Genomic DNA, 70,052 nt, shown 5'->3' with positions numbered 1-70,052 from the left:
AGGTATTCTTGGACAACTTTGCTCTGCTTGCTTCTAGTTCTGCCCCAGCCCACCATAGATAACCTTGCTCTTCCCTTTAGTTTCTGAGATGCCGAGAACTCGGGAATTGAGAACACAAGTCCGGGGACGTATACTGTGCTGGCACAGTTTCTCCTTGCTAGACACAGTGGAAAAGCATTTTGCTGAGACGCAGAAGACAAGAAATGCAGAAAACGGAGATACGGAGCTGTCCGAAGTTAAATGCCGCTGCCAGGCGTCGTTCGGCAGAAACAGAGCCCCGGAGCGCACAGTGACCGGCACAGTGCTCTCTGCGCGAAGAGCCGCTTGATCGCATCCGAGAGACGGAGAGCGCGGTACTTTCTAGGATGCGAAGAGTGAAGCCGCACAACACCCGGACTGTGTCCGCAGCTTTCTAACTGCTAGAATTTCAAGGCTTAGCACTCGCCTGCCTCTTCAATTGCCATTAGCATCCGAACGGAAGGTATTCTTGGACAACTTTGCTGTGCTTGCTTCTAGTCCTGCCCCAGCCCACCATAGATAACCTTGCTCTTCCCTTTAGTTTCTGAGATGCCGAGAACTCGGGAATTGAGAACACAAGTCCGGGGACGTATACTGTGCTGGCACAGTTTCTCCTTGCTAGACACAGTGGAAAAGCATTTTGCTGAGACGCAGAAGACAAGAAATGCAGAAAACGGAGATACGGAGCTGTCCGAAGTTAAATGCCGCTGCCAGGCGTCTTTCGGCAGAAAGAGAGCTGCGGAGCGCACAGTGACCGGCACAGTGCTCTCTGCGCGAAGAGCCGCTTGATCGCATCCGAGAGACGGAGAGCGCGGTACTTTCTAGGATGCGAAGAGTGAAGCCGCACAACACCCGGACTGTGTCCGCAGCTTTCTAACTGCTAGAATTTCAAGGCTTAGCACTCGCCTGCCTCTTCAATTGCCATTAGCATCCGAACGGAAGGTATTCTTGGACAACTTTGCTGTGCTTGCTTCTAGTCCTGCCCCAGCCCACCATAGATAACTTTGCTCTTCCCTTTAGTTTCTGAGATGCCGAGAACTCGGGAATTGAGAACACAAGTCCGGGGACGTATACTGTGCTGGCACAGTTTCTCCTTGCTAGACACAGTGGAAAAGCATTTTGCTGAGACGCAGAAGACAAGAAATGCAGAAAACGGAGATACGGAGCTGTCCGAAGTTAAGTGCCGCTGCCATGCGTCTTTCGGCAGAAAGAGAGCTCCGGAGTGCACAGTGACCGGCACAGTGCTCTCTGCGCGAAGAGCCGCTTGATCGCATCCGAGAGACGGAGAGCGCGGTACTTTCTAGGATGCGAAGAATGAAGCCGCACAACACCCGGACTGTGCGGCTTTCTAACTGCTACAAGAGCATGGCTTCCCACGCGATTTGTTTAGATTGTTCTTTATTATATTTTGATTAGTTTTGCTGAGTTTTTTTCTGTGTTGTCGGGTTTTCACAATATTTTGATCAGGTTTTGGGGATTCTAGAATATTATGGCGGGTTTCTGGAATGTTTAGATGTCTTTTTATAATGTTTTGGTTGATTTTGATTAGTTTTTAATATGATATGGGGGGGTTTTAGAATGTTTTGATTAATTTGGGCAAGGTAAAAAATGTTCTTGTTGGGTTTTTAGAATGTTTCGATTTGTTTTGTTTTTCTAAAATTTTGCCTAGTTTTCAGTGTGTTTGGATCAGTTTTTGTGGGCTTTCTCATGTTATGGCAGGGATTTTTTTTGTTTGACTGGGTTTTAGAATATTTTGATGACTTATGACGGGTTTTGAAATACTTGGTGTGTTTTAAAAATGTTTCCCTTGCCTTAGTTTTGTTTTTATTAAGTTTTGCCGGCTTTTGGAATATTTTAGCTGGTTTTTGGGATAGTTTGGTTGGTTTTGATTTGTTTTTATGATGTTTTGGCGGGTTTTCGGAATGTTTTGGTTGGGTTTTAGAATGTTTTTTATTCTCCTGAGTTGGTTTTATTGCCTTGGCAGGTTTTCGAATGTTTGGATTTGTTTTGGCGGGTTTTAAAATATTTTGGCGGGTATTTAAAAGGTTTAGGTTTGTTTTGATTTGTTTTGATTCTGTTTAGCCCAGTTTTTGGTGTGTTTGGATTAGCTTTGGTGGGCTTTATCATGTTTTGTCAGGTTTTTTCGAATGTATTGATCACTTCTGTCTGGTTTTCTATTTTGGCGGGTTTGAAAATATTTTTGGATGAGTTTTGGCGGGTTTGAAAATATTTTGGCTCTTTGCGCAGAGACGACGGTGCCGGTTGCGGTGCGCTCCGGGGCGCTCCTTCTGCGGAAAGACGCCTGGCAGCGGCACTTGGGACAGCTCCGCGTCTCCGTATTCTGCGTTTCTTGCCTTCTGCATCTCAGCAAAATGCTTTCCCACTAGGTCTAGCAAGGAGAAACTGTGGCAGCTGAGTAGATGTAGCCCGGCCCGCCCTTTGAAGTTGACAAGTTCTTGGCATCTCAGAACCTCAAGGGAAGAGCAAGGTTATCTATGGTAGGCTGGGGCAGAACTAGCAGCAAGCAGAGCAAAGTTGTCCAAGAATAGCTTCCATTGGAATGCTAATGGCAATTGAAGAGGCAGGCCAGTGGCAAGCCACTAGCTTCTAGCAGTTTGAAAGTTGCAGACACAGTGCAGGTGTTGTGCGGCTTCCTTCTTGGCCTCCTAGAAGGTGCCGTGGTGCCACGCTCTCCGACTCTTGCTTGCCAATATGTTGCCGTGTTCCTCCTATTGTTTGGTTTGTTTTGATTTGTTTTGATGATGTTTTGGCGGGTTTTCGGAATGTTTTGGTGGTGTTTTAGAATGTTTTGTTTTCTCTTGTGTTGTTTTTATTGTCTTGGAAGGTTTTGGAATGTTTGGATTCGTTTTGGCGGGTTTTAAAATATTTTGGCGGGTATTTGGAATGTTTTGGTTTGCTTTCATTTGTTTTGATTATGTTTTGGCAAGTTATTGAAAGTTTCGATCACTTCTGACAGGTTTTCTAGTATTTTGGCATCTTTTCAGAATGTTTTGATCAGTTTTGGCAGGTTGTAAACTATTTTGTCAGGTTTTTGGAATGTTTTGGTTGGTTTTGATTTGTTTTTATGATGTTTTGCCAAGTTTTTTGAATGTTTTGATCAGTTCTGGCTGGTTTTCTAATGTTTTGGCATCTTTTCAGAATGTTTTGATGAGTTTTGTGGGTCTAAATTATTTTGGCGGGTTTTCGGAATATTTTGGTTGGTTTTGATTTGTTTTTATGATGTTTTGGCGGGTTTTCGGAATGTTTTGGTTGGGTTTTAGAATGTTTTGTATTCTCTTGAGTTGTTTTTATTGTCTTGGCAGGTTTTGGAATGTTTGGATTCCTTTTGGCGGGTTTTAAAATATTTTGGCGGGTATTTGGAATGTTTTGGCGGGTATTCGGAATGTTTTGATTAGTTTTGACGGGTTTTGAAATATTTTGGCGTGTTTTTAAAAGGTTTTGACTTGTTTTGATTCTGTTTAGCCCAGTTTTTGGTGTGTTTGGATTAGCTTTGGTGGGCTTTATCACGTTTTGTCAGGTTTTTTCGAATGTATTGATCACTTCTGTCTGGTTTTCTATTTTGGCGGGTTTGAAAATATTTTTGGATGAGTTTTGGCGGGTTTGAAAATATTTTGGCTCTTTGCGCAGAGACGACGGTGCCGGTTGCGGTGCGCTCCGGGGCGCTCCTTCTGCGGAAAGACGCCTGGCAGCGGCACTTGGGACAGCTCCGCGTCTCCGTATTCTGCGTTTCTTGCCTTCTGCATCTCAGCAAAATGCTTTCCCACTAGGTCTAGCAAGGAGAAACTGTGGCAGCTGAGTAGATGTAGCCCGGCCCGCCCTTTGAAGTTGACAAGTTCTTGGCATCTCAGAGCCTCAAGGGAAGAGCAAGGTTATCTATGGTAGGCTGGGGCAGAACTAGCAGCAAGCAGAGCAAAGTTGTCCAAGAATAGCTCCCATTGGAATGCGAATGGCAATTGAAGAGGCAGGCCAGTGGCAAGCCACTAGCTTCTAGCAGTTTGAAAGTTGCAGACACAGTGCAGGTGTTGTGCGGCTTCCTTCTTGGCCTCCTAGAAGGTGCCGCGGTGCCGCGCTCTCCGTCTCTTGCTTGCCAATATGTTGCCGTGTTCCTCCTATTGTTTGGTTTGTTTTGATTTGTTTTGATGATGTTTTGGCGGGTTTTCGGAATGTTTTGGTGGTGTTTTAGAATGTTTTGTTTTCTCTTGTGTTGTTTTTATTGTCTTGGCAGGTTGTGGAACGTTTGGATTCGTTTTGGCGGGTTTTAAAATATTTTGGCGGGTGTTTGGAATGTTTTGGTTTGCTTTCATTTGTTTTGATTATGTTTTGGCAAGTTATTGAAAGTTTTGATCACTTCTGACTGGTTTTCTAGTATTTTGGCATCTTTTCAGAATGTTTTGATCAGTTTTAGCAGGTTGTAAACTATTTTGTCAGGTTTTTGGAATGTTTTGGTTGGTTTTGATTTGTTTTTATGATGTTTTGCCAAGTTTTTTGAATGATTTGATCAGTTCTGGCTGGTTTTCTAATGTTTTGGCAATTTTCAGAATGTTTTGATGAGTTTTGTGGGTCTAAATTATTTTGGCGGTTTTTGGAATATTTTGGTTGGTTTTGATTTGATTTGATGATGTTTTGTCGGGTTTTTGGAATGTTTTGGTTGGGTTTTAGAATGTTTTGTATTCTCTTGAGTTGTTTTTATTCTGTTGGCAGGTTTTGGAATGTTTGGATTGCTTTTGGCGGGTTTTAAAATATTTTGGCGATTATTTGGAATGTTTTGGCGGGTATTCGGAATGTTTTGATTAGTTTTGACGGGTTTTGAAATATTTTGGCGGGTTTTTAGAAGGTTTTGATTCTGTTTAGCCCAGTTTTTGGTGTGTTTGGATTAGCTTTGGTGGGCTTTATCATGTTTTGTCAGGTTTTTTCGAATGTATTGATCACTTCTGTCTGGTTTTCTATTTTGGCGGGTTTGAAAATATTTTTGGATGAGTTTTGGCGGGTTTGAAAATATTTTGGCTCTTTGCGCAGAGACGACGGTGCCGGTTGCGGTGCGCTCCGGGGCGCTCCTTCTGCGGAAAGACGCCTGGCAGCGGCACTTGGGACAGCTCCGCGTCTCCGTATTCTGCGTTTCTTGCCTTCTGCATCTCAGCAAAATGCTTTCCCACTAGGTCTAGCAAGGAGAAACTGTGGCAGCTGAGTAGATGTAGCCCGGCCCGCCCTTTGAAGTTGACAAGTTCTTGGCATCTCAGAACCTCAAGGGAAGAGCAAGGTTATCTATGGTAGGCTGGGGCAGAACTAGCAGCAAGCAGAGCAAAGTTGTCCAAGAATAGCTTCCATTGGAATGCTAATGGCAATTGAAGAGGCAGGCCAGTGGCAAGCCACTAGCTTCTAGCAGTTTGAAAGTTGCAGACACAGTGCAGGTGTTGTGCGGCTTCCTTCTTGGCCTCCTAGAAGGTGCCGCGGTGCCGCGCTCTCCGTCTCTTGCTTGCCAATATGTTGCCGTGTTCCTCCTATTGTTTGGTTTGTTTTGATTTGTTTTGATGATCTTTTGGCGGGTTTTCGGAATGTTTTGGTGGTGTTTTAGAATGTTTTGTTTTCTCTTGTGTTGTTTTTATTGTCTTGGCAGGTTGTGGAACGTTTGGATTCGTTTTGGCGGGTTTTAAAATATTTGGGCGGGTATTTGGAATGTTTTGGTTTGCTTTCATTTGTTTTGATTATGTTTTGGCAAGTTATTGAAAGTTTTGATCACTTCTGACTGGTTTTCTAGTATTTTGGCATCTTTTCAGAATGTTTTGATCAGTTTTGGCAGGTTGTAAACTATTTTGTCAGGTTTTTGGAATGTTTTGGTTGGTTTTGATTTGTTTTTATGATGTTTTGTCGGGTTTTCGGAATGTTTTGGTTGGGTTTTAGAATGTTTTGTATTCTCTTGAGTTGTTTTTATTCTGTTGGCAGGTTTTGGAATGTTTGGATTCCTTTTGGCGGGTTTTAAAATATTTTGGCGGGTATTTGGAATGTTTTGGCGGGTATTCGGAATGTTTTGATTAGTTTTGACGGGTTTTGAAATATTTTGGCGGGTTTTTAGAAGGTTTTGATTCTGTTTAGCCCAGTTTTTGGTGTGTTTGGATTAGCTTTGGTGGGCTTTATCATGTTTTGTCAGGTTTTTTCGAATGTATTGATCACTTCTGTCTGGTTTTCTATTTTGGCGGGTTTGAAAATATTTTTGGATGAGTTTTGGCGGGTTTGAAAATATTTTGGCTCTTTGCGCAGAGACGACGGTGCCGGTTGCGGTGCGCTCCGGGGCGCTCCTTCTGCGGAAAGACGCCTGGCAGCGGCACTTGGGACAGCTCCGCGTCTCCGTATTCTGCGTTTCTTGCCTTCTGCATCTCAGCAAAATGCTTTCCCACTAGGTCTAGCAAGGAGAAACTGTGGCAGCTGAGTAGATGTAGCCCGGCCCGCCCTTTGAAGTTGACAAGTTCTTGGCATCTCAGAACCTCAAGGGAAGAGCAAGGTTATCTATGGTAGGCTGGGGCAGAACTAGCAGCAAGCAGAGCAAAGTTGTCCAAGAATAGCTTCCATTGGAATGCTAATGGCAATTGAAGAGGCAGGCCAGTGGCAAGCCACTAGCTTCTAGCAGTTTGAAAGTTGCAGACACAGTGCAGGTGTTGTGCGGCTTCCTTCTTGGCCTCCTAGAAGGTGCCGCACTCTCCGTCTCTTGCTTGCCAATATGTTGCCGTGTTCCTCTTATTGTTTGGTTTGTTTTGATTTGTTTTGATGATCTTTTGGCGGGTTTTCGGAATGTTTTGGTGGTGTTTTAGAATGTTTTGTTTTCTCTTGTGTTGTTTTTATTGTCTTGGCAGGTTGTGGAACGTTTGGATTCGTTTTGGCGGGTTTTAAAATATTTTGGCGGGTGTTTGGAATGTTTTGGTTTGCTTTCATTTGTTTTGATTATGTTTTGGCAAGTTATTGAAAGTTTCGATCACTTCTGACTGGTTTTCTAGTATTTTGGCATCTTTTCATAATGTTTTGATCAGTTTTAGCAGGTTGTAAACTATTTTGTCAGGTTTTTGGAATGTTTTGGTTGGTTTTGATTTGTTTTTATGATGTTTTGCCAAGTTTTTTGAATGATTTGATCAGTTCTGGCTGGTTTTCTAATGTTTTGGCAATTTTCAGAATGTTTTGATGAGTTTTGTGGGTCTAAATTATTTTGGCGGTTTTTGGAATATTTTGGTTGGTTTTGATTTGATTTGATGATGTTTTGTCGGGTTTTTGGAATGTTTTGGTTGGGTTTTAGAATGTTTTGTATTCTCTTGAGTTGTTTTTATTCTGTTGGCAGGTTTTGGAATGTTTGGATTTGTTTTGGCGGGTTTTAAAATATTTTGGCGGGTATTTGGAATGTTTTGGCGGGTATTCGGAATGTTTTGATTAGTTTTGACGGGTTTTGAAATATTTTGGCGGGTTTTTAGAAGGTTTTGATTCTGTTTAGCCCAGTTTTTGGTGTGTTTGGATTAGCTTTGGTGGGCTTTATCATGTTTTGTCAGGTTTTTTCGAATGTATTGATCACTTCTGTCTGGTTTTCTATTTTGGCGGGTTTGAAAATATTTTTGGATGAGTTTTGGCGGGTTTGAAAATATTTTGGCTCTTTGCGCAGAGACGACGGTGCCGGTTGCGGTGCGCTCCGGGGCGCTCCTTCTGCAGAAAGACGCCTGGCAGCGGCACTTGGGACAGCTCCGCGTCTCCGTATTCTGCGTTTCTTGCCTTCTGCATCTCAGCAAAATGCTTTCCCACTAGGTCTAGCAAGGAGAAACTGTGGCAGCTGAGTAGATGTAGCCCGGCCCGCCCTTTGAAGTTGACAAGTTCTTGGCATCTCAGAACCTCAAGGGAAGAGCAAGGTTATCTATGGTAGGCTGAGGCAGAACTAGCAGCAAGCAGAGCAAAGTTGTCCAAGAATAGCTTCCATTGGAATGCTAATGGCAATTGAAGAGGCAGGCCAGTGGCAAGCCACTAGCTTCTAGCAGTTTGAAAGTTGCAGACACAGTGCAGGTGTTGTGCGGCTTCCTTCTTGGCCTCCTAGAAGGTGCCGCGGTGCCGCGCTCTCCGTCTCTTGCTTGCCAATATGTTGCCGTGTTCCTCCTATTGTTTGGTTTGTTTTGATTTGTTTTGATGATCTTTTGGCGGGTTTTCGGAATGTTTTGGTGGTGTTTTAGAATGTTTTGTTTTCTCTTGTGTTGTTTTTATTGTCTTGGAAGGTTTTGGAACGTTTGGATTCGTTTTGGCGGGTTTTAAAATATTTTGGCGGGTATTTGGAATGTTTTGGTTTGCTTTCATTTGTTTTGATTATGTTTTGGCAAGTTATTGAAAGTTTCGATCACTTCTGACTGGTTTTCTAGTATTTTGGCATCTTTTCAGAATGTTTTGATCAGTTTTAGCAGGTTGTAAACTATTTTGTCAGGTTTTTGGAATGTTTTGGTTGGTTTTGATTTGTTTTTATGATGTTTTGCCAAGTTTTTTGAATGTTTTGATCAGTTCTGGCTGGTTTTCTAATGTTTTGGCAATTTTCAGAATGTTTTGATGAGTTTTGTGGGTCTAAATTATTTTGGCGGTTTTTGGAATATTTTGGTTGGTTTTGATTTGTTTTTATGATGTTTTGGCGGGTTTTCGGAATGTTTTGGTTGGGTTTTAGAATGTTTTGTATTCTCTTGAGTTGTTTTTATTGTCTTGGCAGGTTTTGGAATGTTTGGATTCCTTTTGGCGGGTTTTAAAATATTTTGGCGGGTATTTGGAATGTTTTGGCGGGTATTCGGAATGTTTTGATTAGTTTTGACGGGTTTTGAAATATTTTGGCGGGTTTTTAGAAGGTTTTGATTCTGTTTAGCCCAGTTTTTGGTGTGTTTGGATTAGCTTTGGTGGGCTTTATCATGTTTTGTCAGGTTTTTTCGAATGTATTGATCACTTCTGTCTGGTTTTCTATTTTGGCGGGTTTGAAAATATTTTTGGATGAGTTTTGGCGGGTTTGAAAATATTTTGGCTCTTTGCGCAGAGACGACGGTGCCGGTTGCGGTGCGCTCCGGGGCGCTCCTTCTGCGGAAAGACGCCTGGCAGCGGCACTTGGGACAGCTCCGCGTCTCCGTATTCTGCGTTTCTTGCCTTCTGCATCTCAGCAAAATGCTTTCCCACTAGGTCTAGCAAGGAGAAACTGTGGCAGCTGAGTAGATGTAGCCCGGCCCGCCCTTTGAAGTTGACAAGTTCTTGGCATCTCAGAACCTCAAGGGAAGAGCAAGGTTATCTATGGTAGGCTGGGGCAGAACTAGCAGCAAGCAGAGCAAAGTTGTCCAAGAATAGCTTCCATTGGAATGCTAATGGCAATTGAAGAGGCAGGCCAGTGGCAAGCCACTAGCTTCTAGCAGTTTGAAAGTTGCAGACACAGTGCAGGTGTTGTGCGGCTTCCTTCTTGGCCTCCTAGAAGGTGCCGTGGTGCCGCGCTCTCCGTCTCTTGCTTGCCAATATGTTGCCGTGTTCCTCCTATTGTTTGGTTTGTTTTGATTTGTTTTGATGATCTTTTGGCGGGTTTTCGGAATGTTTTGGTGGTGTTTTAGAATGTTTTGTTTTCTCTTGTGTTGTTTTTATTGTCTTGGCAGGTTGTGGAACGTTTGGATTCGTTTTGGCGGGTTTTAAAATATTTTGGCGGGTATTTGGAATGTTTTGGTTTGCTTTCATTTGTTTTGATTATGTTTTGGCAAGTTATTGAAAGTTTCGATCACTTCTGACTGGTTTTCTAGTATTTTGGCATCTTTTCATAATGTTTTGATCAGTTTTAGCAGGTTGTAAACTATTTTGTCAGGTTTTTGGAATGTTTTGGTTGGTTTTGATTTGTTTTTATGATGTTTTGCCAAGTTTTTTGAATGATTTGATCAGTTCTGGCTGGTTTTCTAATGTTTTGGCATATTTTCAGAATGTTTTGATGAGTTTTGTGGGTCTAAATTATTTTGGCGGTTTTTGGAATATTTTGGTTGGTTTTGATTTGATTTGATGATGTTTTGTCGGGTTTTTGGAATGTTTTGGTTGGGTTTTAGAATGTTTTGTATTCTCTTGAGTTGTTTTTATTCTGTTGGCAGGTTTTGGAATGTTTGGATTTGTTTTGGCGGGTTTTAAAATATTTTGGCGGGTATTTGGAATGTTTTGGCGGGTATTCGGAATGTTTTGATTAGTTTTGACGTGTTTTGAAATATTTTGGCGGGTTTTTAGAAGGTTTTGATTCTGTTTAGCCCAGTTTTTGGTGTGTTTGGATTAGCTTTGGTGGGCTTTATCATGTTTTGTCAGGTTTTTTCGAATGTATTGATCACTTCTGTCTGGTTTTCTATTTTGGCGGGTTTGAAAATATTTTTGGATGAGTTTTGGCGGGTTTGAAAATATTTTGGCTCTTTGCGCAGAGACGACGGTGCCGGTTGCGGTGCGCTCCGGGGCGCTCCTTCTGCAGAAAGACGCCTGGCAGCGGCACTTGGGACAGCTCCGCGTCTCCGTATTCTGCGTTTCTTGCCTTCTGCATCTCAGCAAAATGCTTTCCCACTAGGTCTAGCAAGGAGAAACTGTGGCAGCTGAGTAGATGTAGCCCGGCCCGCCCTTTGAAGTTGACAAGTTCTTGGCATCTCAGAACCTCAAGGGAAGAGCAAGGTTATCTATGGTAGGCTGGGGCAGAACTAGCAGCAAGCAGAGCAAAGTTGTCCAAGAATAGCTTCCATTGGAATGCTAATGGCAATTGAAGAGGCAGGCCAGTGGCAAGCCACTAGCTTCTAGCAGTTTGAAAGTTGCAGACACAGTGCAGGTGTTGTGCGGCTTCCTTCTTGGCCTCCTAGAAGGTGCCGCGGTGCCGCGCTCTCCGTCTCTTGCTTGCCAATATGTTGCCGTGTTCCTCCTATTGTTTGGTTTGTTTTGATTTGTTTTGATGATCTTTTGGCGGGTTTTCGGAATGTTTTGGTGGTGTTTTAGAATGTTTTGTTTTCTCTTGTGTTGTTTTTATTGTCTTGGAAGGTTTTGGAACGTTTGGATTCGTTTTGGCGGGTTTTAAAATATTTTGGCGGGTGTTTGGAATGTTTTGGTTTGCTTTCATTTGTTTTGATTATGTTTTGGCAAGTTATTGAAAGTTTCGATCACTTCTGACTGGTTTTCTAGTATTTTGGCATCTTTTCATAATGTTTTGATCAGTTTTAGCAGGTTGTAAACTATTTTGTCAGGTTTTTGGAATGTTTTGGTTGGTTTTGATTTGTTTTTATGATGTTTTGCCAAGTTTTTTGAATGATTTGATCAGTTCTGGCTGGTTTTCTAATGTTTTGGCAATTTTCAGAATGTTTTGATGAGTTTTGTGGGTCTAAATTATTTTGGCGGTTTTTGGAATATTTTGGTTGGTTTTGATTTGATTTGATGATGTTTTGTCGGGTTTTTGGAATGTTTTGGTTGGGTTTTAGAATGTTTTGTATTCTCTTGAGTTGTTTTTATTCTGTTGGCAGGTTTTGGAATGTTTGGATTTGTTTTGGCGGGTTTTAAAATATTTTGGCGGGTATTTGGAATGTTTTGGCGGGTATTCGGAATGTTTTGATTAGTTTTGACGGGTTTTGAAATATTTTGGCGGGTTTTTAGAAGGTTTTGATTCTGTTTAGCCCAGTTTTTGGTGTGTTTGGATTAGCTTTGGTGGGCTTTATCATGTTTTGTCAGGTTTTTTCGAATGTATTGATCACTTCTGTCTGGTTTTCTATTTTGGCGGGTTTGAAAATATTTTTGGATGAGTTTTGGCGGGTTTGAAAATATTTTGGCTCTTTGCGCAGAGACGACGGTGCCGGTTGCGGTGCGCTCCGGGGCGCTCCTTCTGCAGAAAGACGCCTGGCAGCGGCACTTGGGACAGCTCCGCGTCTCCGTATTCTGCGTTTCTTGCCTTCTGCATCTCAGCAAAATGCTTTCCCACTAGGTCTAGCAAGGAGAAACTGTGGCAGCTGAGTAGATGTAGCCCGGCCCGCCCTTTGAAGTTGACAAGTTCTTGGCATCTCAGAACCTCAAGGGAAGAGCAAGGTTATCTATGGTAGGCTGGGGCAGAACTAGCAGCAAGCAGAGCAAAGTTGTCCAAGAATAGCTTCCATTGGAATGCTAATGGCAATTGAAGAGGCAGGCCAGTGGCAAGCCACTAGCTTCTAGCAGTTTGAAAGTTGCAGACACAGTGCAGGTGTTGTGCGGCTTCCTTCTTGGCCTCCTAGAAGGTGCCGCGGTGCCGCGCTCTCCGTCTCTTGCTTGCCAATATGTTGCCGTGTTCCTCCTATTGTTTGGTTTGTTTTGATTTGTTTTGATGATCTTTTGGCGGGTTTTCGGAATGTTTTGGTGGTGTTTTAGAATGTTTTGTTTTCTCTTGTGTTGTTTTTATTGTCTTGGAAGGTTTTGGAACGTTTGGATTCGTTTTGGCGGGTTTTAAAATATTTTGGCGGGTATTTGGAATGTTTTGGTTTGCTTTCATTTGTTTTGATTATGTTTTGGCAAGTTATTGAAAGTTTCGATCACTTCTGACTGGTTTTCTAGTATTTTGGCATCTTTTCAGAATGTTTTGATCAGTTTTAGCAGGTTGTAAACTATTTTGTCAGGTTTTTGGAATGTTTTGGTTGGTTTTGATTTGTTTTTATGATGTTTTGCCAAGTTTTTTGAATGTTTTGATCAGTTCTGGCTGGTTTTCTAATGTTTTGGCAATTTTCAGAATGTTTTGATGAGTTTTGTGGGTCTAAATTATTTTGGCGGTTTTTGGAATATTTTGGTTGGTTTTGATTTGTTTTTATGATGTTTTGGCGGGTTTTCGGAATGTTTTGGTTGGGTTTTAGAATGTTTTGTATTCTCTTGAGTTGTTTTTATTGTCTTGGCAGGTTTTGGAATGTTTGGATTCCTTTTGGCGGGTTTTAAAATATTTTGGCGGGTATTTGGAATGTTTTGGCGGGTATTCGGAATGTTTTGATTAGTTTTGACGGGTTTTGAAATATTTTGGCGGGTTTTTAGAAGGTTTTGATTCTGTTTAGCCCAGTTTTTGGTGTGTTTGGATTAGCTTTGGTGGGCTTTATCATGTTTTGTCAGGTTTTTTCGAATGTATTGATCACTTCTGTCTGGTTTTCTATTTTGGCGGGTTTGAAAATATTTTTGGATGAGTTTTGGCGGGTTTGAAAATATTTTGGCTCTTTGCGCAGAGACGACGGTGCCGGTTGCGGTGCGCTCCGGGGCGCTCCTTCTGCGGAAAGACGCCTGGCAGCGGCACTTGGGACAGCTCCGCGTCTCCGTATTCTGCGTTTCTTGCCTTCTGCATCTCAGCAAAATGCTTTCCCACTAGGTCTAGCAAGGAGAAACTGTGGCAGCTGAGTAGATGTAGCCCGGCCCGCCCTTTGAAGTTGACAAGTTCTTGGCATCTCAGAACCTCAAGGGAAGAGCAAGGTTATCTATGGTAGGCTGGGGCAGAACTAGCAGCAAGCAGAGCAAAGTTGTCCAAGAATAGCTTCCATTGGAATGCTAATGGCAATTGAAGAGGCAGGCCAGTGGCAAGCCACTAGCTTCTAGCAGTTTGAAAGTTGCAGACACAGTGCAGGTGTTGTGCGGCTTCCTTCTTGGCCTCCTAGAAGGTGCCGTGGTGCCGCGCTCTCCGTCTCTTGCTTGCCAATATGTTGCCGTGTTCCTCCTATTGTTTGGTTTGTTTTGATTTGTTTTGATGATCTTTTGGCGGGTTTTCGGAATGTTTTGGTGGTGTTTTAGAATGTTTTGTTTTCTCTTGTGTTGTTTTTATTGTCTTGGCAGGTTGTGGAACGTTTGGATTCGTTTTGGCGGGTTTTAAAATATTTTGGCGGGTATTTGGAATGTTTTGGTTTGCTTTCATTTGTTTTGATTATGTTTTGGCAAGTTATTGAAAGTTTCGATCACTTCTGACTGGTTTTCTAGTATTTTGGCATCTTTTCATAATGTTTTGATCAGTTTTAGCAGGTTGTAAACTATTTTGTCAGGTTTTTGGAATGTTTTGGTTGGTTTTGATTTGTTTTTATGATGTTTTGCCAAGTTTTTTGAATGATTTGATCAGTTCTGGCTGGTTTTCTAATGTTTTGGCATATTTTCAGAATGTTTTGATGAGTTTTGTGGGTCTAAATTATTTTGGCGGTTTTTGGAATATTTTGGTTGGTTTTGATTTGATTTGATGATGTTTTGTCGGGTTTTTGGAATGTTTTGGTTGGGTTTTAGAATGTTTTGTATTCTCTTGAGTTGTTTTTATTCTGTTGGCAGGTTTTGGAATGTTTGGATTTGTTTTGGCGGGTTTTAAAATATTTTGGCGGGTATTTGGAATGTTTTGGCGGGTATTCGGAATGTTTTGATTAGTTTTGACGTGTTTTGAAATATTTTGGCGGGTTTTTAGAAGGTTTTGATTCTGTTTAGCCCAGTTTTTGGTGTGTTTGGATTAGCTTTGGTGGGCTTTATCATGTTTTGTCAGGTTTTTTCGAATGTATTGATCACTTCTGTCTGGTTTTCTATTTTGGCGGGTTTGAAAATATTTTTGGATGAGTTTTGGCGGGTTTGAAAATATTTTGGCTCTTTGCGCAGAGACGACGGTGCCGGTTGCGGTGCGCTCCGGGGCGCTCCTTCTGCAGAAAGACGCCTGGCAGCGGCACTTGGGACAGCTCCGCGTCTCCGTATTCTGCGTTTCTTGCCTTCTGCATCTCAGCAAAATGCTTTCCCACTAGGTCTAGCAAGGAGAAACTGTGGCAGCTGAGTAGATGTAGCCCGGCCCGCCCTTTGAAGTTGACAAGTTCTTGGCATCTCAGAACCTCAAGGGAAGAGCAAGGTTATCTATGGTAGGCTGGGGCAGAACTAGCAGCAAGCAGAGCAAAGTTGTCCAAGAATAGCTTCCATTGGAATGCTAATGGCAATTGAAGAGGCAGGCCAGTGGCAAGCCACTAGCTTCTAGCAGTTTGAAAGTTGCAGACACAGTGCAGGTGTTGTGCGGCTTCCTTCTTGGCCTCCTAGAAGGTGCCGCGGTGCCGCGCTCTCCGTCTCTTGCTTGCCAATATGTTGCCGTGTTCCTCCTATTGTTTGGTTTGTTTTGATTTGTTTTGATGATCTTTTGGCGGGTTTTCGGAATGTTTTGGTGGTGTTTTAGAATGTTTTGTTTTCTCTTGTGTTGTTTTTATTGTCTTGGAAGGTTTTGGAACGTTTGGATTCGTTTTGGCGGGTTTTAAAATATTTTGGCGGGTATTTGGAATGTTTTGGTTTGCTTTCATTTGTTTTGATTATGTTTTGGCAAGTTATTGAAAGTTTCGATCACTTCTGACTGGTTTTCTAGTATTTTGGCATCTTTTCAGAATGTTTTGATCAGTTTTAGCAGGTTGTAAACTATTTTGTCAGGTTTTTGGAATGTTTTGGTTGGTTTTGATTTGTTTTTATGATGTTTTGCCAAGTTTTTTGAATGTTTTGATCAGTTCTGGCTGGTTTTCTAATGTTTTGGCAATTTTCAGAATGTTTTGATGAGTTTTGTGGGTCTAAATTATTTTGGCGGTTTTTGGAATATTTTGGTTGGTTTTGATTTGTTTTTATGATGTTTTGGCGGGTTTTCGGAATGTTTTGGTTGGGTTTTAGAATGTTTTGTATTCTCTTGAGTTGTTTTTATTGTCTTGGCAGGTTTTGGAATGTTTGGATTCCTTTTGGCGGGTTTTAAAATATTTTGGCGGGTATTTGGAATGTTTTGGCGGGTATTCGGAATGTTTTGATTAGTTTTGACGGGTTTTGAAATATTTTGGCGGGTTTTTAGAAGGTTTTGATTCTGTTTAGCCCAGTTTTTGGTGTGTTTGGATTAGCTTTGGTGGGCTTTATCATGTTTTGTCAGGTTTTTTCGAATGTATTGATCACTTCTGTCTGGTTTTCTATTTTGGCGGGTTTGAAAATATTTTTGGATGAGTTTTGGCGGGTTTGAAAATATTTTGGCTCTTTGCGCAGAGACGACGGTGCCGGTTGCGGTGCGCTCCGGGGCGCTCCTTCTGCGGAAAGACGCCTGGCAGCGGCACTTGGGACAGCTCCGCGTCTCCGTATTCTGCGTTTCTTGCCTTCTGCATCTCAGCAAAATGCTTTCCCACTAGGTCTAGCAAGGAGAAACTGTGGCAGCTGAGTAGATGTAGCCCGGCCCGCCCTTTGAAGTTGACAAGTTCTTGGCATCTCAGAACCTCAAGGGAAGAGCAAGGTTATCTATGGTAGGCTGGGGCAGAACTAGCAGCAAGCAGAGCAAAGTTGTCCAAGAATAGCTTCCATTGGAATGCTAATGGCAATTGAAGAGGCAGGCCAGTGGCAAGCCACTAGCTTCTAGCAGTTTGAAAGTTGCAGACACAGTGCAGGTGTTGTGCGGCTTCCTTCTTGGCCTCCTAGAAGGTGCCGCGGTGCCGCGCTCTCCGTCTCTTGCTTGCCAATATGTTGCCGTGTTCCTCCTATTGTTTGGTTTGTTTTGATTTGTTTTGATGATCTTTTGGCGGGTTTTCGGAATGTTTTGGTGGTGTTTTAGAATGTTTTGTTTTCTCTTGTGTTGTTTTTATTGTCTTGGAAGGTTTTGGAACGTTTGGATTCATTTTGGCGGGTTTTAAAATATTTTGGCGGGTGTTTGGAATGTTTTGGTTTGCTTTCATTTGTTTTGATTATGTTTTGGCAAGTTATTGAAAGTTTCGATCACTTCTGACTGGTTTTCTAGTATTTTGGCATCTTTTCAGAATGTTTTGATCAGTTTTAGCAGGTTGTAAACTATTTTGTCAGGTTTTTGGAATGTTTTGGTTGGTTTTGATTTGTTTTTATGATGTTTTGCCAAGTTTTTTGAATGATTTGATCAGTTCTGGCTGGTTTTCTAATGTTTTGGCAATTTTCAGAATGTTTTGATGAGTTTTGTGGGTCTAAATTATTTTGGCGGTTTTTGGAATATTTTGGTTGTTTTTGATTTGATTTGATGATGTTTTGTCGGGTTTTCGGAATGTTTTGGTTGGGTTTTAGAATGTTTTGTATTCTCTTGAGTTGTTTTTATTCTGTTGGCAGGTTTTGGAATGTTTGGATTGCTTTTGGCGGGTTTTAAAATATTTTGGCGGGTATTTGGAATGTTTTGGCGGGTATTCGGAATGTTTTGATTAGTTTTGACGGGTTTTGAAATATTTTGGCGGGTTTTTAGAAGGTTTTGATTCTGTTTAGCCCAGTTTTTGGTGTGTTTGGATTAGCTTTGGTGGGCTTTATCATGTTTTGTCAGGTTTTTTCGAATGTATTGATCACTTCTGTCTGGTTTTCTATTTTGGCGGGTTTGAAAATATTTTTGGATGAGTTTTGGCGGGTTTGAAAATATTTTGGCTCTTTGCGCAGAGACGACGGTGCCGGTTGCGGTGCGCTCCGGGGCGCTCCTTCTGCGGAAAGACGCCTGGCAGCGGCACTTGGGACAGCTCCGCGTCTCCGTATTCTGCGTTTCTTGCCTTCTGCATCTCAGCAAAATGCTTTCCCACTAGGTCTAGCAAGGAGAAACTGTGGCAGCTGAGTAGATGTAGCCCGGCCCGCCCTTTGAAGTTGACAAGTTCTTGGCATCTCAGAACCTCAAGGGAAGAGCAAGGTTATCTATGGTAGGCTGGGGCAGAACTAGCAGCAAGCAGAGCAAAGTTGTCCAAGAATAGCTTCCATTGGAATGCTAATGGCAATTGAAGAGGCAGGCCAGTGGCAAGCCACTATCTTCTAGCAGTTTGAAAGTTGCAGACACAGTGCAGGTGTTGTGCGGCTTCCTTCTTGGCCTCCTAGAAGGTGCCGCGGCGCCGCACTCTCCGTCTCTTGCTTGCCAATATGTTGCTGTGTTCCTCCTATTGTTTGGTTTGTTTTGATTTGTTTTGATGATGTTTTGGCGGGTTTTCGGAATGTTTTGGTGGTGTTTTAGAATGTTTTGTTTTCTCTTGTGTTGTTTTTATTGTCTTGGAAGGTTGTGGAACGTTTGGATTCGTTTTGGCGCGTTTTAAAATATTTTGGCGGTTGTTTGGAATGTTTTGGTTTGCTTTCATTTGTTTTGATTATGTTTTGGCAAGTTATTGAAAGTTTCGATCACTTCTGACTGGTTTTCTAGTATTTTGGCATCTTTTCAGAATGTTTTGATCAGTTTTAGCAGGTTGTAAACTATTTTGTCAGGTTTTTGGAATGTTTTGGTTGGTTTTGATTTGTTTTTATGATGTTTTGCCAAGTTTTTTGAATGATTTGATCAGTTCTGGCTGGTTTTCTAATGTTTTGGCAATTTTCAGAATGTTTTGATGAGTTTTGTGGGTCTAAATTATTTTGGTGGTTTTTGGAATATTTTGGTTGTTTTTGATTTGATTTGATGATGTTTTGGCGGGTTTTCGGAATGTTTTGGTTGGGTTTTAGAATGTTTTGTATTCTCTTGAGTTGTTTTTATTGTGTTGGCAGGTTTTGGAATGTTTGGATTTGTTTTGGCGGGTTTTAAAATATTTTGGCGGGTATTTGGAATGTTTTGGCGGGTATTCGGAATGTTTTGATTAGTTTTGACGGGTTTTGAAATATTTTGGCGGGTTTTTAGAAGGTTTTGATTCTGTTTAGCCCAGTTTTTGGTGTGTTTGGATTAGCTTTGGTGGGCTTTATCATGTTTTGTCAGGTTTTTTCGAATGTATTGATCACTTCTTGTAGCAGGCACAGGGCCTGCAAGGCCCTGGAGATCAGAAGCCTGAGCTAGGAAATACCAAAGTCAGCATGACTAAGGTTTTTAGAAGCCCCCTCTCTTCCGCCTTCGGACCCTGTTATCTCTCTGTAGATCCATAGGCCACTTTTTCCCCTGACCCTTACTATTGGACAGTTTTCAATCCCCCTATAAGGTATAAAAACCCCTAACTCTGCCCGGTTCGGCAGAGGAGAGCTGTCCCTGGAACCTTCGCGGGGACCCCAATAAAGAACCCTGCGGAACCCATACAGCGCTGCTCCTCTCTCTCTGCGTCTGCTGCGGCTATACCCAGGGTGACGGCCCCAGGCATGCTGAAAGAGCTGAAATCACTAAAGAGCTGAGCTGCAAATCACTATAGCTGCCTGGGCTGCCTGAACCCCCGCTGGGCGATCCTGGACCCTCCGTGAGCTATCCTGGACAACCGGCCTCCCCGCTGGGCTTCTGCCCCTGGGGGCCATAGCTGGCGCTCCGAACAGGGCCGACGCCCGAACAGCGGGGGGCCCCTGGGCCGACATCTGAACCGCCGTGATAGCCTGGCCGCGGAACTGAATGCCGGACCTGGCATTTCAGAGGAGCAGCATTTCTTCGTGAAATCGTCACTGCCTCCGCTCGCCAGAGATCCTGGAAGGAGAAGCTCTCCGTTTTAGAAGGACTCTCCTGAACAGGAGGTCAGCCGACCCGCACCCCGATACCTGGGCACGCGAGTGTCCGTGGAGGCTGACGAGCAGACGACCCCCAGCAGAACTTTGACCCACAACAGGCTGAAAAGTGTAAGTTTAACACAGCCTCTCTTGCGCGCAAAAATATTTTTTCCTCGGGTCCTTTTTTTTTGGGTTTTTTCTTTTTTTTTCTCTTTTTTCTGCTGGCGGGAACTGAAAAATGGGATCAAAGCTTAGTAAACGATCCCAGAACGAGAGAGATTTATATTCCCTAATCCTAGAAATCCTATCTTCTAACAACTTTTCTTTTTCTAAAGGTAACCTTTCAAAAACTAACCTGAAACGTTTTATAAAATGGATTCTCTGCCACTTCCCAGATACTAATACACAGACTATTACCTTAGACTCCTTTTGGGATACAATTGGGACCACGATATATAAGTTTCAAACTAACCAAGACTTTTCTGTAACTCAGTTTTTACCTATGTTTCACGCTATAACTAAAGCTGTAGAAAAAACTAACAAAAAGATTTTAGCCTCAGGGCTAACTTCTGTCGAACGAAACGAAAAGTTCTTATCTCACTTAACAGAAGCGCCTATTTCAAATGCTAATGGAGGAGATAACAGCCCCTCCACCCTGGAATCCAGCACTCCGCTGGGTCCTAGGGTCCCGCCATCTGCGCCGCAACCACCCGACCCCAGGGCGCCCACGGCCCCTGCCCACCCCCTCTTCCCCCCCGCCTTCCCCTCGGGAGCCACATCCTGCGCGCCTCCTTGCTCTGTGTTATCTCCGAGAGCATCTGCGCCAGTTCCCGCCGGGACTGACCCAAACCCCACCCCTCCCCCTGCTCCCCCCGACCCTGCTGGGGCCCCCCCCACCCCCTTTGCCGTCCCTCCTGTCCCTGCCGCGTCCGCTCCCACTCCCTCCCCCGCCCTCGCCCCCCCCGCTACCATCGCGTTTTTCCCTGCCCCCGGCACCGTCCCTGCTGCGGCACGGGATCAGCCCGCCTGGGTACCCGTGCCCCCCCCCACCACCGCGCTTTTGCCTGCCGCCGGGATCGTGCCCGCCGCACCCTCCCTCAGTCCCGCCGCCCCTTCCATCCCGCACCCCCCCTGCCCCCATACCCTCGCTGCGCAACCCCATACCCACGCTCCGCAGCCCCCGGTCGGGACCCCCCAGACTTCCCTCAGTTCTGCCCCCCCTCCCCACGCCCCCCAGTCCTGTGCATGCTGTATCACGCATTGCACGGCCACCCCGCCATGTGCCGCGTGTAGCCACGTCCTGCCATGTGCTGCCTTATACCCGGTCCAGCCACAGGCACCTCTGCCAAATGCAGCTCCAGCCAGCCATAAGAAACATAAGGCAAGGCCTGATAGCTCTCACTTCTCGTCATCTGATGACAGCAGTGACAGCGATTCTGATTTGGAAATAGAATATGTTGATCCTTGGGCAAAAATAAAAATGGAAGCCACACAGGCAGGGGACTGGCAATTAGCTCAGAGAATTACTGCCTTTCCAGTAGAATATAAGAAGGGAAAAAAAGGAGGTGCCACTAATAGAAAGACATGGGAACCTATTACAAATAAAGAACTTGTGCAATTAAGAAATACAGCCACAGAACATGGTAGAAGTTCACATATTTTTAGAAATTTCCTAGAAGCTACGTTCTCAGCACATGTTCTGGTACCCCACGATATTAAAAATATTGCCCAGTGCCTCCTTTCTCCCGCCGAGTACATGCTTTGGGAAAGGCATTGGAAAAAGCAATTAAAAACATTATCAGATAACTATGCTGCAGATGCTGATAAGCCAAATTTTACACTCGAACAGCTGGCTGGTGAAGGGGATTTGCAGAAACCCTCTGACCAAGCTGATACTTTACCTAAGGCAACATTACAAGACGTGGCTATAGCAGCAAAAACCTCCCTACTTCTCACCCCAGATGATTCTACCCCCACCCAATATTTTTCTACTATCAAACAAGGAATAGATGAAAGCTTTATCAAATTTGTGGATAGAATTAAGGATGCTCTGGAAAAACAGATAGAGAGCACAGAGGCAAGAAAAGAACTGTTGTGTAAACTTGCCATGAGTAATGCAAATGAAAAATGTAAAGCAATTCTGAGAGCCTTACCCTTGGACATAGAACCTACCATAGAGCAAATGCTGGAAAGCTGCACACGCCACCTGTCCACTGAAGATACAGTGGCCCAAGCAGTTACTAAGGGTATTGCAGAAGGAGTTTCTAGTGCATATGCAGTAATAGCTTCTAAAGATCAGGTCCGCTGCTACCACTGCGGAGACTGTGGACATTTTATAAAGGACTGTCCAGAGAGGTCACCTCCCAGGCACCCTCGCAATTTCCACCAAAGGCCCCAGAATCAGCAGTACTATCAGCCACGTCCGGGAAACTTCCAGCGGAGCGTGGTGGGGCCCCACGCAAGGACACCAAATCAAAGGCCACCCAGACCCAGTCACGCACCATCCCAGGAGATTCCAGACCACATGAGGAGGATCCAACACACGGAGCAATACCAAAGGGAACGCGCCGTCAGCTGGTAACTGCACTGTCCATTGACTTTAAAAATAACAATGTTTATCGTGTTCCCACAGGCAAACGTGGGCCAAAAGGAGGTCCTTCTAACATCCTAATTATAGGTGATTCTCTCCATACCCCAAAGGAAATATTTGTTGTTCCAGAAGTACAAACAGTGCACCCGGGACAAGAAATCTTTGTCCAGGTGTACTGCACAGACTTACCATATTTTCTTCCAAAGGGTACCCCATTTGCACAAGCCTTTCTACTCCCTAAGAATCACAGGGAACAGCTTCCTCTCAACCCCACAGCAATGTGGATACAAGTTGTGGGACCGAGTAAGCCTGTCATCGAGTGCGGTCTTACCTGCAGAGGAGAGAAGTTCCACCTACCAGGGATGCTGGACACCGGTGCAGACGTGACCATCATCGCCCGCTCAGAATGGCCAGCACACTGGGAACTACAACCTGTGGCAGGCATGATTACAGGGATCGGTGGAGCTACAGTTTCCATGCGGAGCAAGTACAACATCCTCGTCGAAGGGCCTGAAGGCAAGTTGGCAACCATCCGCCCATTCGTGGTAAGGGCCCCCATCACCTTGTATGGACGGGACATTTTATGTCAGTGGGGAGCCTCCCTACGTATTCCCAGTCCGGATTTCTAATTGGGGCCACTGAGGAGCGCGCACTGCCAGACACTCCTCGTCTCACCTGGAAATGCCATGACCCGATCTGGATCGAGCAGTGGCCCCTTTCTAAAGTCAAACTGCGCGCACTACATGCCCTTGTGGATGAACAGCTCGCCAAAGGCCACATCGTAGAGACCACCAGCCCTTGGAATTCTCCAGTCTTCGTACTACAAAAGCCTGGAACGGACAGGTGGAGGCTCCTCCACGATCTTCGAAAAATCAACGAGGTCATCGAGGACATGGGTCCCCTCCAGCCTGGCCTGCCCTCACCATCGATGCTGCCTAGAGACTGGACCCTTGCTATCATTGATATTAAAGACTGTTTCTTCAGCATCCCGCTGCATCCCCAGGACGCTCCACGGTTTGCCTTCTCCGTTCCCTCTCTTAACAGAGAGGCTCCACTCAAGAGATATCATTGGTGTTTTCTTCCACAAGGACTAAAGTGCAGTCCAAGTATATGCCAGTGGTATGTTGCTCACATCCTGTCTCCTGTTCGGAACCTATTCCCAAATGCGATCATCCATCACTATATGGACGATATTCTGGTCTGTGCACCAGAAAAAACGTACTTGGACAAAGCAGTTAAAAAGACTATTGAAACCATAGAAAAGGCAGGATTTGAGATCCGTGAGGACAAAATACAGTACACCAATCCATGGACTTACCTTGGACTCCAGATCCGGGAACGGACCATCGTACCCCAGCAGCTCGCCATCCGAGACGACCCAAAAACCCTGAGAGACTTACACAGTCTGTGCGGATCCATCAACTGGGTACGTCCACTGCTAGGAATTACAACAGAGGACCTCGCTCCACTGTTCAGCCTTCTTCGGGGCAAGGAGAATCTGGACTCTCCATGCACTCTAACACCAGAGGCCCGAGATGCCATCACCAAGGTCCAGGAAGCCCTGTCTTCACGCAAAGCCCATCGCTTCGAGCCCAGCCTGCCTTTCCAGTTCGTCATTCTGGGAAAAGCACCTAGGTTCTATGGACTGATTTTTCAATGGGACACTCAACTTCGAGACCCTTTACTAATCCTGGAGTGGATCTTTACAAATAACCAACCCACAAAAACCATTACCACCTTCCAAGAAATTATGGCACATTTAATAAAAAAGGCTAGAACTCGCCTCCGTTCCCTTGCAGGGTGTGAGTTCACATGCATATATTTGCCAATGACCACTGGGGACCTGGAGCATTTGCTCCAGACCAATGAGAGTCTCCAGTATGCCTTAGACAGCTATACAGGCCAAATTTCAGTGCATATCCCAAAACATAAGCTTTTTAATCGTGATGTGACATTTCATCTGACTCCAAAATTAGTCCAAAGTAGGACACCTCTCAAAGCTCTAACCGTCTTTACAGATGGCTCAGGGTCATCCCACAAGTCGGTAATGACATGGAGGGACCCTAAGACCCAAAATTGGGAATCTGACATAAAAATAGTGGAGGGATCTCCACAGATTGCGGAGTTAGCAGCTGTTGTCAGAGCCTTTGAGAAATTCAAAGACGAACCTTTTAATCTGGTCACAGATTCAGCTTATGTTGCTGGCATAGCTATGAGAGCAGAACATGCTCTTCTCAAAGAGGTTTCCAATCCAAAGTTATACCAATTGATCTCCACATTAACACGTTTAATTTCCCACAGAAAACAACCTTACTATATAATGCATGTGAGGTCACACACTGACCTCCCAGGTTTCATTGCAGAAGGGAACAGGAAAGCAGACACCTTAGCCATGGCAATAGAGACTGCTAATGTCCCTAACATCTTTGCCCAGGCAAAGTTGTCACACTCATTTTTTCATCAAAATGTGCCTGCCCTTATCAGAATGTTCAAGCTTTCAAAAGATCAGGCAAAAGCTATTGTTGCCACATGCCCAAACTGTCAAAACTACCAAATACCATCTATGGGGACAGGAGTCAATCCCCGAGGTTTAAACAGCTGCCAGCTGTGGCAGACAGATGTAACCCACTTTGCACCTTTTGGAAGGTCAAAGTACGTGCATGTATCGGTTGATACATTCTCAGGAGCAGTATTTGCATCAACACATACAGGAGAAACTGCGCAGCACACCATAAAACATTTTCTCCTCGCATTTGCAACCCTGGGAGTACCAAAGGAGATCAAAACAGACAATGGACCTGCCTATACCTCTCGTAAGTTAAAAGAGTTCTTCAGTGAGTGGGGAATACAACACAAGACAGGTATACCTGCAAACCCCACAGGACAATCCATCGTGGAAAGGACACATCAGACTCTCAAAAGAGTCCTCAATCAGCAACAGAGAGGAACAAAAATCACTTCTCCAGTTGAAAGACTTTGCAAGGCTCTCTATGTCATCAACTTCCTGAACTGTACAACCTCAGAGCCTGATCCACCAATACTTCGCCACTTTGCAAATACCACCCAAGCAAAGCTCACAGAGAAACCACCTGTGCTGGTGAAGGATCCAGAAACACATAAAGTCTCTGGACCTTTCGAACTCATCACGTGGGGAAGAGGATATGCGTGTGTTCTGCTACCATCTGGTCCAAGATGGTACCCAGGGAAAAACATAAAACCATACCTAGGCACTGCAAATACCACTTCCACAAGCAGTGACAAGAATCCTCCTGAGTCAAACACGAGACCTCCTCAAAACCAGACCAGCTCGGCCTGGAGACGAAGACGTCGCCAAACATCCACAGGTGGAGGAGACGACTGTCCCATCACACAGCAGCAGACAAACCAGAAAGCTGAACAACATTCTGTGGCATCAAGCCCTAGGCCAGGCACAGCCTGAATACAAACTGTTCTCTGAATTAGATGTTATTACCCTTTTTACCCTAAAAACCCTATTGTCCCTTTTATCAACCCTTACCAAAAGCCTCTAACCTTTTACCCACTCCCCCACCCTTAGCACCATAGAAAAAAACAAAAACAAAAAACAGTAAAAAACTAAAAATAAAGGGGGGAGGTGGAAGGAACAGAGGAAAGGAACATGAAAGGAACCCTAACCCTCCCCTCCTACCATAAAAATAACAAATTTTGCTTATATTCCCTATCAGAAGCCCCATTCCTGCCCAAAGATGAAAAATATCTCCGTTGGCGCTGTCCTCACTGCTGCCTGGATGTTCCTCACCGTGCCATGTGCCGTCGGTTGGATCGGCCCACAGCCGAGCCATAATGTCTGGGTAACCTTAGCAAGAACATTAAAACAGGATAACATGTGCTTATCCATGGGGAGCGTTGATAACCCACTTTCCACATGTCTAGTAGGAATTCCTTTTGTAGCCGATGATTGGCCCGCCTATAATTCAGAGCTTCTCCGCACCACAGGTAAGAGACCCCACCAGGTAGAAACTTGGGACGAGTGGACAAAAATACTGCCCAATGCTCTTGAGGAACCTCAAGAATTGGATCTGTTGGGGTCCTCTAAGGCCACATTCTGTGTCAAATTTTACTTTAGACGTCCAAAGAATAATTTGCCTGAAATTGATCTGAACAAAAACACATACCGAAAAGACATATCGCCAATTAACAAAGCCTACAACCCTCACGATTGGTGTAATTACACTGCTCGTGTGATCTCTGTGTCCTCTCTCCATCCCAAAATTCTACCCAAGGGAACGTTTCTCATCTGTGGTGACAGAGTATGGGCTGGGATCCCATCACGACTCCAGGGAGGTCCCTGTACCCTAGGAAAACTTTCCACCCTTACTCCAAATATCACCTTGTTGCACAATTGGAAAAAAGAGAGCGAGTTAAAACGCCACAAAAGGTCCTACACAGCATTTGATGAAAATTGCGATCCCAAATTATACGATTGGAACAAAGCTAAAAAGATAGCAGTCTCTATATTCCTACCATGGGTAGCTGCAGCTAAGGCCCTGGGTGACATAAATCACCTTGGGTGCTGGCTCAGTAAGCAAGCTAACGCTACTTCTGCTGCCCTGAGCGACCTCTTAAAGGAAGAAGAAACCACAAGGCACGCCTCCCTCCAAAATCGAGCAGCGATTGACTTCCTGCTGCTTGCCCACGGACATGGCTGCGAGGACTTCGAAGGGATGTGCTGCTTCAATCTCTCTTCACGCTCGGAATCCATCCACGCCAACATCCAGAAACTGAAGGGACTTGTGAAGGACTTAAAAGTAGAACAGACCCCAGACTGGGTCAATGATCTCTTCGGTCAATGGGGATTAACGGGATGGGTTGCATCTTTGGTTAAGGGAATGTTGTGGATTTTTCTTGTAATTGTCATCGTGTTACTTATGTTCTCATGCCTTGTCCACTGTTTTAAAAGAACCATAGGGAACGCCTTTTTTCTAAATACAGAAAGTGGAGTTGTAGCAGGCACAGGGCCTGCAAGGCCCTGGAGATCAGAAGCCTGAGCTAGGAAATACCAAAGTCAGCATGACTAAGGTTTTTAGAAGCCCCCTCTCTTCCGCCTTCGGACCCTGTTATCTCTCTGTAGATCCATAGGCCACTTTTTCCCCTGACCCTTACTATTGGACAGTTTTCAATCCCCCTATAAGGTATAAAAACCCCTAACTCTGCCCGGTTCGGCAGAGGAGAGCTGTCCCTGGAACCTTCGCGGGGACCCCAATAAAGAACCCTGCGGAACCCATACAGCGCTGCTCCTCTCTCTCTGCGTCTGCTGCGGCTATACCCAGGGTGACGGCCCCAGGCATGCTGAAAGAGCTGAAATCACTAAAGAGCTGAGCTGCAAATCACTATAGCTGCCTGGGCTGCCTGAACCCCCGCTGGGCGATCCTGGACCCTCCGTGAGCTATCCTGGACAACCGGCCTCCCCGCTGGGCTTCTGCCCCTGGGGGCCATAACTTCTGTCTGGTTTTCTATTTTGGCGGGTTTGAAAATATTTTTGGATGAGTTTTGGCGGGTTTGAAAATATTTTGGCTCTTTGCGCAGAGACGACGGTGCCGGTTGCGGTGCGCTCCGGGGCGCTCCTTCTGCGGAAAGACGCCTGGCAGCGGCACTTGGGACAGCTCCGCGTCTCCGTATTCTGCGTTTCTTGCCTTCTGCATCTCAGCAAAATGCTTTCCCACTAGGTCTAGCAAGGAGAAACTGTGGCAGCTGAGTAGATGTAGCCCGGCCCGCCCTTTGAAGTTGACAAGTTCTTGGCATCTCAGAACCTCAAGGGAAGAGCAAGGTTATCTATGGTAGGCTGGGGCAGAACTAGCAGCAAGCAGAGCAAAGTTGTCCAAGAATAGCTTCCATTGGAATGCTAATGGCAATTGAAGAGGCAGGCCAGTGGCAAGCCACTATCTTCTAGCAGTTTGAAAGTTGCAGACACAGTGCAGGTGTTGTGCGGCTTCCTTCTTGGCCTCCTAGAAGGTGCCGCGGTGCCGCGCTCTCCGTCTCTTGCTTGCCAATATGTTGCCGTGTTCCTCCTATTGTTTGGTTTGTTTTGATTTGTTTTGATGATGTTTTGGCGGGTTTTCGGAATGTTTTGGTGGTGTTTTAGAATGTTTTGTTTTCTCTTGTGTTGTTTTTATTGTCTTGGCAGGTTGTGGAACGTTTGGATTCGTTTTGGCGGGTTTTAAAATATTTTGGCGGGTATTTGGAATGTTTTGGTTTGCTTTCATTTGTTTTGATTATGTTTTGGCAAGTTATTGAAAGTTTCGATCACTTCTGACTGGTTTTCTAGTATTTTGGCATCTTTTCAGAATGTTTTGATCAGTTTTGGCAGGTTGTAAACTATTTTGTCAGGTTTTTGGAATGTTTTGGTTGGTTTTGATTTGTTTTTATGATGTTTTGCCAGGTTTTTTGAATGTTTTGATCAGTTCTGGCTGGTTTTCTAATGTTTTGGCATCTTTTCAGAATGTTTTGATGAGTTTTGTGGGTCTAAATCATTTTGGCGGGTTTTCGGAATATTTTGGTTGGTTTTGATTTGTTTTTATGATGTTTTGGAGGGTTTTCGGAATGTTTTGGTTGGGTTTTAGAATGTTTTGTATTCTCTTGAGTTGTTTTTATTGTCTTGGAAGGTTTTGGAATGTTTGGATTCCTTTTGGCGGGTTTTAAAATATTTTGGCGGGTATTTGGAATGTTTTGGCGGGTATTCGGAATGTTTTGATTAGTTTTGACGGGTTTTGAAATATTTTGGCGGGTTTTTAGAAGGTTTTGATTCTGTTTAGCCCAGTTTTTGGTGTGTTTGGATTAGCTTTGGTGGGCTTTATCATGTTTTGTCAGGTTTTTTCGAATGTATTGATCACTTCTGTCTGGTTTTCTATTTTGGCGGGTTTGAAAATATTTTTGGATGAGTTTTGGCGGGTTTGAAAATATTTTGGCTCTTTGCGCAGAGACGACGGTGCCGGTTGCGGTGCGCTCCGGGGCGCTCCTTCTGCGGAAAGACGCCTGGCAGCGGCACTTGGGACAGCTCCGCGTCTCCGTATTCTGCGTTTCTTGCCTTCTGCATCTCAGCAAAATGCTTTCCCACTAGGTCTAGCAAGGAGAAACTGTGGCAGCTGAGTAGATGTAGCCCGGCCCGCCCTTTGAAGTTGACAAGTTCTTGGCATCTCAGAACCTCAAGGGAAGAGCAAGGTTATCTATGGTAGGCTGGGGCAGAACTAGCAGCAAGCAGAGCAAAGTTGTCCAAGAATAGCTTCCATTGGAATGCTAATGGCAATTGAAGAGGCAGGCCAGTGGCAAGCCACTAGCTTCTAGCAGTTTGAAAGTTGCAGACACAGTGCAGGTGTTGTGCGGCTTCCTTCTTGGCCTCCTAGAAGGTGCCGCACTCTCCGTCTCTTGCTTGCCAATATGTTGCCGTGTTCCTCCTATTGTTTGGTTTGTTTTGATTTGTTTTGATGATCTTTTGGCGGGTTTTTGGAATGTTTTGGTGGTGTTTTAGAATGTTTTGTTTTCTCTTGTGTTGTTTTTATTGTCTTGGAAGGTTTTGGAACGTTTGGATTCGTTTTGGCGGGTTTTAAAATATTTTGGCGGGTGTTTGGAATGTTTTGGTTTGCTTTCATTTGTTTTGATTATGTTTTGGCAAGTTATTGAAAGTTTCGATCACTTCTGACTGGTTTTCTAGTATTTTGGCATCTTTTCAGAATGTTTTGATCAGTTTTAGCAGGTTGTAAACTATTTTGTCAGGTTTTTGGAATGTTTTGGTTGGTTTTGATTTGTTTTTATGATGTTTTGCCAAGTTTTTTGAATGATTTGAACAGTTCTGGCTGGTTTTCTAATGTTTTGGCAATTTTCAGAATGTTTTGATGAGTTTTGTGGGTCTAAATTATTTTGGCGGTTTTTGGAATATTTTGGTTGTTTTTGATTTGATTTGATGATGTTTTGTCGGGTTTTCGGAATGTTTTGGTTGGGTTTTAGAATGTTTTGTATTCTCTTGAGTTGTTTTTATTGTGTTGGCAGGTTTTGGAATGTTTGGATTGCTTTTGGCGGGTTTTAAAATATTTTGGCGGGTATTTGGAATGTTTTGGCGGGTATTCGGAATGTTTTGATTAGTTTTGACGGGTTTTGAAATATTTTGGCGGGTTTTTAGAAGGTTTTGATTCTGTTTAGCCCAGTTTTTGGTGTGTTTGGATTAGCTTTGGTGGGCTTTATCATGTTTTGTCAGGTTTTTTCGAATGTATTGATCACTTCTGTCTGGTTCTCTATTTTGGTGGGGTTGAAAATATTTTTGGATTAGTTTTGGCGGGTTTGAAAATATTTTGGCTCTTTGCGCAGAGACGACGGTGCCGGTTGCGGTGCGCTCCGGGGCGCTCCTTCTGCGGAAAGACGCCTGGCAGCGGCACTTGGGACAGCTCCGCGTCTCCGTATTCTGCGTTTCTTGCCTTCTGCATCTCAGCAAAATGCTTTCCCACTAGGTCTAGCAAGGAGAAACTGTGGCAGCTGAGTAGATGTAGCCCGGCCCGCCCTTTGAAGTTGACAAGTTCTTGGCATCTCAGAGCCTCAAGGGAAGAGCAAGGTTATCTATGGTAGGCTGGGGCAGAACTAGCAGCAAGCAGAGCAAAGTTGTCCAAGAATAGCTTCCATTGGAATGCTAATGGCAATTGAAGAGGCAGGCCAGTGGCAAGCCACTAGCTTCTAGCAGTTTGAAAGTTGCAGACACAGTGCAGGTGTTGTGCGGCTTCTTTCTTGGCCTCCTAGAAGGTGCCGTGGTGCCGCGCTCTCCGTCTCTTGCTTGCCAATATGTTGCCATGTTCCTCCTATTGTTTGGTTTGTTTTGATTTGTTTTGATGATGTTTTGGCGGGTTTTCAGAATGTTTTGGTGGTGTTTTAGAATGTTTTGTTTTCTCTTGTGTTGTTTTTATTGTCTTGGCAGGTTGTGGAACGTTTGGATTCGTTTTGGCGGGTTTTAAAATATTTTGGCGGGCATTTGGAATGTTTTGGTTTGCTTTCATTTGTTTTGATTATGTTTTGGCAAGTTATTGAAAGTTTCGATCACTTCTGACTGGTTTTCTAGTATTTTGGGATCTTTTCAGAATGTTTTGATCAGTTTTAGAATGTTTTGTATTCTCTTGAGTTGTTTTTATTGTCTTGGCAGGTTTTGGAATGTTTGGATTCCTTTTGGCGGGTTTTAAAATATTTTGGCGGGTATTTGGAATGTTTTGGCGGGTATTCGGAATGTTTTGATTAGTTTTGACGGGTTTTGAAATATTTTGGCGGGCTTTTAGAAGGTTTTGATTCTGTTTAGCCCAGTTTTTGGTGTGTTTGGATTAGCTTTGGTGGGCTTTATCATGTTTTGTCAGGTTTTTTCGAATGTATTGATCACTTCTGTCTGGTTTTCTATTTTGGCGGGTTTGAAAATATTTTTGGATGAGTTTTGGCGGGTTTGAAAATATTTTGGCTCTTTGCGCAGAGACGACGGTGCCGGTTGCGGTGCGCTCCGGGGCGCTCCTTCTGCGGAAAGACGCCTGGCAGCGGCACTTGGGACAGCTCCGCGTCTCCGTATTCTGCGTTTCTTGCCTTCTGCATCTCAGCAAAATGCTTTCCCACTAGGTCTAGCAAGGAGAAACTGTGGCAGCTGAGTAGATGTAGCCCGGCCCGCCCTTTGAAGTTGACAAGTTCTTGGCATCTCAGAACCTCAAGGGAAGAGCAAGGTTATCTATGGTAGGCTGGGGCAGAACTAGCAGCAAGCAGAGCAAAGTTGTCCAAGAATAGCTTCCATTGGAATGCTAATGGCAATTGAAGAGGCAGGCCAGTGGCAAGCCACTATCTTCTAGCAGTTTGAAAGTTGCAGACACAGTGCAGGTGTTTTGCGGCTTCCTTCTTGGCCTCCTAGAAGGTGCCGCACTCTCCGTCTCTTGCTTGCCAATATGTTGCCGTGTTCCTCCTATTGTTTGGTTTGTTTTGATTTGTTTTGATGATCTTTTGGCGGGTTTTCGGAATGTTTTGGTGGTGTTTTAGAATGTTTTGTTTTCTCTTGTGTTGTTTTTATTGTCTTGGCAGGTTGTGGAACGTTTGGATTCGTTTTGGCGGGTTTTAAAATATTTTGGCGGGTATTTGGAATGTTTTGGTTTGCTTTCATTTGTTTTGATTATGTTTTGGCAAGTTATTGAAAGTTTCGATCACTTCTGACTGGTTTTCTAGTATTTTGGCATCTTTTCAGAATGTTTTGATCAGTTTTAGCAGGTTGTAAACTATTTTGTCAGGTTTTTGGAATGTTTTGGTTGGTTTTGATTTGTTTTTATGATGTTTTGCCAAGTTTTTTGAATGTTTTGATCAGTTCTGGCTGGTTTTCTAATGTTTTGGCAATTTTCAGAATGTTTTGATGAGTTTTGTGGGTCTAAATCATTTTGGCGGTTTTCGGAATATTTTGGTTGGTTTTGATTTGTTTTTATGATGTTTTGTCGGGTTTTCGGAATGTTTTGGTTGGGTTTTAGAATGTTTTGTATTCTCTTGAGTTGTTTTTATTCTGTTGGCAGGTTTTGGAATGTTTGGATTCCTTTTGGCGGGTTTTAAAATATTTTGGCGGGTATTTGGAATGTTTTGGCGGGTATTCGGAATGTTTTGATTAGTTTTGACGGGTTTTGAAATATTTTGGCGGGTTTTTAGAAGGTTTTGATTCTGTTTAGCCCAGTTTTTGGTGTGTTTGGATTAGCTTTGGTGGGCTTTATCATGTTTTGTCAGGTTTTTTCGAATGTATTGATCACTTCTGTCTGGTTTTCTATTTTGGCGGGTTTGAAAATATTTTTGGATGAGTTTTGGCGGGTTTGAAAATATTTTGGCTCTTTGCGCAGAGACGACGGTGCCGGTTGCGGTGCGCTCCGGGGCGCTCCTTCTGCGGAAAGACGCCTGGCAGCGGCACTTGGGACAGCTCCGCGTCTCCGTATTCTGCGTTTCTTGCCTTCTGCATCTCAGCAAAATGCTTTCCCACTAGGTCTAGCAAGGAGAAACTGTGGCAGCTGAGTAGATGTAGCCCGGCCCGCCCTTTGAAGTTGACAAGTTCTTGGCATCTCAGAACCTCAAGGGAAGAGCAAGGTTATCTATGGTAGGCTGGGGCAGAACTAGCAGCAAGCAGAGCAAAGTTGTCCAAGAATAGCTTCCATTGGAATGCTAATGGCAATTGAAGAGGCAGGCCAGTGGCAAGCCACTAGCTTCTAGCAGTTTGAAAGTTGCAGACACAGTGCAGGTGTTGTGCGGCTTCCTTCTTGGCCTCCTAGAAGGTGCCGCGGTGCCGCGCTCTCCGTCTCTTGCTTGCCAATATGTTGCCGTGTTCCTCCTATTGTTTGGTTTGTTTTGATTTGTTTTTATGATGTTTTGGCGGGTTTTCGGAATGTTTTGGTGGTGTTTTAGAATGTTTTGTTTTCTCTTGTGTTGTTTTTATTGTCTTGGCAGGTTGTGGAACGTTTGGATTAGTTTTGGCGGGTTTTAAAATATTTTGGCGGGTATTTGGAATGTTTTGGTTTGCTTTCATTTGTTTTGATTATGTTTTGGCAAGTTATTGAAAGTTTCGATCACTTCTGACTGGTTTTCTAGTATTTTGGCATCTTTTCAGAATGTTTTGATCAGTTTTAGCAGGTTGTAAACTATTTTGTCAGGTTTTTGGAATGTTTTGGTTGGTTTTGATTTGTTTTTATGATGTTTTGCCAAGTTTTTTGAATGTTTTGATCAGTTCTGGCTGGTTTTCTAATGTTTTGGCAATTTTCAGAATGTTTTGATGAGTTTTGTGGGTCTAAATCATTTTGGCGGTTTTCGGAATATTTTGGTTGGTTTTGATTTGTTTTTATGATGTTTTGTCGGGTTTTCGGAATGTTTTGGTTGGGTTTTAGAATGTTTTGTATTCTCTTGAGTTGTTTTTATTGTCTTGGAAGGTTTTGGAATGTTTGGATTCCTTTTGGCGGGTTTTAAAATATTTTGGCGGGTATTTGGAATGTTTTGGCGGGTATTCGGAATGTTTTGATTAGTTTTGACGGGTTTTGAAATATTTTGGCGGGTTTTTAGAAGGTTTTGATTCTGTTTAGCCCAGTTTTTGGTGTGTTTGGATTAGCTTTGGTGGGCTTTATCATGTTTTGTCAGGTTTTTTCGAATGTATTGATCACTTCTGTCTGGTTTTCTATTTTGGCGGGTTTGAAAATATTTTTGGATGAGTTTTGGCGGGTTTGAAAATATTTTGGCTCTTTGCGCAGAGACGACGGTGCCGGTTGCGGTGCGCTCCGGGGCGCTCCTTCTGCGGAAAGACGCCTGGCAGCGGCACTTGGGACAGCTCCGCGTCTCCGTATTCTGCGTTTCTTGCCTTCTGCATCTCAGCAAAATGCTTTCCCACTAGGTCTAGCAAGGAGAAACTGTGGCAGCTGAGTAGATGTAGCCCGGCCCGCCCTTTGAAGTTGACAAGTTCTTGGCATCTCAGAACCTCAAGGGAAGAGCAAGGTTATCTATGGTAGGCTGGGGCAGAACTAGCAGCAAGCAGAGCAAAGTTGTCCAAGAATAGCTTCCATTGGAATGCTAATGGCAATTGAAGAGGCAGGCCAGTGGCAAGCCACTATCTTCTAGCAGTTTGAAAGTTGCAGACACAGTGCAGGTGTTTTGCGGCTTCCTTCTTGGCCTCCTAGAAGGTGCCGCACTCTCCGTCTCTTGCTTGCCAATATGTTGCCGTGTTCCTCCTATTGTTTGGTTTGTTTTGATTTGTTTTGATGATCTTTTGGCGGGTTTTCGGAATGTTTTGGTGGTGTTTTAGAATGTTTTGTTTTCTCTTGTGTTGTTTTTATTGTCTTGGCAGGTTGTGGAACGTTTGGATTCGTTTTGGCGGGTTTTAAAATATTTTGGCGGGTATTTGGAATGTTTTGGTTTGCTTTCATTTGTTTTGATTATGTTTTGGCAAGTTATTGAAAGTTTCGATCACTTCTGACTGGTTTTCTAGTATTTTGGCATCTTTTCAGAATGTTTTGATCAGTTTTAGCAGGTTGTAAACTATTTTGTCAGGTTTTTGGAATGTTTTGGTTGGTTTTGATTTGTTTTTATGATGTTTTGCCAAGTTTTTTGAATGTTTTGATCAGTTCTGGCTGGTTTTCTAATGTTTTGGCAATTTTCATAATGTTTTGATGAGTTTTGTGGGTCTAAATCATTTTGGCGGTTTTCGGAATATTTTGGTTGGTTTTGATTTGTTTTTATGATGTTTTGTCGGGTTTTCGGAATGTTTTGGTTGGGTTTTAGAATGTTTTGTATTCTCTTGAGTTGTTTTTATTCTGTTGGCAGGTTTTGGAATGTTTGGATTCCTTTTGGCGGGTTTTAAAATATTTTGGCGGGTATTTGGAATGTTTTGGCGGGTATTCGGAATGTTTTGATTAGTTTTGACGGGTTTTGAAATATTTTGGCGGGTTTTTAGAAGGTTTTGATTCTGTTTAGCCCAGTTTTTGGTGTGTTTGGATTAGCTTTGGTGGGCTTTATCATGTTTTGTCAGGTTTTTTCGAATGTATTGATCACTTCTGTCTGGTTTTCTATTTTGGCGGGTTTGAAAATATTTTTGGATGAGTTTTGGCGGGTTTGAAAATATTTTGGCTCTTTGCGCAGAGACGACGGTGCCGGTTGCGGTGCGCTCCGGGGCGCTCCTTCTGCGGAAAGACGCCTGGCAGCGGCACTTGGGACAGCTCCGCGTCTCCGTATTCTGCGTTTCTTGCCTTCTGCATCTCAGCAAAATGCTTTCCCACTAGGTCTAGCAAGGAGAAACTGTGGCAGCTGAGTAGATGTAGCCCGGCCCGCCCTTTGAAGTTGACAAGTTCTTGGCATCTCAGAACCTCAAGGGAAGAGCAAGGTTATCTATGGTAGGCTGGGGCAGAACTAGCAGCAAGCAGAGCAAAGTTGTCCAAGAATAGCTTCCATTGGAATGCTAATGGCAATTGAAGAGGCAGGCCAGTGGCAAGCCACTAGCTTCTAGCAGTTTGAAAGTTGCAGACACAGTGCAGGTGTTGTGCGGCTTCCTTCTTGGCCTCCTAGAAGGTGCCGCACTCTCCGTCTCTTGCTTGCCAATATGTTGCCGTGTTCCTCCTATTGTTTGGTTTGTTTTGATTTGTTTTGATGATCTTTTGGCGGGTTTTCGGAATGTTTTGGTGGTGTTTTAGAATGTTTTGTTTTCTCTTGTGTTGTTTTTATTGACTTGGCAGGTTGTGGAACGTTTGGATTCGTTTAGGCGGGTTTTAAAATATTTTGGCGGGTATTTGGAATGTTTTGGTTTGCTTTCATTTGTTTTGATTATGTTTTGGCAAGTTATTGAAAGTTTCGATCACTTCTGACTGGTTTTCTAGTATTTTGGCATCTTTTCAGAATGTTTTGATCAGTTTTAGCAGGTTGTAAACTATTTTGTCAGGTTTTTGGAATGTTTTGGTTGGTTTTGATTTGTTTTTATGATGTTTTGTCGGGTTTTCGGAATGTTTTGGTTGGGTTTTAGAATGTTTTGTATTCTCTTGAGTTGTTTTTATTCTGTTGGCAGGTTTTGGAATGTTTGGATTCCTTTTGGCGGGTTTTAAAATATTTTGGCGGGTATTTGGAATGTTTTGGCGGGTATTCGGAATGTTTTGATTAGTTTTGACGGGTTTTGAAATATTTTGGCGGGTTTTTAGAAGGTTTTGATTCTGTTTAGCCCAGTTTTTGGTGTGTTTGGATTAGCTTTGGTGGGCTTTATCATGTTTTGTCAGGTTTTTTCGAATGTATTGATCACTTCTGTCTGGTTTTCTATTTTGGCGGGTTTGAAAATATTTTTGGATGAGTTTTGGCGGGTTTGAAAATATTTTGGCTCTTTGCGCAGAGACGACGGTGCCGGTTGCGGTGCGCTCCGGGGCGCTCCTTCTGCGGAAAGACGCCTGGCAGCGGCACTTGGGACAGCTCCGCGTCTCCGTATTCTGCGTTTCTTGCCTTCTGCATCTCAGCAAAATGCTTTCCCACTAGGTCTAGCAAGGAGAAACTGTGGCAGCTGAGTAGATGTAGCCCGGCCCGCCCTTTGAAGTTGACAAGTTCTTGGCATCTCAGAACCTCAAGGGAAGAGCAAGGTTATCTATGGTAGGCTGGGGCAGAACTAGCAGCAAGCAGAGCAAAGTTGTCCAAGAATAGCTTCCATTGGAATGCTAATGGCAATTGAAGAGGCAGGCCAGTGGCAAGCCACTAGCTTCTAGCAGTTTGAAAGTTGCAGACACAGTGCAGGTGTTGTGCGGCTTCCTTCTTGGCCTCCTAGAAGGTGCCGCGGTGCCGCGCTCTCCGTCTCTTGCTTGCCAATATGTTGCCGTGTTCCTCCTATTGTTTGGTTTGTTTTGATTTGTTTTGATGATGTTTTGGCGGGTTTTCGGAATGTTTTGGTGGTGTTTTAGAATGTTTTGTTTTCTCTTGTGTTGTTTTTATTGTCTTGGCAGGTTGTGGAACGTTTGGATTAGTTTTGGCGGGTTTTAAAATATTTTGGCGGGTATTTGGAATGTTTTGGTTTGCTTTCATTTGTTTTGATTATGTTTTGGCAAGTTATTGAAAGTTTCGATCACTTCTGACTGGTTTTCTAGTATTTTGGCATCTTTTCAGAATGTTTTGATCAGTTTTAGCAGGTTGTAAACTATTTTGTCAGGTTTTTGGAATGTTTTGGTTGGTTTTGATTTGTTTTTATGATGTTTTGCCAAGTTTTTTGAATGTTTTGATCAGTTCTGGCTGGTTTTCTAATGTTTTGGCAATTTTCAGAATGTTTTGATGAGTTTTGTGGGTCTAAATCATTTTGGCGGTTTTCGGAATATTTTGGTTGGTTTTGATTTGTTTTTATGATGTTTTGTCGGGTTTTCGGAATGTTTTGGTTGGGTTTTAGAATGTTTTGTATTCTCTTGAGTTGTTTTTATTGTCTTGGAAGGTTTTGGAATGTTTGGATTCCTTTTGGCGGGTTTTAAAATATTTTGGCGGGTATTTGGAATGTTTTGGCGGGTATTCGGAATGTTTTGATTAGTTTTGACGGGTTTTGAAATATTTTGGCGGGTTTTTAGAAGGTTTTGATTCTGTTTAGCCCAGTTTTTGGTGTGTTTGGATTAGCTTTGGTGGGCTTTATCATGTTTTGTCAGGTTTTTTCGAATGTATTGATCACTTCTGTCTGGTTTTCTATTTTGGCGGGTTTGAAAATATTTTTGGATGAGTTTTGGCGGGTTTGAAAATATTTTGGCTCTTTGCGCAGAGACGACGGTGCCGGTTGCGGTGCGCTCCGGGGCGCTCCTTCTGCGGAAAGACGCCTGGCAGCGGCACTTGGGACAGCTCCGCGTCTCCGTATTCTGCGTTTCTTGCCTTCTGCATCTCAGCAAAATGCTTTCCCACTAGGTCTAGCAAGGAGAAACTGTGGCAGCTGAGTAGATGTAGCCCGGCCCGCCCTTTGAAGTTGACAAGTTCTTGGCATCTCAGAACCTCAAGGGAAGAGCAAGGTTATCTATGGTAGGCTGGGGCAGAACTAGCAGCAAGCAGAGCAAAGTTGTCCAAGAATAGCTTCCATTGGAATGCTAATGGCAATTGAAGAGGCAGGCCAGTGGCAAGCCACTAGCTTCTAGCAGTTTGAAAGTTGCAGACACAGTGCAGGTGTTGTGCGGCTTCCTTCTTGGCCTCCTAGAAGGTGCCGTGGTGCCGCGCTCTCCATCTCTTGCTTGCCAATATGTTGCCGTGTTCCTCCTATTGTTTGGTTTGTTTTGATTTGTTTTGATGATCTTTTGGCGGGTTTTCGGAATGTTTTGGTGGTGTTTTAGAATGTTTTGTTTTCTCTTGTGTTGTTTTTATTGTCTTGGCAGGTTGTGGAACGTTTGGATTCGTTTTGGTGGGTTTTAAAATATTTTGGCGGGTATTTGGAATGTTTTGGTTTGCTTTCATTTGTTTTGATTATGTTTTGGCAAGTTATTGAAAGTTTCGATCACTTCTGACTGGTTTTCTAGTATTTTGGGATCTTTTCAGAATGTTTTGATCAGTTTTAGAATGTTTTGTATTCTCTTGAGTTGTTTTTATTCTGTTGGCAGGTTTTGGAATGTTTGGATTGCTTTTGGCGGGTTTTAAAATATTTTGGCGGGTATTTGGAATGTTTTGGCGGGTATTCGGAATGTTTTGATTAGTTTTGACGGGTTTTGAAATATTTTGGCGGGTTTTTAGAAGGTTTTGATTCTGTTTAGCCCAGTTTTTGGTGTGTTTGGATTAGCTTTGGTGGGCTTTATCATGTTTTGTCAGGTTTTTTCGAATGTATTGATCACTTCTGTCTGGTTTTCTATTTTGGCGGGTTTGAAAATATTTTTGGATGAGTTTTGGCGGGTTTGAAAATATTTTGGCTCTTTGCGCAGAGACGACGGTGCCGGTTGCGGTGCGCTCCGGGGCGCTCCTTCTGCGGAAAGACGCCTGGCAGCGGCACTTGGGACAGCTCCGCGTCTCCGTATTCTGCGTTTCTTGCCTTCTGCATCTCAGCAAAATGCTTTCCCACTAGGTCTAGCAAGGAGAAACTGTGGCAGCTGAGTAGATGTAGCCCGGCCCGCCCTTTGAAGTTGACAAGTTCTTGGCATCTCAGAACCTCAAGGGAAGAGCAAGGTTATCTATGGTAGGCTGGGGCAGAACTAGCAGCAAGCAGAGCAAAGTTGTCCAAGAATAGCTTCCATTGGAATGCTAATGGCAATTGAAGAGGCAGGCCAGTGGCAAGCCACTAGCTTCTAGCAGTTTGAAAGTTGCAGACACAGTGCAGGTGTTGTGCGGCTTCCTTCTTGGCCTCCTAGAAGGTGCCGCGGTGCCGCGCTCTCCGTCTCTTGCTTGCCAATATGTTGCCGTGTTCCTCCTATTGTTTGGTTTGTTTTGATTTGTTTTGATGATGTTTTGGCGGGTTTTCGGAATGTTTTGGTGGTGTTTTAGAATGTTTTGTTTTCTCTTGTGTTGTTTTTATTGTCTTGGCAGGTTGTGGAACGTTTGGATTCGTTTTGGTGGGTTTTAAAATATTTTGGCGGGTATTTGGAATGTTTTGGTTTGCTTTCATTTGTTTTGATTATGTTTTGGCAAGTTATTGAAAGTTTTGATCACTTCTGACTGGTTTTCTAGTATTTTGGCATCTTTTCAGAATGTTTTGATCAGTTTTAGCAGGTTGTAAACTATTTTGTCAGGTTTTTGGAATGTTTTGGTTGGTTTTGATTTGTTTTTATGATGTTTTGCCAAGTTTTTTGAATGATTTGATCAGTTCTGGCTGGTTTTCTAATGTTTTGGCAATTTTCAGAATGTTTTGATGAGTTTTGTGGGTCTAAATCATTTTGGCGGTTTTCGGAATATTTTGGTTGGTTTTGATTTGTTTTTATGATGTTTTGTCGGGTTTTCGGAATGTTTTGGTTGGGTTTTAGAATGTTTTGTATTCTCTTGAGTTGTTTTTATTGTCTTGGCAGGTTTTGGAATGTTTGGATTCCTTTTGGCGGGTTTTAAAATATTTTGGCGGGTATTTGGAATGTTTTGGCGGGTATTCGGAATGTTTTGATTAGTTTTGACGGGTTTTGAAATATTTTGGAGGGTTTTTAGAAGGTTTTGATTCTGTTTAGCCCAGTTTTTGGTGTGTTTGGATTAGCTTTGGTGGGCTTTATCATGTTTTGTCAGGTTTTTTCGAATGTATTGATCACTTCTGTCTGGTTTTCTATTTTGGCGGGTTTGAAAATATTTTTGGATGAGTTTTGGCAGGTTTTAAAATATTTTGGCTCTTTGCGCAGAGACGACGGTGCCGGTTGCGGTGCGCTCCGGGGCGCTCCTTCTGCGGAAAGACGCCTGGCAGCGGCACTTGGGACAGCTCCGCGTCTCCGTATTCTGCGTTTCTTGCCTTCTGCATCTCAGCAAAATGCTTTCCCACTAGGTCTAGCAAGGAGAAACTGTGGCAGCTGAGTAGATGTAGCCCGGCCCGCCCTTTGAAGTTGACAAGTTCTTGGCATCTCAGAGCCTCAAGGGAAGAGCAAGGTTATCTATGGTAGGCTGGGGCAGAACTAGCAGCAAGCAGAGCAAAGTTGTCCAAGAATAGCTTCCATTGGAATGCTAATGGCAATTGAAGAGGCAGGCCAGTGGCAAGCCACTAGCTTCTAGCAGTTTGAAAGTTGCAGACACAGTGCAGGTGTTGTGCGGCTTCTTTCTTGGCCTCCTAGAAGGTGCCGTGGTGCCGCGCTCTCCGTCTCTTGCTTGCCAATATGTTGCCATGTTCCTCCTATTGTTTGGTTTGTTTTGATTTGTTTTGATGATCTTTTGGCGGGTTTTCGGAATGTTTTGGTGGTGTTTTAGAATGTTTTGTTTTCTCTTGTGTTGTTTTTATTGTCTTGGCAGGTTGTGGAACGTTTGGATTCGTTTTGGTGGGTTTTAAAATATTTTGGCGGGTATTTGGAATGTTTTGGTTTGCTTTCATTTGTTTTGATTATGTTTTGGCAAGTTATTGAAAGTTTCGATCACTTCTGACTGGTTTTCTAGTATTTTGGGATCTTTTCAGAATGTTTTGATCAGTTTTAGAATGTTTTGTATTCTCTTGAGTTGTTTTTATTGTCTTGGCAGGTTTTGGAGTGTTTGGATTGCTTTTGGCGGGTTTTAAAATATTTTGGCGGGTATTTGGAAGGTTTTGGCGGGTATTCGGAAGGTTTTGATTAGTTTTGACGGGTTTTGAAATATTTTGGCGGGTTTTTAGAAGGTTTTGACTTGTTTTGATTCTGTTTAGCCCAGTTTTTGGTGTGTTTGGATTAGCTTTGGTGGGCTTTATCATGTTTTGTCAGGTTTTTTCGAATGTATTGATCACTTCTGTCTGGTTTTCTATTTTGGCGGGTTTGAAAATATTTTTGGATGAGTTTTGGCGGGTTTGAAAATATTTTGGCTCTTTGCGCAGAGACGACGGTGCCGGTTGCGGTGCGCTCCGGGGCGCTCCTTCTGCGGAAAGACGCCTGGCAGCGGCACTTGGGACAGCTCCGCGTCTCCGTATTCTGCGTTTCTTGCCTTCTGCATCTCAGCAAAATGCTTTCCCACTAGGTCTAGCAAGGAGAAACTGTGGCAGCTGAGTAGATGTAGCCCGGCCCGCCCTTTGAAGTTGACAAGTTCTTGGCATCTCAGAACCTCAAGGGAAGAGCAAGGTTATCTATGGTAGGCTGGGGCAGAACTAGCAGCAAGCAGAGCAAAGTTGTCCAAGAATAGCTTCCATTGGAATGCTAATGGCAATTGAAGAGGCAGGCCAGTGGCAAGCCACTAGCTTCTAGCAGTTTGAAAGTTGCAGACACAGTGCAGGTGTTGTGCGGCTTCCTTCTTGGCCTCCTAGAAGGTGCCGCACTCTCCGTCTCTTGCTTGCCAATATGTTGCCGTGTTCCTCCTATTGTTTGGTTTGTTTTGATTTGTTTTTATGATCTTTTGGCGGGTTTTCGGAATGTTTTGGTGGTGTTTTAGAATGTTTTGTTTTCTCTTGTGTTGTTTTTATTGTCTTGGCAGGTTGTGGAACGTTTGGATTCGTTTTGGTGGGTTTTAAAATATTTTGGCGGGTATTTGGAATGTTTTGGTTTGCTTTCATTTGTTTTGATTATGTTTTGGCAAGTTATTGAAAGTTTTGATCACTTCTGACTGGTTTTCTAGTATTTTGGCATCTTTTCAGAATGTTTTGATCAGTTTTAGCAGGTTGTAAACTATTTTGTCAGGTTTTTGGAATGTTTTGGTTGGTTTTGATTTGTTTTTATGATGTTTTGCCAAGTTTTTTGAATGATTTGATCAGTTCTGGCTGGTTTTCTAATGTTTTGGCAATTTTCAGAATGTTTTGATGAGTTTTGTGGGTCTAAATTATTTTGGCGGTTTTTGGAATATTTTGGTTGTTTTTGATTTGATTTGATGATGTTTTGTCGGGTTTTCGGAATGTTTTGGTTGGGTTTTAGAATGTTTTGTATTCTCTTGAGTTGTTTTTATTCTGTTGGCAGGTTTTGGAATGTTTGGATTGCTTTTGGCGGGTTTCAAAATATTTTGGCGGGTATTTGGAATGTTTTGGCGGGTATTCGGAATGTTTTGATTAGTTTTGACGGGTTTTGAAATATTTTGGCGGGTTTTTAGAAGGTTTTGATTCTGTTTAGCCCAGTTTTTGGTGTGTTTGGATTAGCTTTGGTGGGCTTTATCATGTTTTGTCAGGTTTTTTCGAATGTATTGATCACTTCTGTCTGGTTTTCTATTTTGGCGGGTTTGAAAATATTTTTGGATGAGTTTTGGCGGGTTTGAAAATATTTTGGCTCTTTGCGCAGAGACGACGGTGCCGGTTGCGGTGCGCTCCGGGGCGTTCCTTCTGCGGAAAGACGCCTGGCAGCGGCACTTGGGACAGCTCCGCGTCTCCGTATTCTGCGTTTCTTGCCTTCTGCATCTCAGCAAAATGCTTTCCCACTAGGTCTAGCAAGGAGAAACTGTGGCAGCTGAGTAGATGTAGCCCGGCCCGCCCTTTGAAGTTGACAAGTTCTTGGCATCTCAGAACCTCAAGGGAAGAGCAAGGTTATCTATGGTAGGCTGGGGCAGAACTAGCAGCAAGCAGAGCAAAGTTGTCCAAGAATAGCTTCCATTGGAATGCTAATGGCAATTGAAGAGGCAGGCCAGTGGCAAGCCACTAGCTTCTAGCAGTTTGAAAGTTGCAGACACAGTGCAGGTGTTGTGCGGCTTCCTTCTTGGCCTCCTAGAAGGTGCCGCGCTCTCCGTCTCTTGCTTGCCAATATGTTGCCGTGTTCCTCCTATTGTTTGGTTTGTTTTGATTTGTTTTGATGATGTTTTGGCGGGTTTTCGGAATGTTTTGGTGGTGTTTTAGAATGTTTTGTTTTCTCTTGTGTTGTTTTTATTGTCTTGGCAGGTTGTGGAACGTTTGGATTCGTTTTGGCGGGTTTTCAAATATTTTGGCGGGTATTTGGAATGTTTTGGTTTGCTTTCATTTGTTTTGATTATGTTTTGGCAAGTTATTGAAAGTTTCGATCACTTCTGACTGGTTTTCTAGTATTTTGGGATCTTTTCAGAATGTTTTGATCAGTTTTAGAATGTTTTGTATTCTCTTGAGTTGTTTTTATTGTCTTGGCAGGTTTTGGAATGTTTGGATTGCTTTTGGCGGGTTTTAAAATATTTTGGCGGGTATTTGGAATGTTTTGGCGGGTATTCGGAATGTTTTGATTAGTTTTGACGGGTTTTGAAATATTTTGGCGGGTTTTTAGAAGGTTTTGATTCTGTTTAGCCCAGTTTTTGGTGTGTTTGGATTAGCTTTGGTGGGCTTTATCATGTTTTGTCAGGTTTTTTCGAATGTATTGATCACTTCTGTCTGGTTTTCTATTTTGGCGGGTTTGAAAATATTTTTGGATGAGTTTTGGCGGGTTTGAAAATATTTTGGCTCTTTGCGCAGAGACGACGGTGCCGGTTGCGGTGCGCTCCGGGGCGCTCCTTCTGCGGAAAGACGCCTGGCAGCGGCACTTGGGACAGCTCCGCGTCTCCGTATTCTGCGTTTCTTGCCTTCTGCATCTCAGCAAAATGCTTTCCCACTAGGTCTAGCAAGGAGAAACTGTGGCAGCTGAGTAGATGTAGCCCGGCCCGCCCTTTGAAGTTGACAAGTTCTTGGCATCTCAGAACCTCAAGGGAAGAGCAAGGTTATCTATGGTAGGCTGGGGCAGAACTAGCAGCAAGCAGAGCAAAGTTGTCCAAGAATAGCTTCCATTGGAATGCTAATGGCAATTGAAGAGGCAGGCCAGTGGCAAGCCACTAGCTTCTAGCAGTTTGAAAGTTGCAGACACAGTGCAGGTGTTGTGCGGCTTCCTTCTTGGCCTCCTAGAAGGTGCCGCGGTGCCGCGCTCTCCGTCTCTTGCTTGCCAATATGTTGCCGTGTTCCTCCTATTGTTTGGTTTGTTTTGATTTGTTTTGATGATCTTTTGGCGGGTTTTCGGAATGTTTTGGTGGTGTTTTAGAATGTTTTGTTTTCTCTTGTGTTGTTTTTATTGTCTTGGCAGGTTGTGGAACGTTTGGATTCGTTTTGGTGGGTTTTAAAATATTTTGGCGGGTATTTGGAATGTTTTGGTTTGCTTTCATTTGTTTTGATTATGTTTTGGCAAGTTATTGAAAGTTTCGATCACTTCTGACTGGTTTTCTAGTATTTTGGGATCTTTTCAGAATGTTTTGATCAGTTTTAGAATGTTTTGTATTCTCTTGAGTTGTTTTTATTGTCTTGGCAGGTTTTGGAATGTTTGGATTGCTTTTGGCGGGTTTTAAAATATTTTGGCGGGTATTTGGAATGTTTTGGCGGGTATTCGGAATGTTTTGATTAGTTTTGACGGGTTTTGAAATATTTTGGCGGGTTTTTAGAAGGTTTTGACTTGTTTTGATTCTGTTTAGCCCAGTTTTTGGTGTGTTTGGATTAGCTTTGGTGGGCTTTATCATGTTTTGTCAGGTTTTTTCAAATGTATTGATCACTTCTGTCTGGTTTTCTATTTTGGCGGGTTTGAAAATATTTTTGGATGAGTTTTGGCGGGTTTGAAAATATTTTGGCTCTTTGCGCAGAGACGACGGTGCCGGTTGCGGTGCGCTCCGGGGCGCTCCTTCTGCGGAAAGACGCCTGGCAGCGGCACTTGGGACAGCTCCGCGTCTCCGTATTCTGCGTTTCTTGCCTTCTGCATCTCAGCAAAATGCTTTCCCACTAGGTCTAGCAAGGAGAAACTGTGGCAGCTGAGTAGATGTAGCCCGGCCCGCCCTTTGAAGTTGACAAGTTCTTGGCATCTCAGAACCTCAAGGGAAGAGCAAGGTTATCTATGGTAGGCTGGGGCAGAACTAGCAGCAAGCAGAGCAAAGTTGTCCAAGAATAGCTTCCATTGGAATGCTAATGGCAATTGAAGAGGCAGGCCAGTGGCAAGCCACTAGCTTCTAGCAGTTTGAAAGTTGCAGACACAGTGCAGGTGTTGTGCGGCTTCCTTCTTGGCCTCCTAGAAGGTGCCGCACTCTCCGTCTCTTGCTTGCCAATATGTTGCCGTGTTCCTCCTATTGTTTGGTTTGTTTTGATTTGTTTTTATGATCTTTTGGCGGGTTTTCGGAATGTTTTGGTGGTGTTTTAGAATGTTTTGTTTTCTCTTGTGTTGTTTTTATTGTCTTGGCAGGTTGTGGAACGTTTGGATTCGTTTTGGTGGGTTTTAAAATATTTTGGCGGGTATTTGGAATGTTTTGGTTTGCTTTCATTTGTTTTGATTATGTTTTGGCAAGTTATTGAAAGTTTTGATCACTTCTGACTGGTTTTCTAGTATTTTGGCATCTTTTCAGAATGTTTTGATCAGTTTTAGCAGGTTGTAAACTATTTTGTCAGGTTTTTGGAATGTTTTGGTTGGTTTTGATTTGTTTTTATGATGTTTTGCCAAGTTTTTTGAATGATTTGATCAGTTCTGGCTGGTTTTCTAATGTTTTGGCAATTTTCAGAATGTTTTGATGAGTTTTGTGGGTCTAAATTATTTTGGCGGTTTTTGGAATATTTTGGTTGTTTTTGATTTGATTTGATGATGTTTTGTCGGGTTTTCGGAATGTTTTGGTTGGGTTTTAGAATGTTTTGTATTCTCTTGAGTTGTTTTTATTCTGTTGGCAGGTTTTGGAATGTTTGGATTGCTTTTGGCGGGTTTCAAAATATTTTGGCGGGTATTTGGAATGTTTTGGCGGGTATTCGGAATGTTTTGATTAGTTTTGACGGGTTTTGAAATATTTTGGCGGGTTTTTAGAAGGTTTTGATTCTGTTTAGCCCAGTTTTTGGTGTGTTTGGATTAGCTTTGGTGGGCTTTATCATGTTTTGTCAGGTTTTTTCGAATGTATTGATCACTTCTGTCTGGTTTTCTATTTTGGCGGGTTTGAAAATATTTTTGGATGAGTTTTGGCGGGTTTGAAAATATTTTGGCTCTTTGCGCAGAGACGACGGTGCCGGTTGCGGTGCGCTCCGGGGCGTTCCTTCTGCGGAAAGACGCCTGGCAGCGGCACTTGGGACAGCTCCGCGTCTCCGTATTCTGCGTTTCTTGCCTTCTGCATCTCAGCAAAATGCTTTCCCACTAGGTCTAGCAAGGAGAAACTGTGGCAGCTGAGTAGATGTAGCCCGGCCCGCCCTTTGAAGTTGACAAGTTCTTGGCATCTCAGAACCTCAAGGGAAGAGCAAGGTTATCTATGGTAGGCTGGGGCAGAACTAGCAGCAAGCAGAGCAAAGTTGTCCAAGAATAGCTTCCATTGGAATGCTAATGGCAATTGAAGAGGCAGGCCAGTGGCAAGCCACTAGCTTCTAGCAGTTTGAAAGTTGCAGACACAGTGCAGGTGTTGTGCGGCTTCCTTCTTGGCCTCCTAGAAGGTGCCGCGCTCTCCGTCTCTTGCTTGCCAATATGTTGCCGTGTTCCTCCTATTGTTTGGTTTGTTTTGATTTGTTTTGATGATGTTTTGGCGGGTTTTCGGAATGTTTTGGTGGTGTTTTAGAATGTTTTGTTTTCTCTTGTGTTGTTTTTATTGTCTTGGCAGGTTGTGGAACGTTTGGATTCGTTTTGGCGGGTTTTCAAATATTTTGGCGGGTATTTGGAATGTTTTGGTTTGCTTTCATTTGTTTTGATTATGTTTTGGCAAGTTATTGAAAGTTTCGATCACTTCTGACTGGTTTTCTAGTATTTTGGGATCTTTTCAGAATGTTTTGATCAGTTTTAGAATGTTTTGTATTCTCTTGAGTTGTTTTTATTGTCTTGGCAGGTTTTGGAATGTTTGGATTGCTTTTGGCGGGTTTTAAAATATTTTGGCGGGTATTTGGAATGTTTTGGCGGGTATTCGGAATGTTTTGATTAGTTTTGACGGGTTTTGAAATATTTTGGCGGGTTTTTAGAAGGTTTTGATTCTGTTTAGCCCAGTTTTTGGTGTGTTTGGATTAGCTTTGGTGGGCTTTATCATGTTTTGTCAGGTTTTTTCGAATGTATTGATCACTTCTGTCTGGTTTTCTATTTTGGCGGGTTTGAAAATATTTTTGGATGAGTTTTGGCGGGTTTGAAAATATTTTGGCTCTTTGCGCAGAGACGACGGTGCCGGTTGCGGTGCGCTCCGGGGCGCTCCTTCTGCGGAAAGACGCCTGGCAGCGGCACTTGGGACAGCTCCGCGTCTCCGTATTCTGCGTTTCTTGCCTTCTGCATCTCAGCAAAATGCTTTCCCACTAGGTCTAGCAAGGAGAAACTGTGGCAGCTGAGTAGATGTAGCCCGGCCCGCCCTTTGAAGTTGACAAGTTCTTGGCATCTCAGAACCTCAAGGGAAGAGCAAGGTTATCTATGGTAGGCTGGGGCAGAACTAGCAGCAAGCAGAGCAAAGTTGTCCAAGAATAGCTTCCATTGGAATGCTAATGGCAATTGAAGAGGCAGGCCAGTGGCAAGCCACTAGCTTCTAGCAGTTTGAAAGTTGCAGACACAGTGCAGGTGTTGTGCGGCTTCCTTCTTGGCCTCCTAGAAGGTGCCGCGGTGCCGCGCTCTCCGTCTCTTGCTTGCCAATATGTTGCCGTGTTCCTCCTATTGTTTGGTTTGTTTTGATTTGTTTTGATGATCTTTTGGCGGGTTTTCGGAATGTTTTGGTGGTGTTTTAGAATGTTTTGTTTTCTCTTGTGTTGTTTTTATTGTCTTGGCAGGTTGTGGAACGTTTGGATTCGTTTTGGTGGGTTTTAAAATATTTTGGCGGGTATTTGGAATGTTTTGGTTTGCTTTCATTTGTTTTGATTATGTTTTGGCAAGTTATTGAAAGTTTCGATCACTTCTGACTGGTTTTCTAGTATTTTGGGATCTTTTCAGAATGTTTTGATCAGTTTTAGAATGTTTTGTATTCTCTTGAGTTGTTTTTATTGTCTTGGCAGGTTTTGGAATGTTTGGATTGCTTTTGGCGGGTTTTAAAATATTTTGGCGGGTATTTGGAATGTTTTGGCGGGTATTCGGAATGTTTTGATTAGTTTTGACGGGTTTTGAAATATTTTGGCGGGTTTTTAGAAGGTTTTGACTTGTTTTGATTCTGTTTAGCCCAGTTTTTGGTGTGTTTGGATTAGCTTTGGTGGGCTTTATCATGTTTTGTCAGGTTTTTTCGAATGTATTGATCACTTCTGTCTGGTTTTCTATTTTGGCGGGTTTGAAAATATTTTTGGATGAGTTTTGGCGGGTTTGAAAATATTTTGGCTCTTTGCGCAGAGACGACGGTGCCGGTTGCGGTGCGCTCCGGGGCGCTCCTTCTGCGGAAAGACGCCTGGCAGCGGCACTTGGGACAGCTCCGCGTCTCCGTATTCTGCGTTTCTTGCCTTCTGCATCTCAGCAAAATGCTTTCCCACTAGGTCTAGCAAGGAGAAACTGTGGCAGCTGAGTAGATGTAGCCCGGCCCGCCCTTTGAAGTTGACAAGTTCTTGGCATCTCAGAACCTCAAGGGAAGAGCAAGGTTATCTATGGTAGGCTGGGGCAGAACTAGCAGCAAGCAGAGCAAAGTTGTCCAAGAATAGCTTCCATTGGAATGCTAATGGCAATTGAAGAGGCAGGCCAGTGGCAAGCCACTAGCTTCTAGCAGTTTGAAAGTTGCAGACACAGTGCAGGTGTTGTGCGGCTTCCTTCTTGGCCTCCTAGAAGGTGCCGCGGTGCCGCGCTCTCCGTCTCTTGCTTGCCAATATGTTGCCGTGTTCCTCCTATTGTTTGGTTTGTTTTGATTTGTTTTTATGATGTTTTGGCGGGTTTTCGGAATGTTTTGGTGGTGTTTTAGAATGTTTTGTTTTCTCTTCTGTTGTTTTTATTGTCTTGGCAGGTTGTGGAACGTTTGGATTCGTTTTGGCGGGTTTTCAAATATTTTGGCGGGTATTTGGAATGTTTTGGTTTGCTTTCATTTGTTTTGATTATGTTTTGGCAAGTTATTGAAAGTTTCGATCACTTCTGACTGGTTTTCTAGTATTTTGGCATCTTTTCAGAATGTTTTGATCAGTTTTAGCAGGTTGTAAACTATTTTGTCAGGTTTTTGGAATGTTTTGGTTGGTTTTGATTTGTTTTTATGATGTTTTGCCAAGTTTTTTGAATGTTTTGATCAGTTCTGGCTGGTTTTCTAATGTTTTGGCAATTTTCAGAATGTTTTGATGAGTTTTGTGGGTCTAAATCATTTTGGCGGTTTTCGGAATATTTTGGTTGGTTTTGATTTGTTTTTATGATGTTTTGTCGGGTTTTCGGAATGTTTTGGTTGGGTTTTAGAATGTTTTGTATTCTCTTGAGTTGTTTTTATTGTCTTGGAAGGTTTTGGAATGTTTGGATTCCTTTTGGCGGGTTTTAAAATATTTTGGCGTGTATTTGGAATGTTTTGGCGGGTATTCGGAATGTTTTGATTAGTTTTGACGGGTTTTGAAATATTTTGGCGGGTTTTTAGAAGGCTTTGATTCTGTTTAGCCCAGTTTTTGGTGTGTTTGGATTAGCTTTGGTGGGCTTTATCATGTTTTGTCAGGTTTTTTCGAATGTATTGATCACTTCTGTCTGGTTTTCTATTTTGGCGGGTTTGAAAATATTTTTGGATGAGTTTTGGCGGGTTTGAAAATATTTTGGCTCTTTGCGCAGAGACGACGGTGCCGGTTGCGGTGCGCTCCGGGGCGCTCCTTCTGCGGAAAGACGCCTGGCAGCGGCACTTGGGACAGCTCCGCGTCTCCGTATTCTGCGTTTCTTGCCTTCTGCATCTCAGCAAAATGCTTTCCCACTAGGTCTAGCAAGGAGAAACTGTGGCAGCTGAGTAGATGTAGCCCGGCCCGCCCTTTGAAGTTGACAAGTTCTTGGCATCTCAGAACCTCAAGGGAAGAGCAAGGTTATCTATGGTAGGCTGGGGCAGAACTAGCAGCAAGCAGAGCAAAGTTGTCCAAGAATAGCTTCCATTGGAATGCTAATGGCAATTGAAGAGGCAGGCCAGTGGCAAGCCACTAGCTTCTAGCAGTTTGAAAGTTGCAGACACAGTGCAGGTGTTGTGCGGCTTCCTTCTTGGCCTCCTAGAAGGTGCCGCACTCTCCGTCTCTTGCTTGCCAATATGTTGCCGTGTTCCTCCTATTGTTTGGTTTGTTTTGATTTGTTTTGATGATCTTTTGGCGGGTTTTCGGAATGTTTTGGTGGTGTTTTAGAATGTTTTGTTTTCTCTTGTGTTGTTTTTATTGTCTTGGCAGGTTGTGGAACGTTTGGATTCGTTTTGGTGGGTTTTAAAATATTTTGGCGGGTATTTGGAATGTTTTGGTTTGCTTTCATTTGTTTTGATTATGTTTTGGCAAGTTATTGAAAGTTTTGATCACTTCTGACTGGTTTTCTAGTATTTTGGCATCTTTTCAGAATGTTTTGATCAGTTTTAGCAGGTTGTAAACTATTTTGTCAGGTTTTTGGAATGTTTTGGTTGGTTTTGATTTGTTTTTATGATGTTTTGCCAAGTTTTTTGAATGATTTGATCAGTTCTGGCTGGTTTTCTAATGTTTTGGCAATTTTCAGAATGTTTTGATGAGTTTTGTGGGTCTAAATTATTTTGGCGGTTTTTGGAATATTTTGGTTGTTTTTGATTTGATTTGATGATGTTTTGTCGGGTTTTCGGAATGTTTTGGTTGGGTTTTAGAATGTTTTGTATTCTCTTGAGTTGTTTTTATTCTGTTGGCAGGTTTTGGAATGTTTGGATTGCTTTTGGCGGGTTTCAAAATATTTTGGCGGGTATTTGGAATGTTTTGGCGGGTATTCGGAATGTTTTGATTAGTTTTGACGGGTTTTGAAATATTTTGGCGGGTTTTTAGAAGGTTTTGATTCTGTTTAGCCCAGTTTTTGGTGTGTTTGGATTAGCTTTGGTGGGCTTTATCATGTTTTGTCAGGTTTTTTCGAATGTATTGATCACTTCTGTCTGGTTTTCTATTTTGGCGGGTTTGAAAATATTTTTGGATGAGTTTTGGCGGGTTTGAAAATATTTTGGCTCTTTGCGCAGAGACGACGGTGCCGGTTGCGGTGCGCTCCGGGGCGTTCCTTCTGCGGAAAGACGCCTGGCAGCGGCACTTGGGACAGCTCCGCGTCTCCGTATTCTGCGTTTCTTGCCTTCTGCATCTCAGCAAAATGCTTTCCCACTAGGTCTAGCAAGGAGAAACTGTGGCAGCTGAGTAGATGTAGCCCGGCCCGCCCTTTGAAGTTGACAAGTTCTTGGCATCTCAGAACCTCAAGGGAAGAGCAAGGTTATCTATGGTAGGCTGGGGCAGAACTAGCAGCAAGCAGAGCAAAGTTGTCCAAGAATAGCTTCCATTGGAATGCTAATGGCAATTGAAGAGGCAGGCCAGTGGCAAGCCACTAGCTTCTAGCAGTTTGAAAGTTGCAGACACAGTGCAGGTGTTGTGCGGCTTCCTTCTTGGCCTCCTAGAAGGTGCCGCGGTGCCGCGCTCTCCGTCTCTTGCTTGCCAATATGTTGCCGTGTTCCTCCTATTGTTTGGTTTGTTTTGATTTGTTTTGATGATGTTTTGGCGGGTTTTCGGAATGTTTTGGTGGTGTTTTAGAATGTTTTGTTTTCTCTTGTGTTGTTTTTATTGTCTTGGCAGGTTGTGGAACGTTTGGATTCGTTTTGGCGGGTTTTCAAATATTTTGGCGGGTATTTGGAATGTTTTGGTTTGCTTTCATTTGTTTTGATTATGTTTTGGCAAGTTATTGAAAGTTTCGATCACTTCTGACTGGTTTTCTAGTATTTTGGGATCTTTTCAGAATGTTTTGATCAGTTTTAGAATGTTTTGTATTCTCTTGAGTTGTTTTTATTGTCTTGGCAGGTTTTGGAATGTTTGGATTGCTTTTGGCGGGTTTTAAAATATTTTGGCGGGTATTTGGAATGTTTTGGCGGGTATTCGGAATGTTTTGATTAGTTTTGACGGGTTTTGAAATATTTTGGCGGGTTTTTAGAAGGTTTTGATTCTGTTTAGCCCAGTTTTTGGTGTGTTTGGATTAGCTTTGGTGGGCTTTATCATGTTTTGTCAGGTTTTTTCGAATGTATTGATCACTTCTGTCTGGTTTTCTATTTTGGCGGGTTTGAAAATATTTTTGGATGAGTTTTGGCGGGTTTGAAAATATTTTGGCTCTTTGCGCAGAGACGACGGTGCCGGTTGCGGTGCGCTCCGGGGCGCTCCTTCTGCGGAAAGACGCCTGGCAGCGGCACTTGGGACAGCTCCGCGTCTCCGTATTCTGCGTTTCTTGCCTTCTGCATCTCAGCAAAATGCTTTCCCACTAGGTCTAGCAAGGAGAAACTGTGGCAGCTGAGTAGATGTAGCCCGGCCCGCCCTTTGAAGTTGACAAGTTCTTGGCATCTCAGAACCTCAAGGGAAGAGCAAGGTTATCTATGGTAGGCTGGGGCAGAACTAGCAGCAAGCAGAGCAAAGTTGTCCAAGAATAGCTTCCATTGGAATGCTAATGGCAATTGAAGAGGCAGGCCAGTGGCAAGCCACTAGCTTCTAGCAGTTTGAAAGTTGCAGACACAGTGCAGGTGTTGTGCGGCTTCCTTCTTGGCCTCCTAGAAGGTGCCGCGGTGCTGCGCTCTCCGTCTCTTGCTTGCCAATATGTTGCCGTGTTCCTCCTATTGTTTGGTTTGTTTTGATTTGTTTTGATGATGTTTTGGCGGGTTTTCGGAATGTTTTGGTGGTGTTTTAGAATGTTTTGTTTTCTCTTGTGTTGTTTTTATTGTCTTGGAAGGTTTTGGAACGTTTGGATTCGTTTTGGCGGGTTTTAAAATATTTTGGCGGGTATTTGGAATGTTTTGGTTTGCTTTCATTTGTTTTGATTATGTTTTGGCAAGTTATTGAAAGTTTTGATCACTTCTGACTGGTTTTCTAGTATTTTGGCATCTTTTCAGAATGTTTTGATCAGTTTTAGCAGGTTGTAAACTATTTTGTCAGGTTTTTGGAATGTTTTGGTTGGTTTTGATTTGTTTTTATGATGTTTTGCCAAGTTTTTTGAATGATTTGATCAGTTCTGGCTGGTTTTCTAATGTTTTGGCAATTTTCAGAATGTTTTGATGAGTTTTGTGGGTCTAAATTATTTTGGCGGTTTTTGGAATATTTTGGTTGGTTTTGATTTGATTTGATGATGTTTTGTCGGGTTTTTGGAATGTTTTGGTTGGGTTTTAGAATGTTTTGTATTCTCTTGAGTTGTTTTTATTCTGTTGGCAGGTTTTGGAATGTTTGGATTGCTTTTGGCGGGTTTTAAAATATTTTGGCGGGTATTTGGAATGTTTTGGCGGGTATTCGGAATGTTTTGATTAGTTTTGACGGGTTTTGAAATATTTTGGCGGGTTTTTAGAAGGTTTTGATTCTGTTTAGCCCAGTTTTTGGTGTGTTTGGATTAGCTTTGGTGGGCTTTATCATGTTTTGTCAGGTTTTTTCGAATGTATTGATCACTTCTGTCTGGTTTTCTATTTTGGCGGGTTTGAAAATATTTTTGGATGAGTTTTGGCGGGTTTGAAAATATTTTGGCTCTTTGCGCAGAGACGACGGTGCCGGTTGCGGTGCGCTCCGGGGCGCTCCTTCTGCGGAAAGACGCCTGGCAGCGGCACTTGGGACAGCTCCGCGTCTCCGTATTCTGCGTTTCTTGCCTTCTGCATCTCAGCAAAATGCTTTCCCACTAGGTCTAGCAAGGAGAAACTGTGGCAGCTGAGTAGATGTAGCCCGGCCCGCCCTTTGAAGTTGACAAGTTCTTGGCATCTCAGAACCTCAAGGGAAGAGCAAGGTTATCTATGGTAGGCTGGGGCAGAACTAGCAGCAAGCAGAGCAAAGTTGTCCAAGAATAGCTTCCATTGGAATGCTAATGGCAATTGAAGAGGCAGGCCAGTGGCAAGCCACTAGCTTCTAGCAGTTTGAAAGTTGCAGACACAGTGCAGGTGTTGTGCGGCTTCCTTCTTGGCCTCCTAGAAGGTGCCGCACTCTCCGTCTCTTGCTTGCCAATATGTTGCCGTGTTCCTCCTATTGTTTGGTTTGTTTTGATTTGTTTTGATGATCTTTTGGCGGGTTTTCGGAATGTTTTGGTGGTGTTTTAGAATGTTTTGTTTTCTCTTGTGTTGTTTTTATTGTCTTGGCAGGTTGTGGAACGTTTGGATTCGTTTTGGTGGGTTTTAAAATATTTTGGCGGGTATTTGGAATGTTTTGGTTTGCTTTCATTTGTTTTGATTATGTTTTGGCAAGTTATTGAAAGTTTTGATCACTTCTGACTGGTTTTCTAGTATTTTGGCATATTTTCAGAATGTTTTGATCAGTTTTAGCAGGTTGTAAACTATTTTGTCAGGTTTTTGGAATGTTTTGGTTGGTTTTGATTTGTTTTTATGATGTTTTGCCAAGTTTTTTGAATGATTTGATCAGTTCTGGCTGGTTTTCTAATGTTTTGGCAATTTTCAGAATGTTTTGATGAGTTTTGTGGGTCTAAATTATTTTGGCGGTTTTTGGAATATTTTGGTTGTTTTTGATTTGATTTGATGATGTTTTGTCGGGTTTTTGGAATGTTTTGGTTGGGTTTTAGAATGTTTTGTATTCTCTTGAGTTGTTTTTATTCTGTTGGCAGGTTTTGGAATGTTTGGATTGCTTTTGGCGGGTTTCAAAATATTTTGGCGGGTATTTGGAATGTTTTGGCGGGTATTCGGAATGTTTTGATTAGTTTTGACGGGTTTTGAAATATTTTGGCGGGTTTTTAGAAGGTTTTGATTCTGTTTAGCCCAGTTTTTGGTGTGTTTGGATTAGCTTTGGTGGGCTTTATCATGTTTTGTCAGGTTTTTTCGAATGTATTGATCACTTCTGTCTGGTTTTCTATTTTGGCGGGTTTGAAAATATTTTTGGATGAGTTTTGGCGGGTTTGAAAATATTTTGGCTCTTTGCGCAGAGACGACGGTGCCGGTTGCGGTGCGCTCCGGGGCGCTCCTTCTGCGGAAAGACGCCTGGCAGCGGCACTTGGGACAGCTCCGCGTCTCCGTATTCTGCGTTTCTTGCCTTCTGCATCTCAGCAAAATGCTTTCCCACTAGGTCTAGCAAGGAGAAACTGTGGCAGCTGAGTAGATGTAGCCCGGCCCGCCCTTTGAAGTTGACAAGTTCTTGGCATCTCAGAACCTCAAGGGAAGAGCAAGGTTATCTATGGTAGGCTGGGGCAGAACTAGCAGCAAGCAGAGCAAAGTTGTCCAAGAATAGCTTCCATTGGAATGCTAATGGCAATTGAAGAGGCAGGCCAGTGGCAAGCCACTAGCTTCTAGCAGTTTGAAAGTTGCAGACACAGTGCAGGTGTTGTGCGGCTTCCTTCTTGGCCTCCTAGAAGGTGCCGCGGTGCCGCGCTCTCCGTCTCTTGCTTGCCAATATGTTGCCGTGTTCCTCCTATTGTTTGGTTTGTTTTGATTTGTTTTGATGATGTTTTGGCGGGTTTTCGGAATGTTTTGGTGGTGTTTTAGAATGTTTTGTTTTCTCTTCTGTTGTTTTTATTGTCTTGGCAGGTTGTGGAACGTTTGGATTAGTTTTGGCAGGTTTTAAAATATTTTGGCGGGTATTTGGAATGTTTTGGTTTGCTTTCATTTGTTTTGATTATGTTTTGGCAAGTTATTGAAAGTTTCGATCACTTCTGACTGGTTTTCTAGTATTTTGGCATCTTTTCAGAATGTTTTGATCAGTTTTAGCAGGTTGTAAACTATTTTGTCAGGTTTTTGGAATGTTTTGGTTGGTTTTGATTTGTTTTTATGATGTTTTGCCAAGTTTTTTGAATGTTTTGATCAGTTCTGGCTGGTTTTCTAATGTTTTGGCAATTTTCAGAATGTTTTGATGAGTTTTGTGGGTCTAAATCATTTTGGCGGTTTTCGGAATATTTTGGTTGGTTTTGATTTGTTTTTATGATGTTTTGTCGGGTTTTCGGAATGTTTTGGTTGGGTTTTAGAATGTTTTGTATTCTCTTGAGTTGTTTTTATTGTCTTGGAAGGTTTTGGAATGTTTGGATTCCTTTTGGCGGGTTTTAAAATATTTTGGCGTGTATTTGGAATGTTTTGGCGGGTATTCGGAATGTTTTGATTAGTTTTGACGGGTTTTGAAATATTTTGGCGGGTGTTTAGAAGGCTTTGATTCTGTTTAGCCCAGTTTTTGGTGTGTTTGGATTAGCTTTGGTGGGCTTTATCATGTTTTGTCAGGTTTTTTCGAATGTATTGATCACTTCTGTCTGGTTTTCTATTTTGGCGGGTTTGAAAATATTTTTGGATGAGTTTTGGCGGGTTTGAAAATATTTTGGCTCTTTGCGCAGAGACGACGGTGCCGGTTGCGGTGCGCTCCGGGGCGCTCCTTCTGCGGAAAGACGCCTGGCAGCGGCACTTGGGACAGCTCCGCGTCTCCGTATTCTGCGTTTCTTGCCTTCTGCATCTCAGCAAAATGCTTTCCCACTAGGTCTAGCAAGGAGAAACTGTGGCAGCTGAGTAGATGTAGCCCGGCCCGCCCTTTGAAGTTGACAAGTTCTTGGCATCTCAGAACCTCAAGGGAAGAGCAAGGTTATCTATGGTAGGCTGGGGCAGAACTAGCAGCAAGCAGAGCAAAGTTGTCCAAGAATAGCTTCCATTGGAATGCTAATGGCAATTGAAGAGGCAGGCCAGTGGCAAGCCACTAGCTTCTAGCAGTTTGAAAGTTGCAGACACAGTGCAGGTGTTGTGCGGCTTCCTTCTTGGCCTCCTAGAAGGTGCCGCGGTGCCGCGCTCTCCGTCTCTTGCTTGCCAATATGTTGCCGTGTTCCTCCTATTGTTTGGTTTGTTTTGATTTGTTTTGATGATCTTTTGGCGGGTTTTCGGAATGTTTTGGTGGTGTTTTAGAATGTTTTGTTTTCTCTTGTGTTGTTTTTATTGTCTTGGCAGGTTGTGGAACGTTTGGATTCGTTTTGGCGGGTTTTAAAATATTTTGGCGGGTATTTGGAATGTTTTGGTTTGCTTTCATTTGTTTTGATTATGTTTTGGCAAGTTATTGAAAGTTTCGATCACTTCTGACTGGTTTTCTAGTATTTTGGGATCTTTTCAGAATGTTTTGATCTGTTTAAGAATGTTTTGTATTCTCTTGAGTTGTTTTTATTGTCTTGGCAGGTTTTGGAATGTTTGGATTGCTTTTGGCGGGTTTTAAAATATTTTGGCGGGTATTTGGAATGTTTTGGCGGGTATTCGGAATGTTTTGATTAGTTTTGACGGGTTTTGAAATATTTTGGCGGGTTTTTAGAAGGTTTTGATTCTGTTTAGCCCAGTTTTTGGTGTGTTTGGATTAGCTTTGGTGGGCTTTATCATGTTTTGTCAGGTTTTTTCGAATGTATTGATCACTTCTGTCTGGTTTTCTATTTTGGCGGGTTTGAAAATATTTTTGGATGAGTTTTGGCGGGTTTGAAAATATTTTGGCTCTTTGCGCAGAGACGACGGTGCCGGTTGCGGTGCGCTCCGGGGCGCTCCTTCTGCGGAAAGACGCCTGGCAGCGGCACTTGGGACAGCTCCGCGTCTCCGTATTCTGCGTTTCTTGCCTTCTGCATCTCAGCAAAATGCTTTCCCACTAGGTCTAGCAAGGAGAAACTGTGGCAGCTGAGTAGATGTAGCCCGGCCCGCCCTTTGAAGTTGACAAGTTCTTGGCATCTCAGAACCTCAAGGGAAGAGCAAGGTTATCTATGGTAGGCTGGGGCAGAACTAGCAGCAAGCAGAGCAAAGTTGTCCAAGAATAGCTTCCATTGGAATGCTAATGGCAATTGAAGAGGCAGGCCAGTGGCAAGCCACTATCTTCTAGCAGTTTGAAAGTTGCAGACACAGTGCAGGTGTTGTGCGGCTTCCTTCTTGGCCTCCTAGAAGGTGCCGCGGTGCTGCGCTCTCCGTCTCTTGCTTGCCAATATGTTGCCGTGTTCCTCCTATTGTTTGGTTTGTTTTGATTTGTTTTGATGATGTTTTGGCGGGTTTTCGGAATGTTTTGGTGGTGTTTTAGAATGTTTTGTTTTCTCTTGTGTTGTTTTTATTGTCTTGGAAGGTTTTGGAACGTTTGGATTCGTTTTGGCGGGTTTTAAAATATTTTGGCGGGTATTTGGAATGTTTTGGTTTGCTTTCATTTGTTTTGATTATGTTTTGGCAAGTTATTGAAAGTTTTGATCACTTCTGACTGGTTTTCTAGTATTTTGGCATCTTTTCAGAATGTTTTGATCAGTTTTAGCAGGTTGTAAACTATTTTGTCAGGTTTTTGGAATGTTTTGGTTGGTTTTGATTTGTTTTTATGATGTTTTGCCAAGTTTTTTGAATGATTTGATCAGTTCTGGCTGGTTTTCTAATGTTTTGGCAATTTTCAGAATGTTTTGATGAGTTTTGTGGGTCTAAATTATTTTGGCGGTTTTTGGAATATTTTGGTTGGTTTTGATTTGATTTGATGATGTTTTGTCGGGTTTTTGGAATGTTTTGGTTGGGTTTTAGAATGTTTTGTATTCTCTTGAGTTGTTTTTATTCTGTTGGCAGGTTTTGGAATGTTTGGATTGCTTTTGGCGGGTTTTAAAATATTTTGGCGGGTATTTGGAATGTTTTGGCGGGTATTCGGAATGTTTTGATTAGTTTTGACGGGTTTTGAAATATTTTGGCGGGTTTTTAGAAGGTTTTGATTCTGTTTAGCCCAGTTTTTGGTGTGTTTGGATTAGCTTTGGTGGGCTTTATCATGTTTTGTCAGGTTTTTTCGAATGTATTGATCACTTCTGTCTGGTTTTCTATTTTGGTGGGTTTGAAAATATTTTTGGATGAGTTTTGGCGGGTTTGAAAATATTTTGGCTCTTTGCGCAGAGACGACGGTGCCGGTTGCGGTGCGCTCCGGGGCGCTCCTTCTGCGGAAAGACGCCTGGCAGCGGCACTTGGGACAGCTCCGCGTCTCCGTATTCTGCGTTTCTTGCCTTCTGCATCTCAGCAAAATGCTTTCCCACTAGGTCTAGCAAGGAGAAACTGTGGCAGCTGAGTAGATGTAGCCCGGCCCGCCCTTTGAAGTTGACAAGTTCTTGGCATCTCAGAACCTCAAGGGAAGAGCAAGGTTATCTATGGTAGGCTGGGGCAGAACTAGCAGCAAGCAGAGCAAAGTTGTCCAAGAATAGCTTCCATTGGAATGCTAATGGCAATTGAAGAGGCAGGCCAGTGGCAAGCCACTAGCTTCTAGCAGTTTGAAAGTTGCAGACACAGTGCAGGTGTTGTGCGGCTTCCTTCTTGGCCTCCTAGAAGGTGCCGCGGTGCCGCGCTCTCCGTCTCTTGCTTGCCAATATGTTGCCGTGTTCCTCCTATTGTTTGGTTTGTTTTGATTTGTTTTGATGATCTTTTGGCGGGTTTTCGGAATGTTTTGGTGGTGTTTTAGAATGTTTTGTTTTCTCTTCTGTTGTTTTTATTGTCTTGGCAGGTTGTGGAACGTTTGGATTAGTTTTGGCAGGTTTTAAAATATTTTGGCGGGTATTTGGAATGTTTTGGTTTGCTTTCATTTGTTTTGATTATGTTTTGGCAAGTTATTGAAAGTTTCGATCACTTCTGACTGGTTTTCTAGTATTTTGGCATCTTTTCAGAATGTTTTGATCAGTTTTAGCAGGTTGTAAACTATTTTGTCAGGTTTTTGGAATGTTTTGGTTGGTTTTGATTTGTTTTTATGATGTTTTGCCAAGTTTTTTGAATGTTTTGATCAGTTCTGGCTGGTTTTCTAATGTTTTGGCAATTTTCAGAATGTTTTGATGAGTTTTGTGGGTCTAAATCATTTTGGCGGTTTTCGGAATATTTTGGTTGGTTTTGATTTGTTTTTATGATGTTTTGTCGGGTTTTCGGAATGTTTTGGTTGGGTTTTAGAATGTTTTGTATTCTCTTGAGTTGTTTTTATTGTCTTGGAAGGTTTTGGAATGTTTGGATTCCTTTTGGCGGGTTTTAAAATATTTTGGCGTGTATTTGGAATGTTTTGGCGGGTATTCGGAATGTTTTGATTAGTTTTGACGGGTTTTGAAATATTTTGGCGGGTTTTTAGAAGGCTTTGATTCTGTTTAGCCCAGTTTTTGGTGTGTTTGGATTAGCTTTGGTGGGCTTTATCATGTTTTGTCAGGTTTTTTCGAATGTATTGATCACTTCTGTCTGGTTTTCTATTTTGGCGGGTTTGAAAATATTTTTGGATGAGTTTTGGCGGGTTTGAAAATATTTTGGCTCTTTGCGCAGAGACGACGGTGCCGGTTGCGGTGCGCTCCGGGGCGCTCCTTCTGCGGAAAGACGCCTGGCAGCGGCACTTGGGACAGCTCCGCGTCTCCGTATTCTGCGTTTCTTGCCTTCTGCATCTCAGCAAAATGCTTTCCCACTAGGTCTAGCAAGGAGAAACTGTGGCAGCTGAGTAGATGTAGCCCGGCCCGCCCTTTGAAGTTGACAAGTTCTTGGCATCTCAGAACCTCAAGGGAAGAGCAAGGTTATCTATGGTAGGCTGGGGCAGAACTAGCAGCAAGCAGAGCAAAGTTGTCCAAGAATAGCTTCCATTGGAATGCTAATGGCAATTGAAGAGGCAGGCCAGTGGCAAGCCACTAGCTTCTAGCAGTTTGAAAGTTGCAGACACAGTGCAGGTGTTGTGCGGCTTCCTTCTTGGCCTCCTAGAAGGTGCCGCGGTGCCGCGCTCTCCGTCTCTTGCTTGCCAATATGTTGCCGTGTTCCTCCTATTGTTTGGTTTGTTTTGATTTGTTTTGATGATCTTTTGGCGGGTTTTCGGAATGTTTTGGTGGTGTTTTAGAATGTTTTGTTTTCTCTTGTGTTGTTTTTATTGTCTTGGCAGGTTGTGGAACGTTTGGATTCGTTTTGGCGGGTTTTAAAATATTTTGGCGGGTATTTGGAATGTTTTGGTTTGCTTTCATTTGTTTTGATTATGTTTTGGCAAGTTATTGAAAGTTTCGATCACTTCTGACTGGTTTTCTAGTATTTTGGGATCTTTTCAGAATGTTTTGATCTGTTTAAGAATGTTTTGTATTCTCTTGAGTTGTTTTTATTGTCTTGGCAGGTTTTGGAATGTTTGGATTGCTTTTGGCGGGTTTTAAAATATTTTGGCGGGTATTTGGAATGTTTTGGCGGGTATTCGGAATGTTTTGATTAGTTTTGACGGGTTTTGAAATATTTTGGCGGGTTTTTAGAAGGTTTTGATTCTGTTTAGCCCAGTTTTTGGTGTGTTTGGATTAGCTTTGGTGGGCTTTATCATGTTTTGTCAGGTTTTTTCGAATGTATTGATCACTTCTGTCTGGTTTTCTATTTTGGCGGGTTTGAAAATATTTTTGGATGAGTTTTGGCGGGTTTGAAAATATTTTGGCTCTTTGCGCAGAGACGACGGTGCCGGTTGCGGTGCGCTCCGGGGCGCTCCTTCTGCGGAAAGACGCCTGGCAGCGGCACTTGGGACAGCTCCGCGTCTCCGTATTCTGCGTTTCTTGCCTTCTGCATCTCAGCAAAATGCTTTCCCACTAGGTCTAGCAAGGAGAAACTGTGGCAGCTGAGTAGATGTAGCCCGGCCCGCCCTTTGAAGTTGACAAGTTCTTGGCATCTCAGAACCTCAAGGGAAGAGCAAGGTTATCTATGGTAGGCTGGGGCAGAACTAGCAGCAAGCAGAGCAAAGTTGTCCAAGAATAGCTTCCATTGGAATGCTAATGGCAATTGAAGAGGCAGGCCAGTGGCAAGCCACTATCTTCTAGCAGTTTGAAAGTTGCAGACACAGTGCAGGTGTTGTGCGGCTTCCTTCTTGGCCTCCTAGAAGGTGCCGCGGTGCTGCGCTCTCCGTCTCTTGCTTGCCAATATGTTGCCGTGTTCCTCCTATTGTTTGGTTTGTTTTGATTTGTTTTGATGATGTTTTGGCGGGTTTTCGGAATGTTTTGGTGGTGTTTTAGAATGTTTTGTTTTCTCTTGTGTTGTTTTTATTGTCTTGGAAGGTTTTGGAACGTTTGGATTCGTTTTGGCGGGTTTTAAAATATTTTGGCGGGTATTTGGAATGTTTTGGTTTGCTTTCATTTGTTTTGATTATGTTTTGGCAAGTTATTGAAAGTTTTGATCACTTCTGACTGGTTTTCTAGTATTTTGGCATCTTTTCAGAATGTTTTGATCAGTTTTAGCAGGTTGTAAACTATTTTGTCAGGTTTTTGGAATGTTTTGGTTGGTTTTGATTTGTTTTTATGATGTTTTGCCAAGTTTTTTGAATGATTTGATCAGTTCTGGCTGGTTTTCTAATGTTTTGGCAATTTTCAGAATGTTTTGATGAGTTTTGTGGGTCTAAATTATTTTGGCGGTTTTTGGAATATTTTGGTTGGTTTTGATTTGATTTGATGATGTTTTGTCGGGTTTTTGGAATGTTTTGGTTGGGTTTTAGAATGTTTTGTATTCTCTTGAGTTGTTTTTATTCTGTTGGCAGGTTTTGGAATGTTTGGATTGCTTTTGGCGGGTTTTAAAATATTTTGGCGGGTATTTGGAATGTTTTGGCGGGTATTCGGAATGTTTTGATTAGTTTTGACGGGTTTTGAAATATTTTGGCGGGTTTTTAGAAGGTTTTGATTCTGTTTAGCCCAGTTTTTGGTGTGTTTGGATTAGCTTTGGTGGGCTTTATCATGTTTTGTCAGGTTTTTTCGAATGTATTGATCACTTCTGTCTGGTTTTCTATTTTGGCGGGTTTGAAAATATTTTTGGATGAGTTTTGGCGGGTTTGAAAATATTTTGGCTCTTTGCGCAGAGACGACGGTGCCGGTTGCGGTGCGCTCCGGGGCGCTCCTTCTGCGGAAAGACGCCTGGCAGCGGCACTTGGGACAGCTCCGCGTCTCCGTATTCTGCGTTTCTTGCCTTCTGCATCTCAGCAAAATGCTTTCCCACTAGGTCTAGCAAGGAGAAACTGTGGCAGCTGAGTAGATGTAGCCCGGCCCGCCCTTTGAAGTTGACAAGTTCTTGGCATCTCAGAACCTCAAGGGAAGAGCAAGGTTATCTATGGTAGGCTGGGGCAGAACTAGCAGCAAGCAGAGCAAAGTTGTCCAAGAATAGCTTCCATTGGAATGCTAATGGCAATTGAAGAGGCAGGCCAGTGGCAAGCCACTAGCTTCTAGCAGTTTGAAAGTTGCAGACACAGTGCAGGTGTTGTGCGGCTTCCTTCTTGGCCTCCTAGAAGGTGCCGCACTCTCCGTCTCTTGCTTGCCAATATGTTGCCGTGTTCCTCCTATTGTTTGGTTTGTTTTGATTTGTTTTGATGATCTTTTGGCGGGTTTTCGGAATGTTTTGGTGGTGTTTTAGAATGTTTTGTTTTCTCTTGTGTTGTTTTTATTGTCTTGGCAGGTTGTGGAACGTTTGGATTCGTTTTGGTGGGTTTTAAAATATTTTGGCGGGTATTTGGAATGTTTTGGTTTGCTTTCATTTGTTTTGATTATGTTTTGGCAAGTTATTGAAAGTTTTGATCACTTCTGACTGGTTTTCTAGTATTTTGGCATATTTTCAGAATGTTTTGATCAGTTTTAGCAGGTTGTAAACTATTTTGTCAGGTTTTTGGAATGTTTTGGTTGGTTTTGATTTGTTTTTATGATGTTTTGCCAAGTTTTTTGAATGATTTGATCAGTTCTGGCTGGTTTTCTAATGTTTTGGCAATTTTCAGAATGTTTTGATGAGTTTTGTGGGTCTAAATTATTTTGGCGGTTTTTGGAATATTTTGGTTGTTTTTGATTTGATTTGATGATGTTTTGTCGGGTTTTTGGAATGTTTTGGTTGGGTTTTAGAATGTTTTGTATTCTCTTGAGTTGTTTTTATTCTGTTGGCAGGTTTTGGAATGTTTGGATTGCTTTTGGCGGGTTTCAAAATATTTTGGCGGGTATTTGGAATGTTTTGGCGGGTATTCGGAATGTTTTGATTAGTTTTGATGGGTTTTGAAATATTTTGGCGGGTTTTTAGAAGGTTTTGATTCTGTTTAGCCCAGTTTTTGGTGTGTTTGGATTAGCTTTGGTGGGCTTTATCATGTTTTGTCAGGTTTTTTCGAATGTATTGATCACTTCTGTCTGGTTTTCTATTTTGGCGGGTTTGAAAATATTTTTGGATGAGTTTTGGCGGGTTTGAAAATATTTTGGCTCTTTGCGCAGAGACGACGGTGCCGGTTGCGGTGCGCTCCGGGGCGTTTCTTCTGCGGAAAGACGCCTGGCAGCGGCACTTGGGACAGCTCCGCGTCTCCGTATTCTGCGTTTCTTGCCTTCTGCATCTCAGCAAAATGCTTTCCCACTAGGTCTAGCAAGGAGAAACTGTGGCAGCTGAGTAGATGTAGCCCGGCCCGCCCTTTGAAGTTGACAAGTTCTTGGCATCTCAGAACCTCAAGGGAAGAGCAAGGTTATCTATGGTAGGCTGGGGCAGAACTAGCAGCAAGCAGAGCAAAGTTGTCCAAGAATAGCTTCCATTGGAATGCTAATGGCAATTGAAGAGGCAGGCCAGTGGCAAGCCACTAGCTTCTAGCAGTTTGAAAGTTGCAGACACAGTGCAGGTGTTGTGCGGCTTCCTTCTTGGCCTCCTAGAAGGTGCCGCGGTGCCGCGCTCTCCGTCTCTTGCTTGCCAATATGTTGCCGTGTTCCTCCTATTGTTTGGTTTGTTTTGATTTGTTTTGATGATGTTTTGGCGGGTTTTCGGAATGTTTTGGTGGTGTTTTAGAATGTTTTGTTTTCTCTTGTGTTGTTTTTATTGTCTTGGCAGGTTGTGGAACGTTTGGATTCGTTTTGGTGGGTTTTAAAATATTTTGGCGGGTATTTGGAATGTTTTGGTTTGCTTTCATTTGTTTTGATTATGTTTTGGCAAGTTATTGAAAGTTTCGATCACTTCTGACTGGTTTTCTAGTATTTTGGGATCTTTTCAGAATGTTTTGATCAGTTTTGGCAGGTTGTAAACTATTTTGTCAGGTTTTTGGAATGTTTTGGTTGGTTTTGATTTGTTTTTATGATGTTTTGCCAGGTTTTTTGAATGATTTGATCAGTTCTGGCTGGTTTTCTAATGTTTTGGCATCTTTTCAGAATGTTTTGATGAGTTTTGTGGGTCTAAATCATTTTGGCGGGTTTTCGGAATATTTTGGTTGGTTTTGATTTGTTTTTATGATGTTTTGGCGGGTTTTCGGAATGTTTTGGTTGGGTTTTAGAATGTTTTGTATTCTCTTGAGTTGTTTTTATTGTGTTGGCAGGTTTTGGAATGTTTGGATTCCTTTTGGCGGGTTTTAAAATATTCTGGCGGGTATTTGGAATGTTTTGGCGGGTATTCGGAATGTTTTGATTAGTTTTGACGGGTTTTGAAATATTTTGGCGGGTTTTTAGAAGGTTTTGATTCTGTTTAGCCCAGTTTTTGGTGTGTTTGGATTAGCTTTGGTGGGCTTTATCATGTTTTGTCAGGTTTTTTCGAATGTATTGATCACTTCTGTCTGGTTTTCTATTTTGGCGGGTTTGAAAATATTTTTGGATGAGTTTTGGCGGGTTTGAAAATATTTTGGCTCTTTGCGCAGAGACGACGGTGCCGGTTGCGGTGCGCTCCGGGGCGCTCCTTCTGCGGAAAGACGCCTGGCAGCGGCACTTGGGACAGCTCCGCGTCTCCGTATTCTGCGTTTCTTGCCTTCTGCATCTCAGCAAAATGCTTTCCCACTAGGTCTAGCAAGGAGAAACTGTGGCAGCTGAGTAGATGTAGCCCGGCCCGCCCTTTGAAGTTGACAAGTTCTTGGCATCTCAGAACCTCAAGGGAAGAGCAAGGTTATCTATGGTAGGCTGGGGCAGAACTAGCAGCAAGCAGAGCAAAGTTGTCCAAGAATAGCTTCCATTGGAATGCTAATGGCAATTGAAGAGGCAGGCCAGTGGCAAGCCACTAGCTTCTAGCAGTTTGAAAGTTGCAGACACAGTGCAGGTGTTGTGCGGCTTCCTTCTTGGCCTCCTAGAAGGTGCCGCACTCTCCGTCTCTTGCTTGCCAATATGTTGCCGTGTTCCTCCTATTGTTTGGTTTGTTTTGATTTGTTTTGATGATCTTTTGGTGGGTTTTCGGAATGTTTTGGTGGTGTTTTAGAATGTTTTGTTTTCTCTTGTGTTGTTTTTATTGTCTTGGCAGGTTGTGGAACGTTTGGATTCGTTTTGGCGGGTTTTAAAATATTTTGGCGGGTATTTGGAATGTTTTGGTTTGCTTTCATTTGTTTTGATTATGTTTTGGCAAGTTATTGAAAGTTTCGATCACTTCTGACTGGTTTTCTAGTATTTTGGCATCTTTTCAGAATGTTTTGATCAGTTTTAGAATGTTTTGTATTCTCTTGAGTTGTTTTTATTGTCTTGGCAGGTTTTGGAATGTTTGGATTGCTTTTGGCGGGTTTTAAAATATTTTGGCGGGTATTTGGAATGTTTTGGCGGGTATTCGGAAGGTTTTGATTAGTTTTGACGGGTTTTGAAATATTTTGGCGGGTTTTTAGAAGGTTTTGACTTGTTTTGATTCTGTTTAGCCCAGTTTTTGGTGTGTTTGGATTAGCTTTGGTGGGCTTTATCATGTTTTGTCAGGTTTTTTCGAATGTATTGATCACTTCTGTCTGGTTTTCTATTTTGGCGGGTTTGAAAATATTTTTGGATGAGTTTTGGCGGGTTTGAAAATATTTTGGCTCTTTGCGCAGAGACGACGGTGCCGGTTGCGGTGCGCTCCGGGGCGCTCCTTCTGCGGAAAGACGCCTGGCAGCGGCACTTGGGACAGCTCCGCGTCTCCGTATTCTGCGTTTCTTGCCTTCTGCATCTCAGCAAAATGCTTTCCCACTAGGTCTAGCAAGGAGAAACTGTGGCAGCTGAGTAGATGTAGCCCGGCCCGCCCTTTGAAGTTGACAAGTTCTTGGCATCTCAGAGCCTCAAGGGAAGAGCAAGGTTATCTATGGTAGGCTGGGGCAGAACTAGCAGCAAGCAGAGCAAAGTTGTCCAAGAATAGCTTCCATTGGAATGCTAATGGCAATTGAAGAGGCAGGCCAGTGGCAAGCCACTAGCTTCTAGCAGTTTGAAAGTTGCAGACACAGTGCAGGTGTTGTGCGGCTTCCTTCTTGGCCTCCTAGAAGGTGCCGCGGTGCCGCGCTCTCCGTCTCTTGCTTGCCAATATGTTGCCGTGTTCCTCCTATTGTTTGGTTTGTTTTGATTTGTTTTGATGATGTTTTGGCGGGTTTTCGGAATGTTTTGGTGGTGTTTTAGAATGTTTTGTTTTCTCTTGTGTTGTTTTTATTGTCTTGGCAGGTTGTGGAACGTTTGGATTCGTTTTGGTGGGTTTTAAAATATTTTGGCGGGTATTTGGAATGTTTTGGTTTGCTTTCATTTGTTTTGATTATGTTTTGGCAAGTTATTGAAAGTTTTGATCACTTCTGACTGGTTTTCTAGTATTTTGGCATCTTTTCAGAATGTTTTGATCAGTTTTAGCAGGTTGTAAACTATTTTGTCAGGTTTTTGGAATGTTTTGGTTGGTTTTGATTTGTTTTTATGATGTTTTGCCAAGTTTTTTGAATGATTTGATCAGTTCTGGCTGGTTTTCTAATGTTTTGGCAATTTTCAGAATGTTTTGATGAGTTTTGTGGGTCTAAATTATTTTGGCGGTTTTTGGAATATTTTGGTTGGTTTTGATTTGATTTGATGATGTTTTGTCGGGTTTTTGGAATGTTTTGGTTGGGTTTTAGAATGTTTTGTATTCTCTTGAGTTGTTTTTATTCTGTTGGCAGGTTTTGGAATGTTTGGATTGCTTTTGGCGGGTTTTAAAATATTTTGGCGGGTATTTGGAATGTTTTGGCGGGTATTCGGAATGTTTTGATTAGTTTTGACGGGTTTTGAAATATTTTGGCGGGTTTTTAGAAGGTTTTGATTCTGTTTAGCCCAGTTTTTGGTGTGTTTGGATTAGCTTTGGTGGGCTTTATCATGTTTTGTCAGGTTTTTTCGAATGTATTGATCACTTCTGTCTGGTTTTCTATTTTGGCGGGTTTGAAAATATTTTTGGATGAGTTTTGGCGGGTTTGAAAATATTTTGGCTCTTTGCGCAGAGACGACGGTGCCGGTTGCGGTGCGCTCCGGGGCGCTCCTTCTGCGGAAAGACGCCTGGCAGCGGCACTTGGGACAGCTCCGCGTCTCCGTATTCTGCGTTTCTTGCCTTCTGCATCTCAGCAAAATGCTTTCCCACTAGGTCTAGCAAGGAGAAACTGTGGCAGCTGAGTAGATGTAGCCCGGCCCGCCCTTTGAAGTTGACAAGTTCTTGGCATCTCAGAACCTCAAGGGAAGAGCAAGGTTATCTATGGTAGGCTGGGGCAGAACTAGCAGCAAGCAGAGCAAAGTTGTCCAAGAATAGCTTCCATTGGAATGCTAATGGCAATTGAAGAGGCAGGCCAGTGGCAAGCCACTAGCTTCTAGCAGTTTGAAAGTTGCAGACACAGTGCAGGTGTTGTGCGGCTTCCTTCTTGGCCTCCTAGAAGGTGCCGCACTCTCCGTCTCTTGCTTGCCAATATGTTGCCGTGTTCCTCCTATTGTTTGGTTTGTTTTGATTTGTTTTGATGATCTTTTGGCGGGTTTTCGGAATGTTTTGGTGGTGTTTTAGAATGTTTTGTTTTCTCTTGTGTTGTTTTTATTGTCTTGGCAGGTTGTGGAACGTTTGGATTCGTTTTGGTGGGTTTTAAAATATTTTGGCGGGTATTTGGAATGTTTTGGTTTGCTTTCATTTGTTTTGATTATGTTTTGGCAAGTTATTGAAAGTTTCGATCACTTCTGACTGGTTTTCTAGTATTTTGGGATCTTTTCAGAATGTTTTGATCAGTTTTGGCAGGTTGTAAACTATTTTGTCAGGTTTTTGGAATGTTTTGGTTGGTTTTGATTTGTTTTTATGATGTTTTGCCAGGTTTTTTGAATGATTTGATCAGTTCTGGCTGGTTTTCTAATGTTTTGGCATCTTTTCAGAATGTTTTGATGAGTTTTGTGGGTCTAAATCATTTTGGCGGGTTTTCGGAATATTTTGGTTGGTTTTGATTTGTTTTTATGATGTTTTGGCGGGTTTTCGGAATGTTTTGGTTGGGTTTTAGAATGTTTTGTATTCTCTTGAGTTGTTTTTATTGTGT

Source organism: Passer domesticus, chromosome 9 (assembly GCF_036417665.1).
Source record: "Passer domesticus isolate bPasDom1 chromosome 9, bPasDom1.hap1, whole genome shotgun sequence".
In the NCBI taxonomy this organism is placed as follows: Eukaryota; Metazoa; Chordata; class Aves; order Passeriformes; family Passeridae; genus Passer; species Passer domesticus.
This window is presented reverse-complemented; position numbering follows the sequence as displayed.